The sequence below is a fragment of the Neovison vison genome, chromosome X, assembly GCF_020171115.1.
Source record: "Neovison vison isolate M4711 chromosome X, ASM_NN_V1, whole genome shotgun sequence".
In the NCBI taxonomy this organism is placed as follows: domain Eukaryota; kingdom Metazoa; phylum Chordata; class Mammalia; order Carnivora; family Mustelidae; genus Neogale; species Neogale vison.
Genome location: NC_058105.1, coordinates 64,332,052 through 64,404,140, shown reverse-complemented (window position 1 = coordinate 64,404,140; position 72,089 = coordinate 64,332,052). Strand labels below are relative to the sequence as shown.

Sequence of the window (72,089 nt, the reverse complement as noted above, 5' to 3'; positions counted from 1 at the left end):
TCAGAAATTATTATCAACATTTATACACCAATAAGTTAAGCAACCTAGACAAAATGGATGCATTTCTCGAAAGCTATAAACGTCCAAGACCGAATCAGGAAGAAATTGACAACCTGAGTAGACCAATATCTAGTAACGAGATTAAAGCAGTGATCAAAAACCTCTGAAAATAGAAGACCACAGGACCTGACGGATTCCCTAGAGAATTCTACCAAGCATTCAAAGAAGAAATAATACCTGTTTTCCTGAAGCTTTCAAAAAACAGAAACAGAAGGAAAACTTCCAGACTCTTTCTATGAAGCCAGCATTACCTTGATCCTTAATTCAGCAAAAAAACAAACAAACAAACAAAAAAAAACCCAAAAAACAAACAAAACAAACAAACAAAAACCCAAAAAACCATCAGAAAGAATTTCAGACCAATATCCCTGATGAATATGGATGCCAGGATACTCAACAAGTCCCTAGCTAACAGGATCCAACAGTACATTAAAAAGATTATTCACCATGACCAGGTGGGATTTATGCCTGGGATGCAAGTGTGGTCCAACATTTACAAATCAACAAATGTGATATAACAAGTCAATTAGAGAAGAGAGAAGAACCACGTGGTCTTCTCAATTGATGTAGAAAACATTTGACAAGATACTCCAAAACTCCTAGAACTCATATAGCAATTCAGTAATGCGGCAGGATACACAATCAATTCACAGAAACCAGTTGCTTTCTTGTACACAAACAATGGAAATATAGAAAGGGAAATTAGAAAATCAACTCCATTTCTATAGCACCAAGAACCATAAGATACCTGGGAATAAACCTAAGCAAAGAGATAAAGGATCTCTACTTGAGGAAATACAGAACACTAATGAAAGAAATTGAAGAAGACACAAAAAGATGGAAAAGTATTCTATGCTCATGGATCAGAAGAATAATCATTGTTAAATTGTCTATAATGCCCAAAGTAATCTACACTTTCAAAGCCATCTCAATCAAAATTCCACTGGCATTTTTTAAAGTCCTGGAACAATCCTAAAATTTATATGGAAACAGAAGCAACCCTGAATTGCAAAGGAAATTTTGAAAAAGAAAAACAAAACTGGGTGCATCATGTTGCCCGATTTCAAGCTTTACTACAAAGCTGTGATCACCAAGACAGAATGGTACAGGCACAAAAACAGGTACATAGACCAATGGAACATAGTAGAGGGCCCAGATATGGACCCACAACTCTAAGGTCAACTAATATTCAACAAAGCAGGAAAAAATATCCAGTTTAAAAAAGATAGTTTCTTCAATAACTGGTGCTGGGAAAATTGGACAGTTATGTATAGGAGAACCTCCACCAATCTTTTGTACCATATACAAAGATAACCTTTAAATGTATAAAAGACCTCAACATGAGGCAGGAATCTATCAAAATCCTAGAGGAGACCATAAGCAATAACCTTCTTGACATCAGTCACAGCAACTTCTTTCAAGACATGCCTCCAAAGGCAAAGGAAACAAAAGGCAAAATGAACTTCCAGGACTTCATCAACATAAAAGCCTTCTGCACAGCAAAGGAAACAGTCAACAAAACAAAGAGGCAACCCACGGAATGGGAGAAGATATTTGCAAATGACACTACAGACAAAGGCTTTATATCCAAGATCTACAAAGAATTCCTCAAACTCAACACTCAAAAAACAGATAATCACATCAAAAAATGGGCAGGCAACATGAACAGACACTTTTCCAACGAAGACATACAAATGGCTAACAGACACATGAAAAAATGTTCATCATCATTAGCCATCAGGGAAACTCAAATCCAAACCACACTGAGATACCACTTTACACCAGTCAGCATGGCCAAAATTAACAAGACAGGAAAGAACAAGTGTTGGAGAGGATGTGGAGTAAAGGCACCCTCCTACACTGTTGGTGGGAATGCAAGTTGGTGTAGCCACTTTGGAAAACGGTGTGGAGATTCCTTAAGAAATTAAAAATAGAGCTTCCCTATGACTCTGCAATTGCCCTACTGGGTATTTACCCCAAAGATACTGATGTAGTGAAAAGAAGGACCACTGTACCCCAATATTCATAGCAGCAAGGCCACAGTCACCAAAGTGTGGAAAGAACCATGAAGCCCTTCAATAGATGAATGGATAAGGAAGATATGGTCCATATATACAATGGAGCATTATGCCTCCATCAGGAAGGATGAATACCCAACTTTTGTATTGACATGGACAGGACTGGAAGAGATTATGCTGAGTGAAATAAGTCAAGCAGAGAGAGTCAATTATCATATGGTTTTGCTTATTTGTGGAGCATAACGAATAACACTGAGGACATTGGGAGATATAGAGGAAAAGTGAGTTGGGGGAAATTTGAGAGGGAGACAAACCATGAGAGACTGTGGACTCTGAAAGAAACTGAGGGTTTTGGGGGGGAAGGAGTAGGGGTTGGATGAACCTGATTGTGAGTATTATGGAGTGCATGTATTGCATGGAGCAATGGGTGTCATGCATGAACAATGAATTCTGGAACACGGAAAAGAAATAAAATATAAGAAAATGAAAAAAAAAGAGAAAAAGAAGAATAATTTTTGATTTTCACATTACTTTATGTTATTGTGACTCTTTCTATTTAGACTATAGAAACTGAAGAATATTACTTCCCTTCAAAAAATTAGAAAGAAATCTTAATAATCTACAAATTGCAGTAATCTTATTGAACTATAACTGATACATAAGCTATTTAATTCAGGTGTACAACATAAATATTGCATATTTATATGCAGGGGCACCTGAGTGGCTCAGTGGGTTAAGCCTCTGCCTTCAGCTCAGGTCATGATCTCAGGGTCCTGGGATCGATCCCTGCATCAGGCTCTCTGCTCAGCAGGAAGCCAGCTTCGCCTTCCCCCTCTGCCTGCCTCTCTGCCTATTTGTGATCTCAACTAAATAAATAAATCTTTAAAAATATGTATTTATATGCATTGAGAAATTATTACCACAATAAATCTGTTTAGTTCCCATCCCCACCCATAGTTATCAATTTTTTATTCTTATAAGAACTTTTAGGATCTAATCTATCAACTTCCAAATATAAAATACAGTATTATTAAGTATAGTAGCCATGCTATACATTACATTTACATGACTTACTCATTTTGTAACTAAAAATCTGTACAGTTTGACCCCCCTTCCCACATTTTTTCCACCCCCAATCCCTTCTTCAGGCAGTCACCAATATGTTCTCTATATACATGAGCTTGTTTTTTGTTTTTTTGAAGTTATATTTCAAATATCAGTAAGAACCTATGGTATTTATCTTTTTCTGAGTCATTTAATTTAGAATAATTTCCTCAATGTCCATCCGAGTTGTTGCAAATGGAAAGATTTCATTCTTTTTTTATGTTTAAATAATATTCCAAGATTATCTATCATCTATCTATCATGTATCTATCATCTATTTATCTATCTATTTACATCATCTATCATCTATCTCTATCTATCATCTATGTATCATCTATCTACACATATATATACACATATATATCACATTTTCTTTATTCATTTATCCATTGATAAGCCCATAGGTTGTGTCCATGTCTTTGGTAATGTTTCAATAACCATGGAGATGCAGATGTTTCAATTTGATGTTGTTTTCTTGAACAAATATGTGGAAGCAGAACTTCTGGATCATAAAGTAGCTATATTTTTACATATTTGAGGAAACTTAATGTTTTCCACAGAGGCTTCATCGATATACTTTCTTGCCAACAGTATACAAAGGTTTGCTTTTCTCCACATCCTCACCAACATGTATTATTTCTTTTGATATTATGACTAATGGCTATAATGGCTATTATCTTTTGATAATAGCCATTACAGCAAGTCTGAGGTAATATCTCACTATGGTTTTGATTTACATTTCTGTGATGTGAGTAATGTTAAAACTTTTTCATGTACCTGTTAACCATCTGTATGTCTTCATTGGAAAAATGTCTTTCCTGATCATCTGCCCATTTTAATCAGACTGTACATTGTTTTTGTTATCGAGTTGTATAAATTACTTTTATACTTTGGATACTAAGCTCTTATTAGACATATGACTGGCAAATACTTTACTATTTGGTAGGATGCCTTTTCATTTTAATGACAGTCTTATCCTCAGTTTCTTTCATGAGTATTCTATAGTTTTCTGAGTACAGATCCTTTGCCTCTTTGGTTAGGTTTATTCCTAGGTATCTTATGCTTTTTGGTGCAGTTTTAAATGGAATTGACTCCTTAATTTCTTTCTATTCTGTCTTGATGTAGGTGTATAGAAATGCAGCTGATTTGGGGCATTGATTTTATATTCTGACACTTTACTGAATTCCTGCATGAGTTCTAGGAGTTTTGGAGTTGAGTCTTCTGGGTTTTCCAGATAAAGTAATGTATTATCCACAAAGAGTGAGAGTTTGACTACTTATTTGCCAATTTGGATACATTTTATTTCATTTTGTTGTCTGATTCATTTTTGAACAACAGTGGTAAGACTGGGCATCCTGTTCCTGATCTCAAAGGGAAGGCTGTCAGCTTTCCCCCATCGAGGATGATATCCCCTGTAGGTTTTTCATAGATAGGTTTTATGAGGTTGAGGAATATTCCCTCTATCCCTATACTCCCTCTATCCCTATACATTTAATCAGGAATGGATGCTATATCTTGTCGAATGTTTTCTACATCAATTGAGAAGACCACGTGGTTCTTCTCTCTTCTCTAATTGACTTGTTATATCACATTGGTTGATTTGTAAATGTTGGACCACACTTGCATCCCAGGCATAAATCCCACCTGGTCATGGTGGATAATCTTCTTTTTTAAAAATTTTATTTATTTATTTGACAGAGAGAGAGAGATCACAAGTAGGCCGAGAGGCAGTCAGAGAGAGAAGAAGGCAGAGAGGAAAGGAAGCAGGATCCCTGCTGAGCAGAGAGCCTGATGCGGGGCTCGATCCCAGGACTCTAGGATCATGACCTGAGCCAAAGGCAGAGGCTTAACCCACTGAGCCACCCAGGCGCCCCTGGTGGATAATCTTTTTTAATGTACTGTTGGGTCCTGTTTAGCTAGGGACATGTCGAGAATCCTGGCATCCATATTCATCAGGGATATTGGTCTGAAATTCTCCTTTTTGATGTTTTTTGTTGTTGTTGCTGCTGTTTTTTTTTGTTGTTGTTGTTGTTGCTTTTTTTTCTGATTTGAGCATCAAGGTAATGCTGGCTTCATAGAAAGGGTCTGGAAGTTTTCCTTCTATTTCTGTTTTTTGAAGCTTCAGGAGAACAGGTATTATTTCTTCTTTGAATGCTTGGTAGAATTCTCTAGGGAATCCATCAGGTCCTGGGGTCTTGTATTTTGGGAGGTTTTTGATCACTGCTTTAATCTTGTTTCTAGATATTAGTCTACTCAGGTTGTCAATTTCTTCCTGATTTGGTCTTGGACGTTTATAGCTTTCGAGGAATGCATCCATTTTTTCTAGGTTGTTTAACTTATTGGCCTATAACTGTTGATAATAATTTCTGATCGTTGTTTCTATTTCCATGGTGTTAGTCATGATCTCTTGCTTTTCATTCATAATTTTATAAATTTGGGTCCTCTCTCTTTTCTTTTGGATTAGTTGGGACAGTGGTTTATCAATCCTACTAATTCTTTAAAAAAAAAAAAACAGCTCCTAGTTTCGTTGATGTGTTCTACTGTGTCCCTAGTTTCTATCTCATTGATCTCTGTTCTAATCTTGATTATTTCCCTTCTTGTGCATGGGGGTGGCTTAATTTGTTCCTGGTTTTCAAGTTCCTTAAGGTGTAAAGAGAGTTGGTGTATTCTGGATTTTTCAATTTTTTTGAGGGAGGCACAGAAGGCTAAGTATTTCCCCCTTAGGACCACCTTTGCTGTACCCCATAGGTTTTGTGTGAATGTGTCTTCATTTTCATTGATTTCCATGAAATGTTTAAGTCCTTCTTTGATTTCCTGGTTGATTCAAGCATTCTTAAGCAGGATGGCCTTCAGCTTCCAAGTATTTGTATTCCTCCCAATGCTTTTCTTGTGGTTGAGCTCCAGTTTCAAAGTTTTGTGAGCTGAGAATATGCAGTGAATAATCTCAATCTTTTGTTATCAGTTGATCCTTGATTTGTAACCCAGTATGTGGGCTATTCTGGAGAAATTTCCATATGCGCTTGAGAAGAATGAGTATTGTGTTGTTTAAGGGTGGAATGTTCTGTGTATATATATGAGGTCCATCTGGTCCAATGTGTCATTCAATACTCTTGTTTCTTTGTTGATTTTCTGCTTGGATGATCTGTCTATTATTGAGAGTTGTTTTTTAAGGTCCCCTGTCATTATTTTATTCATATCAATATTACTCTTTATCTTGATTAACAGTTGTCTTATGTAGTTGGCTGCTCCCATATTGAAGGCATAAATATTTATAATTGTTAGATCTTCTCAGTGGATAGACCCTTTAAGAATGATGTAGTGGGGCGCCTGGGTGGCTCAGTGGGTTGAGCCGCTGCCTTCGTCTCAGGTCATGATCTCAGGGTCCTGGGATCAAGTCCCGCATCGGGCTCTCTGCTCAGCAGGGAGTCTGCTTCCTCCTCTCTCGCTCTCTGCCTGCCTCTCTGCCTACTTGTGATCTCTCTCTGTCAAAAAAATAAATAAAATCTTTAAAAAAAAAAGAATGATGTAGTGCCTTCTGTATCTCTGACTACAATCTTTAGTTTAAAATCTAATTTATCTGATATGAAAATCCCTACCACAACTTTATTTTTAGGCCCATTGGCATGAAAGATTGTTCTCCAACCCTTCACTTTCAGTCTGGATGTATCTTTAGTGTCCAAATGGCACTCTTATACACAGCATATGGACAGGTCCAGTCATTTTATCCGACCTGCAACCTTGTGTCATTTTATGGGTGTGTTTAGGCTGTTCACATTGAGAGTGATTATTGAAAGATATGTTTTTATTGACATCATGTTGCCTGTGAAGTTCTTGTTTCTATAGATTGCCTCTGTAAATTTCTTTTCTATGACACTCTTTGGTACTTTCTTCTTTTATAGAACCACCCCCTCCCCTTAATATTTCTTGTAGTGCCAGCTTAGTGGTCACATAATCCTTTAAACCTTGCCAGTCTTGGAAACTCTTTATCTCACCATCCATTTTGAATGTCAACCTTGCTGGGTAAAGTATTCTTGGCTGCATGTTCTTTTCATTTAGTGCCCTGAATATGTCTTGCCAGCCCGTTCTGGCTTGCCAGTTTTCTGTGGACTGGTCTGACATTATTCTGATGGACCTGCTCTGTACATAAGTAATCTCTTCTTCATAGCTGCCTCAGGAGCTCTTGTCTAAAATTATGATTCTTCAGTCTCACAATCAAGTGTCTCGAGGTCTTTCGAGATTCATTGATCTTGGGGGGGTTATCTGTCTGCCTCTAGGACACGAAGGTTGGTTCTATTCCCTATTGGGAAAATTCTCATCAAGAATTTGCTCAACTATATCTTCTAGTCTTCCTTCTTTCTCCACCTCCTCAGGGATCCCAATAATTCTGAAGTTGGAATGTTTCATGTCATCATTTTTTTCCATAATTCTGTTTTTATGGCTTCTAAGCTGTTTCTTTCATGCCTCCTCTTGATCCTTTCTCTCTATCAGTTTGTCCTCTAGATCACTGTTTCTATCTTCTGCCTTGGTTACCTTAGATGTTAGCATATTTAGATTAGATTGGATCTCCTTGATAGTATTTTAAACTTCTGCCATATCAGCTGTCACTTCTGCCCTTAGGGATTCTATGTTGCCACTAATGGTCTTCTCCAACCTAGCCATTGCCTGGATAATTGTTAACCTGAATTCTCTTTCCGACATACTGTTTATGTCCATATCCAATAATTCTGAAGGAAAGGGCACAGTATCTGAATATTTCCTCTGTTGGGTGTTCCTTCTCTTTGTCATTTTGGTGAGAGGTGGATGAAGGGATGTGTAGCTGAATATATTGACCATGGCAAGATGTACTCTGGAATGCCTCTGAGCAATCAGAAGTCACCACCAAAAAGAAAGAAAAAAAAGAAAGAGAGAGGAAGGGTTTCTGGACCAAGTCTGGGACAGCTCAGGTCCTGTCTGAGAGCTCCTGATGGAAGAGATGCTGCGCCTGGACATCCTAGGACCTCTGGAAGCTGCAAGAAAGCAGTGAACGCTGCAGGCCTGACAGATTACTTTGGGAAGTCATTGCTGGCAAATCAATTTGTGAAGCTGTTTTGGACATTATCCAGATGTTAATAGATGTGTCGGGGACCGCCTCCGGCCGGGAAAGTCCCCACCATTACACGATGGTGCTTGGCTCACTGCCAGCAAAATACGCTGCAAGTGAACGCCGAACTTTCTGGTGAAGCCCACCTAAAGGAGGACATAGTCATTGGCTGTTTCAAATTTAATCAGCATAGTAACAGGACTCTCATTGGCTCTCCCCATTGTTTGGCCCCTTATTGGTCACCCTGACACATATAAGCTAAGAAAGTTGTCGAAATAAAGAGACAAAGCATTAACACCATGCCAGGCTGGTTGTCGTTCTTGCAGGCCGAGGGCGACAAATGGTGCCGAGACCAGGGAATAGTTAACGAGTAAGTAAACATTGCAAGGAGAAAAACCGCAGGTAAGCAGGGAAGGGACCACGATCAAAGTGGTGGGAATCTTGTACAAGACCGCAACAAGAAGCAGGGCGGCCATAGAGCCGGGATTTTCTTCCGCGGTAAAGTGGGGAGTAAAGGTCGACTGAAGTATATGTGCGTAAAAAGTTAATGTGTTAGTTAGTGTCTTTAACGTCCGCGTCTGTTGTCTGTGTGTTCATAATGGGATCTGAAGTATCTAAAGAGCGGTTGGAAGGGTCTTTAAAAGACCTGCTGAAAGCCAATGGAACTCCACTAAAAGCAAAAACTGCTCGGGCCTTTTTTAATACAGTGGAAAAGGTGGCTCCATGGTTCCTAGATGAAGGCTTGCTAAACATACCTCAATGGGACCACTTAGGGGAGGATTTGAAGAGACAGGACAATAAAGCGCCTTTGCCACCCGGGACCCTGGCAATATGGACCTTAGTCCGGGGATGTCTGGTGGGGTCTAAACCCAAATGTGAATCAGCTCTACAAGAGGGAGCAGAGGCATTGGAGGAAGTGAAAGAGGAGCGGTCTTCTTGTGCCTCAGAGGGGGGTAGTTCTAGGGAAGAGGAAGAAGAAATGTCAGGGGAAGAGTTAGACCGTAAAATGCACTCCAAGTTTGAATAGTTGAAACTGTCAACTCCAGCAACGCCTAGTGCCCCTCCGCCATATAATCCTATGGTGTGCCAAGGAGCTTGTAGCTGCTGCACCACATGTGGTAGTGGCAGGATTTTGAGCTGGAGAGATCATGACCTGACCTCTGCCTTTCCGGTTTTAGAGGACCAAAACAACCAGCGGTATCATCAGCCTCTTGATTTTAAACTAATTAAGCAATTAAAGGAAGCAGTCATGCAATATGGCCCTCAGGCAGCCTTTACGGTATCTTTGTTGGAGACCATAGCAGGAATGAACTTAGTCCCTGAAGACTGGGGTAATCTAGCCCGCGCAACCTTGTCAGGAGGGCAATATCTAGTATGGAAAACAGCCTGGCAAGAATACTCACAGGACACTGCCCGCTGTAATGCAGTGGCTGGAAATCCTCAGTGGGACCTAGAAATGTTAATGGGAATGGTACCGTACATGGGAAAGCAGGCCCAAATACAATACAACCCTGCGGTGTATCTGCAAATAGCCGCGGCGGCCACTAAAGCATGGAAAACAATTCAAGGCAGTGGGGATTTACAGGGTCAGCTGTCTAAGGTAATACAAGGACCAAATGAGGCATATGCTGATTTTGTAGCGAGGCTGATGCAAACAGCTGGTCGAATATTTGGGGAGGTAGAGGCAGCCATGCCATTGATAAAACAGCTGGCTTATGAGCAAGCTAATAAGTGGTGTAAAGAAGCCATCAGACCTTGGAAAAGCAAAGACTTGAGTACATATATTAAAGTTTGCAGGGATATCAATGACAGTGTTATTCAAGGGCAGGTTATGGCTGCAGCTATCACTCAAGGTTTACAAGGATTACAGGGAGCTCAACAATATAAACATAGGGGTATTCCTGGAGTTTGTTATTACTGCAAGGAGCCAGGACACCTTAAGCGTGAGTGCCCAGAGATAAAGGTGTCTTATCAAGAGCCTAAAAAACCAGGTATCTGCCCAAGATGTGGGAGAGGTGCCCACTGGGCAAATGAATGCCGCTCAATAAGGGATATACGAGGAAACTCTCTGCTTCCAAGAGGGTCAAAAAACGGGAAGGGGGGCCCCACACCCCAGGGCCTCAAATGTATGGGGTGCTCCAACAGGTGGCTCACTCGCATTATCCGCCGACGAGCCAAGGCAAGCCACAACAGGGAGTGCAAGATTGGACATCCGTGCCACCACCAGACTCATATTGACTCCAGAGATGGGACCCAGGTAGTCGAATCAGATTTTAAGGGTCCATTACCTGAGGACACCGTGGGCCTCTTGCTAGGACGGAGCTCCACGGCGTTATCAGGACTCATTGTTCACCCCAGAGTTATAGATGCTGATTATAAAGGAACGGTGAAAATCCTGGTATCTTCCCCACGTGGAATTACAGCTATTAGTCCAGGTGATAAGATAGCTCAAATCCTGGTATTGCCTAGTTGTCACAAGCTTTTTGGAAGCCATGAGGTTACACAGGAACAAAAGGGGCTCGGTTCATCTGGAGCTCCTCTAGCATGTGTCACGCTAGGCATGGAAAATAGACCCCTTTACTCTCTTTGGATAAGAGGCAAGAAATTCATAGGCTTATTGGACACTGGAGCGTATCGCAGTATCATCAATGAAGCTGATTGGCCTAAGGATTGGCCTGTGCAAAAGGCCGATCAAACACTTCGAGGATTAGGGATTGCTCATAGCCCCATGTGCAGTGCAGCTACACTGCCATGGAAGGATGATGAAGGCCACCATGGACTTGTGCAGCCATATGTCCTTAAGATTCCCATTTCATTGTGGGGACGGGATATTTTGGCCCAAATGAACCTGAAGTCGACTACAGAATTATTCTATAGTGAGGAAGCTCAAGCCTTAGTGACTAAGTCTGGTTATCCTGGAACGGGAGGCCTAGGGAAACAGCTGCAGGGCACTCTTGAACCTATTCCCTTGACTAATTACTTCTCTCAAAGAATAGGTGGGCCAGGGCTGGGTTTTTCTTAGGGGCCACTGAACCTCTAAAAATTCAATGGAAAAACAGTAAACCCGTGTGGGTTTCTCAGTGGCCCCTGCCTAAAGAAAAATGTGAAGCTGCCCACACGTTGGTAAAAGAGCAACTTGCCACCAGGCATATTCGGCCCTCCATATCACCATGGAATATGCCTATATTTGTGATTAAAAAGAATTCGGGGAAGTGGCGATTGTTACATGACTTACGAGCGGTTAATGAAAGGATGGTGGCCATGGGAGCAGTATAGCTGGGGCTGCCTTTAGTCTCAGCACTGCCCTCTGGTTGGCCCTCTGTGGTAACCGATATTAAAGATTGTTTCTTTTCCATCCCATTGCACCCCGAGGACACCCAATGTTTTGCTTTCACAGTACCTACCATTAATCATTCTAGTCCGGATCAACACTATGAGTGGGTGGTATTGCCTCAGGGCATGACCAATAGCCCTACAATGTGCCAATTATATGTAGATCAAGCCCTGAAGGAGGTGAGAACACAATTCCCCCCATTCATTGTATATCATTATATGGATGATATTCTGCTGTGCCATAAAGAAGAACAATATATTGAGAAGGCCCTTTCCTTTCTTTTCAAACATTTTGAGAGATTCGGATTACACATAGCACCAGAAAAGGTCCAAATGACGCCCATTAAAGAGTATTTGGGAACTAGGTTAGAGAATACTAAAGTCAGACCTTTAAAGATAACCCTGCGGACGGATCACCTAAACACATTAAATGATTTTCAAAAATTGTTAGGAGATATCAATTGGATCAGGCCCTATCTAAAACTCACTGATCAGGAATTGTCACCCTTATTTGAGACACTTAAAGGAGACCCTAACCTCACCTCTCCTCGTCAGTTGACTGAGGGGGCAAAAGCAGCCATCAATCTGATCCAGAAAAGGCTAGAAGCTGCTCAGATAGACAGAATTGACTATTCCAAACATTTGCTATTTTGTGTCCTTGTCGAAAAACGAGCTCCCACTGCAGTTTTTTGGCAATCTGGCCCCATATCATGGGTTAGTTTGGCCCACTCTCCAGGGAAGGTCTTGCCTTGGTACCCAAGCGCTGTTGCACAAATTATACTTAAAGGGATTAAACTTAGTATAGCAGCGTTTGGTAAACAACCAGATACTATAATAACACCATATACGCAGGAACAAATAAAGTGTCTAGCAGCCTGTGATGATGACTGGGCCGTTTTGATAACTATAATGTGCACTCAATTTGATAACCACTACCCATCACATCCATGGCTACAGTTCAGTTTATCCAATCCAATCATATACCCTAGGATCACTCACCATAAACCCCTCAGTAATGTAAGGCTTATATTCACTGATGGATCTAAGCAAGGAGTAGGAGCTATAGTTACCAAAGAAGAGAGTTGGACCCCTATTTCAAAGCTCCTCTCCCCAAGAAACCGAGCTGCTCACAGTGATAAAAGCATTTCAAATGTTTCATCAAGAACCCTTCAACCTTTTATCAGATAGTAGATATGTGGTGCAAGCTGTCTCTATCATTGAAAATGTGGGTTCTATTAATGCCAGGTCTACTATCTCTAAGGCATTACAAGAAATCCAAACATTAGTTTGGGACAGGAAGGCTCCATTTTATGTTGGCCACATAAGAGCTCATACAACCTTACCAGGCCCCCTGACACAAGGTAATCGGTTAGCAGACTCCTTAACCAGAGGAGAATTTGTCTTTGCCATTGAGGACCCGGTGCAACAGGCGAGACATTATCATAAGCTGTTCCATGTGAATGCTTTAACTCTTCGCCTCAAATTTAACATAACAAAAGCACAGGCACGGGACATAGTAGTCTCCTGCAGAAATTGCGTGACTTTACTACCTGCACCGTCCTTGGGGGTTAACCCCAAGGGTCTGTTACCTAATCATATATGGCAAATGGATGTCACACATGTTTCAGAATTTGGAAAGTTAAGATATGTTCATGTCTCTGTAGATACCTGCTCTGGAATAATTTTCGCCTCAGTGCATACGGGGGAAAAATCCAGAGATGTTATCGCCCATTGCCTACAGGCTTTCATGCCATGGGGAAAGCCACGCCAGTTAAAGACAGATAATGGTCCAGCCTACACCTCACAACCCTTTAAAGCCTTCCTACAACAACTTGACATTCACTTGATACATGGAATACCCTATAACCCACAAGGACAGAGTGTTGTGGAGCGCGCGCATCTTACAATAAAAAATGCGCTTTATAAACAAAAAGGGGGAATAGGGGACACCTTCAGGTCCCCTAAAGATAAGCTCAACACCATTCCCTTTATTTTGAATTTTTTAACGTTGGACAAAACAGGTAAATCAGCTGCAGACAGACATGCAAGTGCTGCTGCTGCTCCCACTAAGCCTTTAGTACTTTGGAAGGACATCCTCACAGGAAAGTGGAATGGACCAGATCCAGTGTTAGTATGGAGTAGGGGGTCTGTATGTGTTTTTCCACAGGAAAAAGAGGCTCCAATTTGGATCCCAGAGCGGCTGGTGCGTGCAGCCTTGCCTCCGAACACCAGTCATGATGCTGAAGATGCTGATGATAACTCTGAGGATGCTACACCTCCTGCGGCAGACTCAAGCCAGAGAGCTATGAGCAGTGGTTAAAGCATGGCTATATCCTTTACCAGTGACTAATTCTTCTCTCATATTCCCTCCTCTCCCTTTGATGCATGGCAAGTCTGTAACTTGTTAGGAGCATGTACTGATATCTCAGCAGTGTCCATGTTAAATGGTGGCAAATCCCTCAACTGTTCTTATAAACAAAATGACTCTAGTACCTTTGAGACAACAGTTAATGTGTCTTGTCCCAATAATAATATTTATCAGCCCACTCCCATATGGGTCTCGCCACCGTTCCTTTCCCTCGTAACAAATGCTAGCGAGCTGAATGATACGTTGAATTGCACTAAGAATTGCTATCTTTCCCAGTGCTGGAATGTCACGGCCTTCAAGCTGGCTGTGATTATGCGTATCCCTACCCATGTTCCTATCCCAGTTTTCATTCCAGATGACAAGTTACCAGTGGTGCTATACAGAAAGAAGAGAGATTTTGGTATCACAGCCGCCGTTGTGACAGCATTGGCTATATCTACAGCAGCTGCCACGGCAGCAGCAGTCTCGCTTGCTGCAACTATACCCACTGCGGAAGCTGTGAACACCCTTGTAGAAGGAACGGCAGCAGTCCTTCAAACACACTCAGATCAATGCACATCTGCAAGCAGGAATCCTGATAGTCAACCAGAGAGTGGATTTGGTTCAAGAACAAGTGGACATATTGGGAGCCCTATTGGGACTGGGATGTATAGCACTTCCCGGCAATTTGTGTAACTCCCATAGCCTATACTAATATGAGTGACTTACAGAATGTCTCCCGACAGCTCTCCCAGTATTTGCAGGGTGCTTGGTCTGACGATTTTCAAAATTTCACACGAGTACGCGTGTGCAACCAGCTTCCCTCCCAGAGCTATTTCAAACATTCAGCAATATGTTCCAGTTTACCAAACAATGGGCTGGCATAATTGGTCTTCTTGTCCTCCTTCTTATTGGCATTCTGCTTCTATTCAGAAAAGTTTGCCAATGGAGAACATAGCAGCGAGGGCAGAGCCGAGCTATAGTACAAGCCCTTATGTCAGTAGAGGCTGGGACACCTCCCCAGATATGGCTAAGCATGCTAGATCAGTAGTGAAAGACGGGTAAGATCAGTAGAGAAACATACCAACCTAAGACAGGACAGAGATCATTGATATCTTGTGTCTGATGACGGGTAAGGATGTTTTAGGCTACTGACTACCTAAGACAGGCACGATCTCTGCCATAAAACAAAAAATGGGGAGATGTCGGGGTCCGCCTCCAGCCGGGAAAGTCCCCACCATTACACGATGGTGCTTGGCTCACTGCCAGCAAAATACGCTGCAAGTGAACACCGAACTTTCTGGTAAAGCCCACCTAAAGGAGGACATAGTCATCGGCTGTTTCAAATTTAATCAGCATAGTAACAGGACTCTCATTGGCTCTCCCCATTGTTTGGCCCCTTATTGGTCACCCTGACACATATAAGCTAAGAAAGTTGTCGAAATAAAGAGATGAAGCATTAACACCATACCAGGCTGGTTGTCGTTCTTGCGGGCCGAGGGCGACAAGATGGGTGATATTTTCTGTCAAAGAGACAAGATGGCGGGGAAGTAGGAGGAGGTACCATTTTAACCTGTACTCTAAAGTGAGCCGATTACCTACCAAAGAACCCTGATCACCTATGAAATCAGCCTGAGATCAGAATTATACACGTCTGGATCTCTACAGGGGCAGAAGCTGTCAGTGGGCAGGTAAAGCAGAGTGGGAACATTGGACTGATATAAGAAGATAAAAAAAGGGGAGGGAGCCACCAGAGGCGACCCATTGGAAAGTAATACCCCAATACAAGAGTGCCTTGCCTCTGGGGACCAGCATTAACATGGAGTGTGGTTGAAAGCACTCAAAAAGAGCAAAGGATCGCAGGGGGAAATTGTGGGAATCAGGGTGGTAGGGACAGGGGCTTAAGTCCCAGAACCCAGGACAGCCACCCCTGGTGCTGAACTAGACAGAGTGTGGCGGAAAAACCAGGTCTTAGTCCCTGAGCCACCAACGCACCTGAGAATGCATAGGGTCCAGCTCCCGTGAGGAGCTGGGAGCCTAGTCAGATGGCAGAATGCCGCACGGTGCTATCAGAGCCTGAGATGCTCGTGCCCCATGCCCTCCCCTGGGAAAGGTGCGTGCAGGCCCCAGCCCACTGTTCTTGGACCCTGAAAAACCAGGCACTCCCAGCCCGGGCCAATGGGAAAATCTCTGTGCGATTGCTGCTTGGACCCTCTCTGGCAGTCTGGAGCTGCCCAGACAGCTGCTGCTGCCATGGTTTTGCATACAAGCAGGAGATCGTGCGTCCCCAGGGACGGCTACTCGGAGCCTGATCTGCCAGCAGCTGAGGGGGAACTTATGTGCACTGAAGCACCGACAGGGGAGCAGACTGAGGCTTCTTTCTGAGAGGGAGATCGGGGTGCAGTTTGCTTTTTTCTAAACCTCTAAAAACAATCAAAAGTTGTCAAGATGAGAGAAAACAAATGAACCAACATAAAAACCTCCAGAGAACAAAAGCCTGAAAAACCGGTTTAGTCAGAGCCCACCCCCTTGACAGGGGTGGGAGGACTTAACTCAGGGAACATCATTGATTGAAAACCCAAGTGGCAGGTCCCTCCCCCAGAAAACCAACCAGGAAAGAAAAGAAAAAGGAAAAAAAAGATGACAAGAGAACAACCACCACTATTTAATAGATACAACTTTTATTTTTCACTCATTCCCACTATGGGTTCATTTTTTTTTATATATAGATAATTTTCTAACCTATTTACCATCACAGTCAGATGTCCAGTACATCAAATTCCATAATAACCTTTTTTTTAAAAGATTTTATTTATTTATTTGACAGAGAGAAATCACAAGTAGATGGAGAGGCAGGCAGAGAGAGAGAGAGAAGCAGGCTCCCTGCTGAGCAGAGAGCCCGATGCGGGACTCGATCCCAGGACCCTGAGATCACGACCTGAGCCGAAGGCAGCGGCTTAACCCACTGAGCCACCCAGGCGCCCCCCATAATAACCTTTTAACCTGAACTTTTTGAAACATGTAACTGTGTTTTTCTTTTGCTTTTCTATTTTTTTCAATTGTAGTTTAGTTTAGTCTAGTTTATTTTTATTTTTTTATTTTCTAATATTCGTATAGAGTTAAACTTCAAGGTAATCCCCTTTCACCAATCAATGCTTCCTCTATAGGTAAACCAATTTTTAATCCCTCTTTGTATTAGGAAAGTTGAGTCCTTTAACAAAGATATCAAGATACATCCAGGAAGAATCAGAATAACCTTCCTCGCACACACTGAGAATTTATAACCACTCTCCCATCTCTTCCTTCTGCCAGTGTTTCTGTGTTTTTGTGTTTGTCCTGATAGTATATAAATCTTATACTTGGGGTTCTTTTTGATGAGGTTCTTCCCTTTTTTTGCTTTTATACATATATATTTTTTCTCTTGTCATATACTTTTGTCAGTCTTTTTGTTTGTCTGTTTTTGTTTGTATACTTCATAAATCTTACCTTGGGGCCCATTTGGGCTGAGCGTTCTCTTTTATCTTCCCTTTTCTCCCTGTCTCTCTCTCTTTCCTTTTTTCTTTTTCTTTTCTTTTTTCTCATTTGGGTGGGGAATCCTGATTGCTCAGAAGCATTCCAGGGTGCACCTTGACTGCACCACAGTTGATACATCCAACTACCTCCATTCAGCCATCTCTCACTAAAATGATTAGGAGGAGGAATGCCCAGTAGAAGAAAAATACAGAGGATGGGCCTTTTGCAACAGAACTAAAGGCTATCGACATAGACAATACGCTGGAAAGGGAATTCAAGCTAACAATTAATCAGGCCATAGCTACGTTGGAGAAAGCCATGGATGACCAAACAGAATTGATTAGGGCAGAACTGAAGGCCATGAGGGATGATGTTCAAAATGATCTCAATGAGTTCCTATCTAATCTAAATTCTCTAAAAGCTAGGGTAATTGAGACAGAAGATAGAATTAGCGATCTGGAGGACAAACAGATAGAGAAAAAGGATCAGGAGGAAGCCTGGAACAAACAGCTTAGAAGCCACAAAAACAGAATCAGGGAAATAAATGATGCCATGAAACATTCCAATGTCAGAATTATTGGAATCCCTAAAGGGGAGGAGAAAGAAAGAAGTCTAGAAGATAGAGTGGAATAAGTTGTCCATGAAAATTTTCCCAATCTCACAACTGGAACCAGCATTCATGTACTAGGTTTTCCCCCAAGATTATAGATTCTCGAAAGTCCTTGAGACACCTAATAGTAAGAATGAAGAATTATAATTGTAGGCAGACCCTCTTGAAATCCGCTAGGACAAAGAAGCTCCTTACGTACAGAGGAAAGCCCATCAGAATAACATCAGACCTGGCCACAGAAACCTGACAAGCCAGAAAGGGCTGGCAAGATGTATTCAGGGCACTAAATGAGAAGAACATGCAGCCAAGAATACTTTATCCAGAAAAAGTGATATTTAAAATGGATGGAGAGATAAAGAGCTTCCAACACCAGCAAGGTTTAAAAGATTATGTGACCACCAAGCCGACACTGCAGGAAATTTTAAGGGGGGTTCTATAAAAGACAAAAAAATCCTTAAAATATCCTTGAACAGATGTATAGAGACAATCTACAAAAAGAAACACTTCAAAGGTAACACGATGTCAATAAAAACGTATTTATCAATAATCACTCTCAATGTGAATGGCCAAATGCGCCCATAAAATGACACAGGGTTGCAGATTGGATAAAATGACAGTATGCATCCATATGTTGTCAACAAGAGGTCCATTTTGAACCTAAAGATACACCCAGAATAAAAGTGAAGGGATGGAGAAGCGTCTTTCATGCCAATGGGCCTCAAAAGAAGGCCGGGGTAGCAATTCTCATATCAGATAAATTAGATTTTAAACTAAAGACTGTAGTCAGAGATACAGAAGGACCCTACATCATTCTTAAAGGGACTATCCACCAAGATGATCTAACAATTGTAAATATCTATGCTCCCAATATGGGAACAGTCAATTACATAAGAAAACTGTTAATCAAGATAAAGAGTCATATTGATAAGAATACATTAATATTAGGAGATCTTAACACGCCTCTCACAGAAATAGACAGATCATTGAAGCAGAAAATTAATAAAGAAACAAGAGCGTTGAATGACACATTGGACCAGATGGACTTCATAGATATATGCATAACATTCCACCCTAAAACAACAGAATACTCATTCTTCTCAAGTGCACACGGAACCTTCTCCAGAATAGACCACATACTGGGTCACAAATCAGGACTCAACCAATACCAAAAGACCGAGATTATTCCCTGCATATTCTCAGATCACAATGCTTTGAAACTGGAGCTCAATCACAAGGAAAAGTTGAGAAGGAATTCAAACACCTGGAAGCTAAAGACCACCTTGCTTAAGAATGCTTGGATCAACCAGGAGATCAAAGAACTGAAACAATTCATGGAAACCAATGAGAATGAAGACACTTCAATCCAAAACCTATGGGATACAGCAAAGGCGGTCCTAAGGGGGAAATACATAGCCATCCAAGCCTCCCTCAAAAAACTTGAAAAATCCCAAATACACCAGCTGTCTCTACACCTTAAAGAACTGGAGAACCAACAACAAATCAAACCAACTCCACACATAAGAAGGGAAATAATCAAGATTAGAGCAGAGATCAATGAGGTAGAATCCAGAGATACAGTAGAATGTATCAAGGAAACTAGAGGCTGGTTTTTTGAAAGAATCAATAAGATCGATAAACCATTGGCCACACTAATCCAAAAGAAAAGAGAGAAAGCCCAAATGCATAAAATTATGAATGAAAAGGGAGATAGCACAACTAACACCAAGGAAATAGAAACAATCATAGGAAGTTATTATCAACAGTTATATGCCAATAAGCTAAGCAACCTAGATAAAATGGATGCATTCCTGGAAAACTATAAACTCCCAAAATTCAACCAGGAAGAAATTGACAACCTGAATAGACTGATATCTAGTAATGAGATTGAAGCAGTGATCAAAAACCTCCCAAAAACCAAGAGCCCAGGATATGATGGATTCCCTTGGGAATTCTATTAAACTTTCAAAGAAGAAATAACACCTATTCTCCTGATGCTGTTTCAAAAAATTGAAGTGGAAGGAAAACTTCCAGACTCTTTTTAGAAGCCAGCATTACCCTGATCCCCAAACCAGTCAAAGACCCTAACAAAAAGGAGAATTTCTGAGCAATATCACTGATGAATATGGATGCTAAGATTCTCAACAAGGTCCTAGCAAACAGGATCCAACAGCACATTAAAAAGATTATCCACCATGACAAGGTGGGATTCATCCCTGGGTTACAAGGATGGGTCAACATTCACAAATCAATCAATGTGATACAACAAATCAAAAAAGAAGAGAGAAGAACCACATAGTCCTCTCAATCGATGCAGAAAGAGCATTTGACAAAATCCAGCATCCGTTCCTGAATAAAATGCTTCAAAGTTTAGGGATAGAGGGAACTTTCCTGAACTTCATTAAATTTATCTATGAAGGACCCACAGCAAATATTATCCTCAATGGGAAAAAGCTTGCAGCCTTCCTGTTGAGATCAGGAACACGACAAGGATGCCCACTCTCACCACTCTTGTTCAACATAGTATTGGAAGTCCTAGAAACAGCAATCAGAGAGCAAAGAGAAATAAAAAGTATCCAAATTGGCAATGAAGAAGTCAAACTCTCTCTCTTTGCAGATGGCATGATTCTTTATATGGAAAACCCAAAAGACTCCACCCCCAAACTACTAGAACTCATACAGCAATTCAGTAACTTGGCAGGATACAAAGTCAATGTACAGAAATCAGTGGCTTTCTTATACATTAACAATGAAAATGCAGGAAGGAAAATTATAGAATTGATTCCATTTACTATAGCACCAAGAACCATAGATACTTGGGAATAAACCTAACCAAAGAGGTAAGGAATCTGTACTCGAGGAACTACAGAACACTCATGAAAGAAATTGAAGAAGACTCAAAATGATGGAAGACCATTCCATGCTCTTGGATCAGAAGAATAAACATTGTTAAAATGTCTATACTGCCTAGAGCAATCTATACTTTTAATGACATTCCGATCAAAATTCCACCAGTATTTTTCAAAGAGCTGGAGCTAATAATCCTAAAATTAATATGGAATCAGAAGAGACCCCGAATTGCTAAGGAAATGTTGAAAAGCAAAAATAAAATGGGGGGCATCACGTTACCAGATTTCAAGCTTTACTACAAAGCTGTGATCACCAAGACAGCATGGTACTGGCATAAAAACAGACACATAGCCCAGTGGAACAGAGTAGAGAACCCAGATATGGACCCTCAACTCTATGGTCAAATAATATTCGACAAAACAGGAAAAAATATCTGGTGAAAAAAAGATAGTCTCTTCAATAAATGGTGCTGGGAAAACTGGACAGCTATAAGTAGAAGAATGAGACTCGACCATTCTCTTAACACCGTACACAAATATAAACTCAAAATGGATAAAAGATCTCAACGTGAGACAGGAATCCATCAGAATGCTAGAGGAAAACATAGGCAGTAACCTCTTCGATATCAGCCACAGCAAATTCTTTCAAGATATGTCTCCAAAGGAAAAGGAAACAAAAGCGAAAATGAACTTTTGGGACTTCATTGAGATCAAAAGCTTCTGCACAGCAAAGGAATCAGTCAACAAAACAAAGAGGCAACCCACAGAATGGGAGAAGACATTTGCAAATGACAGTACAGACAAAAGGTTGATATTCAGGCTCTATAAAGAACTCCTCGAACTCAACACACACAAAACAGATAATCATATAAAAAAAATGGGCAGAAGATATGAACAGACACTTCTCCAGTCAAGACATACAAATGATTACCAGACACATGAAAAAATGTTCATCATCACTAGCCATCAGGGAGATTCAAATTAAAACCACATTGAGATACCACCTTACACTAGTTAGAATGGCCAAAATTAGCAAGACAAGAAACAACGTGTGCTGGAGGGGATGTGGAGAAAGGGGAACTCTCTTCCACTGTTGGTGGGAATGCAAGTTGGTGCAGCCACTTTGGAGAACAGTGTGGAGATTCCTCAAGAAATTAAAAATAGAGCTTCCCTATGACCCTGCAGTTGCACTACTGGGTATTTACCCCAAAGATACAGATGTAGTGAAAAGAAGGGCCATCTGTATCCCAATGTTTACAGCAGAAATTGCCACGGTCGCCAAACTGTGGAAAGAACAAAGATGTTCTTCAATGGACAAATGGATAAGGAAGATGTGGTTCATATACACAATGTAGTGTTATGACTCTATCAGAAAGGATGAATAACCAACTTTTGTAGCAACATGGACTGGACTGGACGAGATTATGCTGAGTGAAATAAGTCAAGCAGAGAGAGTCAATTATCATATGGTTTCACTTATTTGTGGAGCATAACAAATAATGTGTAGGACATGGGGAGGTGGAGAGGATAAGCGAGTTGAGGGAAATTGGAAGGGGAGGTGAACCATGAGAGACTATGGACTCTGAAAAACAACCTGCGGGTTTTGAAGGGGCGGTGGTGGGATGTTGGGGGAACCAGGTGGTGGGTATTAGAGAGGGCATGTATTGCATGGAGCACTGGGTGTGGTGCAAAAACAATGAATCCTGTTACGCTGAAAAGAAATAAAAAAAAAATAAAAAAGAAAAGAGAGAGAAAAAAACGAGCAGACCCAACCAGAATGGGATCCAAAGGTAAGATTTATAGATTATACAAACGAAAATGGACACAAAAAAAGACTGACAAAAGTAAATGGCAAAAAAAAAGTAACCCAGACAAAATGAACCCCAGGAATAAGATTTTTATAATACCAGAACAAAAACAAATACACAGAAATACTGACAGAAGAAAAAGATGAGAGGATGTTTATAAATCCTGAATGTGGGTGAGGAAGTTTACTTTGGCATATATTGATATCTTTGTTAAAGGATTGAACTTTACAGAGATAAGGGGAGATTGAAACTGGTTTGTATATAGGGGTAGGATTGATTAGGGAAAGAGGATTACCCTGAAGCTTACATCTATATGTATATTTAAAAAATAGAAAAGAAAAAGAAAAACATAGTTATATGCATGAAAAAAGTTCAAGTTAAAAGGTTGTTATGGAATATGTTCTATTGAAACTCGAGTTGTAATGGTAAGAAGGTTAAAAAATTAAAAAGGACAAGAATAGCAAGAACAAATTAAAAGTAAAAGTTGTATCTCTGAAGTTTACTGGTTTTAAGGTAATATCAGCTGCTTTATATCTTGTTTTTTCTCCTGATACTGTGGTTTTACAGTTTAATGGGGACCTGTTGGTGGTTGTCCTCTCATTCATTTGCCTGGCTTTCTCAGGGACGGGCCTGACACATTGTTTTTCAGGCAGTCTTGCCTGGGTTGAGTCCTCCTGGCCCCTGTCAAGGGGCTGGGGTCTATGGAAAGTGGCTTTTCAGGCTTTTGTTCTCTGGAGGTTTTTGTTCTTTGGTGGATTTTCTTGGCTTTTTGGAGGTTTAGTGGAAAGCAAACTCTACCCATACCTTGATCTCAGAGAGAAGCCTCAGTCTTCTCCCCTCTGGGTGGTCCAGAACACACAGACTCCCCTCTGCAAACTGCGCTGACCCGTGCAACTTCCTACAGGCAGTGCAGGTCCCCAGCCACCAAACTCAGGGGTCGCCCAAAGCTTCCCCTTGCCTCTGCACCCCGGTGCCACTAAAACCATGAGCAATATTAGTCCAGGGAGATCGCTTCCAGTGACTGCCTTCACTGGGACTGCTGTCTGGGGTCCAGACCTCATGGTTGTGCAGGTTGCTGCCCACCAAGAGATCCTGACCAGAGACCAAGTGCTGAGTTCCTTCAACCCCAGGGCTGGGAGTGTCCAGACTCTCCGCCGGTCCTAGAGACCACTGGCTAACACCCACACAGAGCTCTCTCAGGCATGGGTGGGGAGGTCGGTTTAGACCCTCATAGTGTAATGCATGCAGAACACAAAAGGCTGTAGCTCTAGAGAGCGCAGGCCGGTGCCCACATCAGACTCCCTCATGCGAGGGCGGGAGGGTGCCTAGCCAAGCAGTGGTGCATACCTGGCAATCTGGGGGGCCCTGGGACTGGGAACTGGAGGCCCTGCCACTGTACTCACTCTGGTATGGGTGGTCATCGGTGGTGGCCGTCCTGGGTCCATGGGCTTAGCCCCATGCCCATGACCGCCTGATTCCACCAGTTGCCCCTTAAGATCTTTTGCTCTTTTTGAGAGCTTTTAACCAGACTCCAAGTTAATGCTGGTCCCCAGTCACAGGGCACTTTCATATTGGGGTATTACTTTTCCTTGAGTTGTTTCTGGAGGCTCCCTCCCCCTTCTGTTTATCCTCCCATATCAATCCGATCATTCCACTCCACTTTACCTCTCCACTGGTGTCTTCTGCCCCCATAGAGATCTAGAAGTGTATAATCCTTCATCTCAGGATGATTTCATGGGTGTTCAGAGTGTTTTGGTAGATATTTATTTTAGCTCACTTTAATGGGACCAATTGAAACAGGGTCTCCTACTTCTCTGCCATCTTTCCCTCCTCCTCTGTGGATAATCTTTTTAATGTACTGTTGGATCCTATTAGCTAGGATCTTGTTGAGAGTCTTGACATACATATTCGTCAGGAATATTGGTTTGAAATTCTCCTTTTTCATTGGGATCTTTGGCTGGCTTGGGGATCAGGGTAATGCTGGCTTCATAGAGAAAGTCTGGAAGTTTTCCTTCTATTTTTTGAAACAGCTTCAGGAGAATAGGTATTATTTCTTCTTGGAATGTTTGGTAGAATACTGTGAGCAGTTCTTTGATTAGTGACTCAATTCCATTGTTGGTTATTGGTCTGTTGAAATTTTTATCTCTTCCTGTTTAAGTTTCGGGAGTTTCTATGTTTCTAGGAATTCATCCATTTGTTGTAGGTTGTCCAATTTGTTGGCATATAATATTTGATAATATTCTCTTATTGTTCATATATCTGTTATGTTGTTTGTTATTTCTCCTTTCTCATTTGTTTTTAATTTGAATCCTTTCTGCTTTACTTGATACATATGCTTAGAGATTTATTGATTTTATTGATTTTTTTCAAGGAATGAGCTCCTGGTTTCGTTGATCTGTTTATTGTGTTTTTAGTTTCTACATCCTTTTTTCTTGCTCTGATATTTATTATTTCTTTCCTTCTGTTGGTTTTGTTATGTTTTTTATTCTTTGTCTAGCTTCTTTTTGTGCACTGTTAGGTTTTCTATTTGAGAGTTTCCATGTTTTTTGAGATAGGCCTGTATTTCTGTAAACTCCCCTTTTAAAAGCACTTTTGCTGCCTCTTAAAGGTTTTAGACCATTGTGTTTTCATTTGTTTTAATGTACTCTTTTGTTTCCTCTTTTATTTCCTCTTTGACCCATCCACTGTTTAGTAGCATGCTATTTAATCTCCATGTATTTACAGTCTTTCCTGATTTTTTTCTTGTGATTGATTTCTGGTTTCATATGGCTCTGGTCAGAAAGTAGGCATGGTATGATTTCAATATTCTTGAATATATTGTGGTTTGTTTTGTAAGCTAATATGCGATATATTGTGGACAGTGCTCTGTGTGTAGTTGAACAGAATGTATATTCTGTATTAGGATGGAATGTTCTAAGTATATCTGTTAAGTCCTTCTATTCAAGTGTGTCATTCATAGTCATTGTGTCCTTGTTTATTTCATGTTTAAATGATCAGTCCATTTAAGTTAATGTGGTGTTAAAGTATCTTACAATTAACTTATGACTATAGATCAGTTACTTATATTTGTTATTGTTTTATGTATTTGTGTGCTTCTATATTGGGTTTGTAAGTACTTACAAATATTTTACCTATTGCTGGATTTTCCCTTTATGATTACATAATGTCTTATTTTTGTCTTTTGCTACAGTGTTTCTTTAACATTTTGTTACTTTCTAGAAAAGAATTTCTGGTCCTTCTTTCTTTTCACATCCATTTGCATGATAGATGTTTCTCCATACTCTCACTTTTCATTTATAGGTGTCTTTAGGTCTAAAATGAGTCCCTGTTTGGCAGTGTACAGATGGGTCTTGTTTTTATTATATTTTCAGTCAGCTATATTTTTTGACTTTAGTGTTTAGTCCATTTATATTCAAGGTAATTATTAATAGATTTTATTTATTGCCATTTTATTACTTGGGTTTTTTTATTGCTATTGTTTGTAAAGATTTCCTTTGATCATTTTCTTTCTTTCTTTCATGATTTGTTGATTTTGTTCAGTGATATTTGGATTCCTTTCTCTTTATTTATGTACAATTATTAGTGGAACTTGATATAAATTTACCATTAAGTTTGTATATAACCTCTCCTGAATATAGCACTGTATATTAAGTTGATGGCCATTTAAGTGAACCCCTTATTTTCTCCTCTCCTCCCCACATTTTAGGTGCATGTTTTTATATTTCATAACCTTTTTTGTGAGTTTTTTACAGAAATATTCATTTTTACTGCTTTTGAGTTTTCTAACTCCATACTGTCACTTTTGTTCTTTCTTTTCCACTCAAAGTGTCATTTCTAGCATTTCTTGCAGAGCTGGTTTACTGATCTTGAACACCTTCATTTTCTTTGTCTGGGAAACTCTTCATCTCTCCTTGTATTCTTTTTTTTTTTCCAATTTATTTATTTTCAGAAAAACATTATTCATTATTTTTTCACCACACCCAGTGCTCCATGCAAGCCATGCCCTCTATAATACCCACCACCTGGTACCCCAACCTCCCACCCCCCCGCCACTTCAAACCCCTCAGATTGTTTTTCAGTCTCCTTGTATTCTAAATGATAGCCTTGCTGGATAAGGTATCTTAGGCTGTAGATTTTTCTAATTCAGCACTTTGAATATATAATGTTATTCCCTTCTGTCTTGCAACATTTCTGCTAAAAAATATCCTGCTAGCCTTATGGTTTTCCCTTGTAAGCTACTGACATATTTTATCTTGTTGTTTTTAAGATTTTTTCTTTATATCTCTTGTCAATGAAATTAAAATATGTCTTGATGTAGATCTGCTTGGTTGATTTTGATGGGAGTTCTTCGTGCCTCCTAGGTCTGGGTATCTGTGATCTTTCCCAGATTAAGGAAGATTTTAGGTGTTGTTTCTTCAGATAAATTTTCTGCCCCCTTTCCTCTCTCCTTTTATTCAGGGATTCCAATAATAAGAATGTTATTACATGATAGGGGTTACTGAGTTCCCAGTTTCTATTCTTGTTTTGTGATATTCTTTTTTTCTCTTGTTCAACTTGATTACCTTCCTTTAGTCTGTTTTTAAGTCACACTTTGTTCCTTTGCTTCTTCCATCCTGCTTTTCATTACAGCAAACATGTTTCTTGTTTTGTTTATTGAGCCCTTTATCTTTGGTATGTTATTCATTATTTCTGTGTTGAGGATCTCACTCATGTCTTCCCCTCTTCTTAAATCTACTGAGTAACCTTCTTATCATTGCACTAAACTCTTTATCAGGCATGCTATTTATATCTGTTTCACTTATATCTCTTTTTGTGGTATTTTTTTGTTCCTCATTCAGGATAAATTTCTGTGTCCCCTCCTTTTATCTGTCTCTCTGTCTTAAGAAAGTCAGCTGTGTGTTCTTTTCTTGAAATTAGTGACTTTATGAAGAGGAGTTCTTGTCATCCCCTGAAGTGCACTGTACCCTGTTCACCAGAACCTGGCATTTCAGGACAGTATCCTATGCACCTTGCTTATGCCCTGTTGTTGTGTCTATGTCATTTTACTGTCAGTGCTGTTGTGTGCACTGACTCTCTGCCTTTTGTTGGCTGTGCTTACACTCTGTGGTGTTAATGGGACACAGACAGTCCTGCTCTGAGGGTACATGCCTGCTGGGAGACTTGGGAATGGGACAGTGGTGTTAACAAATTTGCTCCAAGCCACTAGTCCTTTCCTGGATTCCCCAAAGTTCTGTGGCATATTGGGGCTGTGTGTTGGGGCAACTGGGAGCATGAAGCTGGGTGTGGGTCAAGATGGTGGGTGGGGCAACATGGTTGTGCATAGATGTGGCACTCAACAAATGTTATTCATGTGGTGGCTGGACTTTAGCTCTGAGCCCAGGGCCTAGGTTAGTAGGCTTGGAGTGGATGAATAGTGGAAAGTATTTGTGGGTGGCATCCACTGCTAGAAGGTTAGGTAGCAAGTGTCTGTGGAGCCTTGCTTCCCTTAGGTGTTTCTGTGTTTATGCTAGGGGGTGGGGGAGGAAAATGGCACCTGCAGACTCCCTCATTTTCAGAGAAGTCTACCAACACACTCTGAAATCAGTATGAACAGATCCCTCTCCTATTCACTCCTGTGTTCTATAAACTGCCATTTTTATGTTGCCCTTCCATGCAGACTGCTGTCTCTCTAAGGGTGGTGACCTAGCTATCATTAACCCTTCTGGCTTGCCCAGTGCTGAGTCAGCTAACTTTTAAAGCTCAAGGCTCCAAGACCCACGGATTTTACAAGTTCATGGAAATTAGTCTTTCTGGTGTTTAAAGCCAAACACTGTGGAATTAGTCTTTTCTGTGCGAGCTCACTGGTGTGAGGGCCCATTCTCTGCCATTTATGTGCACTCATATCCTTCCCTGCTGCAGGCAGCCTCCCGTGTTTCTGACCTTCCTAAACTTTCAGATACAGCTTCTTCCTTTTATTTAATTGTATAGTTCATTCTGTCTGTCTTTGTATCGCTCTTTAACTTTTCCACTTGGATGTGTATGATATCAAGTTGTAAATGTGGGACAGAGTGACCTCAGGGTCTTCCTACTCTGCCATCCTTCCAAGTTCCTTCCTGTTTTATTTATGATTTCATTTGCATTCTGTGAACTGTTTTTCTTGATGAGTTTAGGTAAAGTTTGCCAATTTTATATTTTCAAAATGTCAGCTGTTAGTTTCGTTGTATCAATCTATTGTTTTTATAGTTCCATTTCATTTATTTTTGCTCTTGACTTTTTTCCCTACCAAATTTGGGTTTATTTATTCTTCTTTTTCAAGTTCTGTAAGGTGTGAAGATAGTTTATTTAGGATGTTTTCTGTTTCTTTATATAGGCATTTAATGCTCTGAACTTCCTTGTTAGAGCTGCTTTTGCTGTATCCCAGTTTTCATATGCTGTATTTCCATTTTCATTTGCATCAAGATATTTAAAAATATTTTCTTTTTTTAAAAATTCCTTCCTTGACCTACTGATTGTTCAGTATCATGTTGTTTAATCTCCACTCATTTGTGCAGTTTTCAGTTTTCTTCATGTAACTGACTTTTTATTTCACATAATTGTGGTTACACATGATGCTTGATATAATCTCAATATTCTTGACTTTAATAATACTAAAATACGATCTATTCTGAAGAATGTTCCATATGCACATTAAAAGACTGTCTATATACTTGCTTTTGAATGACATGTTCTCTATATTTTATTGAGTCCATATGCTCTAATGTGATTTATGGTCAATGTTTCCCTATTGATTTTCTGTCTGTATGATACATCTATTGATGAAAGTGTAGCATTTAAGTTCCCTGTTATTATTGTATTGCTATCTATTTCTCCCTTTACTTCTGTTAATATTTGATTTGTGTATATATGTATTTCTATGTTGATTGCATAAAATTTACAAAGGTTATATATCCTTGTTGTATCAACCCCTTTATCATTATGTAATAATTTTGCCTCATAACAACCTTTTTCTTAAAGTCCATTTTGTCTGATATAAGTATAGTTACCCTAGTTTTCTTTTGGCTTCCATTTGCATAGAATATCTTTTTTCCATCTCTTCTACTTGACTCTGTGTGAGTCCTTACATCTGAAGTGAGTCATTTCTAGATAGTATATAGATGGTATATAGATCTTGTTTTTAATCCATTCAGCACTCAATATATTTTGGTCAGAGAACGTAGTCCATTTATGTTTATAGTAATTATTGCTATGTATGTCTGTATTATATTTTTTCATTTTTTCTGGATTTTTTTTTCAATTTATTTATTTTCAGAAAAACATTATTCATTATTTTTTCACCACACCCAGTGCTCCATGCAAGCCGTGCCCTCTATAATAACCACCACCTGGTACTCCAATCTCCCCCCCCCTGCCACTTCAAACCCCTTTTCTGGATGTTTTATAATTCCTTTGTTTCTTTCTTGTTTTCTTTCTCTTTCTTCTCTTTTATTGTCTCTTTGTGATTTGATGATTTTCTGAAGTTGTATGCTAAAATTCGTTTCTCTTTTTATGTTTCTATTTGTGTGTATTTACCATTAGGCTAAATAAAAAAAAAGAGATACATGTCAAACTAATTTAAGTTGATAATTTGAGTTTGATTATATTACAAAACTCTACATTTTTACTCTCCACTATAATTTATGTTTTTGATGTCGCCATTTAAATCTTCTTATCTTTGGTATCCCTTAAGAAATTACTGCATTTACTGTTATTTTTACTACTTCATCCTTTTGCCTTCATATAGCTTTATAAATTATTATCTCATCACCTTTTTGACAGTATATTTTCTGAATTTTACTATATATTTACCTTTGCCAGGGGGATTTATACTTTCATTTCTTTTCCTGTTACTATAAGCTTCTTTCACATAATGACTGGATGCTTTAATCTGTCCTCTCTCTGCTGTGCCTGTATGCTGTGAGTAGCAGTTGGTTAAAGAACTTTTTCTCTGTTACAGTCTTATGGAAACTGCAAACATAAACCCAATGGCCCCTAGAGCCAGGTGATCTAGAGGTGTCCTCAGCTTGTCAGCCACAATAATTGGGGTTCCTGACCATTATACAATCTAATCTCCAGAGGATATTAATGACCTGGAATAAGGAAGAGGAAGAGTGCAAATATGGTAGTTGCTGGCCTCTGTCCTTGCAGAATATTATAATAGACCCCTAGCTGTGTGTTAAATTATATTCCTGCCTCATAGAAAATGCTTTAAAATAGGTAAATTAATGTCTTTCTTAGAAATTTTGGAGCTGTTCAGTCAGCTGCCTCTGCACTGAACCCTGGGGTGGATGGATCCACAAGCATTGGCCCTTTAAAAATTATTTCTCAGCCTTATGAGTCTTCTGGAAGCAAAACCCACTGACTTTTAAAGATAGATATATTTTTGTAGGCTCACATTTCAGGTGTACAACTTAAAAGTAGGAGTGCCAGATGTGGAATTCAAACTTTTAGCCCCTCAGAGAGAAGCTTGAGGATTTGAGTTTACTACCAATTTTTGGTCACCGCTCTATGGGTGGGGTTAATGATCAGATTGTGTCTCAACTTCTCCTACTTGTTTAGGTGGTTTTTTTCCTCATTCTCATTCACCAACTATGTAGGAATCATTCAAGTAATTTCATTTTTTAAAGAAGTTGTACTGTCTATAGCTGTAGATGAAGTATGTCTATGGAAAGAAATGAATTCGGGATTTTTCTACATCACCTTCTTGAACTGGAATCTCCAAGTCAATTTTTCTAACCTATCAAAGAGCTGAGGTTACAAGTCAACAAACGAGCAAAGTTGGGTGGGAGGGGAATAGAGAGAAGGCCAAACCAAGAAACAGACTCTTAACTATAGAGAACAAACTGATAGTTACCAGATGCAAGGTGAGTGGGGGGATGATTCCTTAATCATCCTTAATGGGGATTAAGGAGTGCACTTGTGATGAACACCGGTGAGTATGGAATTGTTGAATCACTATACTCTGCACAGTGAAACTAATATTACATTGTATGTTAAGTAATAGGAATTTAAATAAAAATTTAAAAAACTGAAAAAAATTAAAAAGGACCTGAATGCCAAATGATTTCAAGCCCCTTCAAGGAGAGATGAGAAACATGAATTGTTCCATCTTTAACAAAGCATAAAGAGGAAAAAAAAGGTAAGTATCATAAAAGTGGGAAAGAATTGATCAGTTAAAATTTTAATGCCTAAAGGCCTCATATGAGTTTGTGTATCAGTTTAAAATAAATTGGAGCCCCCTGATACAAAGCAAGTCTAAAATATCTCACAAACTTTTCCCTGGGGGTATTCATAAAATAATCATGAAAAAGTTTCAGGACTGGGAAAGAGGAGAGAAAGAGAGATAGGTAAAGAAGGTGATTGACAGTCACTAGTAATAACAACAAAAAATCACTTTCTTTGACCCTTCTATACAAAGTATAAACCTTAAGCGGCTTGAGGGGGTATAGAGGAAAAAAAAAACATTGAATTCTGAAAGAGTAACTGGAAATATTTTTCCCACCCCCAGGAATTAAGCAAAGATCCACCATGCTAGGAAGGGTAGAATCAAAAGCCATCTTGAGCCTGGAGGTAAGACAGGAAAACATCTCAATCTCAGGATACTCTACCACTGCTATCATGTGAAGATTAAGAAAATTCTTTTCTACCAAATGCCTACCATCGATACAAGGCATAATAGACGATCATGGGAAGAGAAACTGGGATTCTGAGAAACCCTCACCCTGAAATTCAAGAACACAACCCCCGTCCAAGACTTAGACTAGGTCAGGAGAATAAGTAACCCCTATCGAGTCCACCAAGAACAGAGTTCCAAATAACAAGCACCAAAAGTCTGCTACTTGGAGAGGATCAAGACCATGGAGAAAGACTCCCTCCATAGCATAGGAATGCAGGTAGTAACAAAAGCTGGAAAGAGAACAGGAACAACAAGAAAAACCTTCTTGAGCCACAGATAGATACTAAGCACAAAGTTATGACAGCCCATTGCTGGAGTAATTTGAAACCTATGGTGCACTGAAGACAATGGCAGTAGTCACAAAACCCAAATACAGATTAACTACTGACTTGATTGTCTCAAACTCTAAATGCAATGACCTAAGAGAAGTGGGCCCATTTTTTTGTGCAAATGATATTTACTTCAATCTCTACTATTCTTATATACCTTTTAACCAGAAGTCTACTAAAACTATAATACAGAGGAAGAAGCAAAAACAATCAAACAAACAAACCCAATATTAAAAGACAAATCCACAGAACAAGAATCAGAGATGATCCAGATTGTGGGACTATAAGTTGAGCATTATAAAATAGATTTTAATTTAGTGATATCAGGAGGAATGGTGGTATAAGAACTTCCAAAATTTTTCTCCTCCATAAAGCAATGAGATGAAAGACAAAATATGTCAGAATTAGTATTTTTAGATCTATGGAAATTAATTTTTTCCAAAACCTAGAGTACTCTGTAAAGAAAATAATAATATTTATTTATTTATTTATTTGACAGAGCAAGAGAGATCACAAGTAGGCAGAGATGCAGGCAGAGAGAGAGGGGGAAGAAGGCTCCCCACTGAGCAGAGAGCCCAGTGTGGGGTTTGATCCCAGGACCCTGAGATCATGACCTGAGCTGAAGGCAGAGGCTTAACCCACCGATCCACACAGGTGCCCCAATAAATCTTGATAATAACAGAGAATTCTGTAGAATTTTAACTTACACTACTCCCATCTTCTCTCCCAGTCTCCTCAGTAGCCTTGAAACACTACTACCTGCAGTTGGGGTGAAAACAAGCACCTTGGCAGCTACTTTAGGAAACAGATTAGGTTTGGAGATCCTGTAGTGTCATTCCAAGTGAACCATCATTTGACTGGTGTTTCCATGGAATTGGCACTTATATAGCTTGTCTTTATTTGGCCTGGCTAGGAGTTTGCTTAAGGCTAGGAGATTTTTCCATGGGGTTATTTGGTGAAAAACAAAAGATGGCAACAGTTTTTTTTACCACAGCAAGAGAGAAGCAACTTGTTATGTACATATAATTCTCAATATGATTATCAGTAATTCTCAATTCAAGTAACATCAGAAATCATGGAGATCCAAAAGTATTGGGATAACATATTAAGAACTAGAAGAAAATAGAACAAAAACTATGAAAAAAAAACTATGAACTGAAATTTCTTTTATTTTGAAGATTTTATTTATTTGTGAATGAGTATGACTGGGGGAAGGAGCAGAAGGGGAGAGAGAGGGACAAGCAGACTCTGCGCTGAGTGCAGGGTCTGACATGGGCCTCAATTCCAAAAGTCAGACACTTAACTGTCTCAGCCACCCAGGCATCCCTGAACTGAAAAAATTCTATATCTGACAAAACTATCCTTCAAAAAATGAAGGAGAAATTGACATTTCCAGGTTAACAAAAACTGATAAATTTTGTCACTAGTAGAACTGCTCTACAAAAAATGCTGAAGGGAGTCCTTAGTATAAGTAAAAGGACACCAAACAATAACTCAAATTCACACAACAAACAAAAAATACTAGTAAAAGTACCTACACAGGTAAATATAAGTCTGTTTAAATTTTTTCCACTATGTTTCCTAAATGATTTTAAAATAATTGCATAAAATAAAAACTGTTACTCAATGTTGATAGAACACAGTGTATAAAAATGTAATTTGTGACAATACTAACATTAAAGTTGGGGGAATAGAAAAATGGGGGAATAGAGAAACAAAATTTTTGTATACTATTGAAACCAAGTTGGTTGGTATTGATATAAACTAGGTAGTTATCAGTTTACATGTTAATTGTAATTCTTAGGGAAAATATATTATACATGTATCAAGTATATAGTAGAGAAATAAAAAAAGGATTCAAAATGGTAGCTTAGAAAATATCTATGAAACAAAAAAGGGAGCAGTGATGGATGACCAGTTCAACAAAAAATAGATCAAACCTATAAAAACATCAAATTGACAAATGAAAATTCTACATTATCACTAATTACATTAAAAGTAAATTTATTAGACTTCTGGGTAAAATGGTGGAATAAGAAGATCCTAAGCATACCTTAGTCCATAGATACACATAAAGAATCCACCCACAACAGTGTAAATCATCCAGAAAATGACCCAGAGACAGGCAGAACAGACTCTCCACAGGTAATTTAGAGAAAAGGACACATCAAAAACAGTAGGAAGGACAGATACAGTCAGGAACAAAATGAGAGTATCCATGGAAGGGAGAGATACCACAAGTACAGAATAAAGAGAGGAGCAGACTCCAACCTGGGCACCCTAGTCATGATGGATCTGCAAGCACTGGGATGATAATTCCCTATAACTTTTGACTTTGAAAATAAAAGAAGCTTAACTTCATGAGGTCTTTCAATCAATGAGGCTTAACACCTGGAACTTGAAATATCAGCAGGCTTAGCCCTGGGAGAGCTAGAGAGCAATAGGAAACTGTGTCCCCCTCCTTAAAAGTAAGCATAACAAAAAATCCTCTGAGATACAACATAAAAGCAGCAGTTTGAAAATGCCTCAGGTATATGGGAAGGAGATTTATTTTCTGATCTCAGAACGTATGTTGGAGGGGCTTCAATCCTTAGGAGAATTCTCTAAGAACAAAAGAGTTGGCAGGCACCATTTGTGCCCCCAACAGAGACACCCAGACACCTGCAGGGACTAGAACAAACACTTCCACCTAGCTAGCTAACAGTGTGTCTCACTCCCACTTTCTCCTGCAGATCTATCCCCATGAAACCATCCTTTGAAAGAGTTCTCCAAAGCATTTCACAAACACTGCATGGTGCAAGCAAAGCCAACTGTGACCAACACTCCAAAGCAACTCCTGCCCTGGGGAGAAGAGGAGATAGCCACACACATATGAGTTTGATATCAGCCCTAGCAGTGGGCTGGGGAAGACATCTGGTCTGACTGCAAACCCCCTTATGAGTGGAAGCCTTTCAGGGAAAAACACAGGGAAAGCACACTGCAGGACAGTGGTATGCAGTTCTGGAAAACACCTGATCTGATGCAACTCAAGTCCAAAGCAGTCCCAGGCTGGCTCATTAACAACAAAGGGACCAAATCCTGCCCACAACAGGCAAAGGAAACCATTGAAGATGACTGAATACACACCTCAACCGTAACAGTATTGTGCATGCAATGCACATGGGAGATACCCCTCAAGTGCCAAGTTCTAATGAACACAGAATATTGTGCTGAAAGACAATACAGGACCTGTCCTTCATAAGACCACTATTTTCAAGAGCAGGAGACATATTGATTTTCCCAACACATAGAAATGGATACAGAGTATTAGAGAAAATCACAACAGGAGAGCTAAATGAAATAAAGATAAGCCATATGCCTGATAGAGAATTTAAAGTAATGGTGATAAAGATACTGTACTTAAGAAAAAAGAGAAGGATCTCAGTGAAACATTCAACAAGGAGATAGAAATCATTAAAAAAGAATGTATCAAAGATGAAGAACTCAATAACTGACATTAAAAATACATTAGAGGGAATAAACAGTAGACTAGAGGAAACAGAACTAATCAGCCACCTGGCAGATGGAGTAAGGGAAAGCAATCAAGTTGAACAGAAGAAATGAAAAATATAATAAAAAATGAAAATAGAGGAGGGGTGAGAAGATGGTGGGGTACTAGGAAGAGGCGTCTTTTCAGCTGGTACCCCAAAGTGAGCTGATTACCTACCAAAGAACTCCGATCACCCATGAAATCAGCCTGAGATGAGAATTATACACGTCTGGATCTCTACAGGGGCAGAAGACGCCAGTAAGCAGGTAAAGCGGAATGGGGACGGCGGACTGATATCAGAAGATAAACAAAAGGGGGAGGGAGCCACCAGAGGCGACCGGTGCAAAAGTAATACCCCAATACGAGCGAGAGTGCCCTGCGTCTGGGGACCAGCATTAACTTGCAGACTGGTTGAAAGCACTCCGAAAGAGCAAAGGATTGTGGGGGGAAATTGTGGGAATCGGGGCGCCTAGGGACAGGGGCTTAAGTCCCCGGTCCTAGACGGCCTCCCCGGCATGGAGGCAGAGAGAGTGCGGCGGAGAAACCAGCTCCTGGTTCCTAAGCCGCCAGCACGCCCCACAGCGCGTGTGTTCTGGCTCCTGTGAGGGGATGGGAGCTGCGCCAGTCTGCAGAACGCGCGCTAGCCCTACGACAAAGCTTGAGATGCGCGCGCATGTCCATCGAGCTCTCCTGGGTTACTAAGGCCCGGGGGCGCTTCTTGACCTGCGCCATTGTTTCAAAGTCTAAGCCGCGCACGCGCGGAACTCTTCCCCGGACAGAGGCGCACAAAAGCCCAGCCTGCGGCTTACGGACCAGCGCCCCGTTCTCAGTGCCCCAGACGCACGCCCGACCCACAGCCGCCTCTGAAAAGAGGTGCGCGCGAGCCGGGCACTCCCAGCCCGGGGCCGGCTGCAAAATCTCAGTGTCCGATCGCTGCTTGGAACCTGTCTGGCGGTCAGGAGCTCCCAGACAACCACCACTGCCTTGGCTTTGGGGACGAGCAAAAGATCCTGTGCCCCCAGGGTCTGCAACGTGGAACCTGCACTGCCAGCATCCAAGGGGGAATTTATTCAGCTTCTGCACCCAGACTGAGGCTTCTCTCTGAGACGGAGATCAGGAAGTGTTCCAGGGTGCACCTTGACTGCACCAGAGTTGATACATCCAGCTACATCTGTTCAGTCTTCTCCCACCAAAATGACTAGGAGGAGGAATGCCCAACAGAGGAAAAATACAGAGGATGGACCTTCTGCAAAAGAGCTAACGGCTATCAACATAGACAATATGTCGGAAAGAGAATTCAGGCTAACAATTATCCAGGCAATAGCTAGGTTGGAGAAAGCCATGGATGACCAAACAGAATTGATTAGGGCCGAACTGAAAGCGACCAGACAGGATGTGCACAATGTTAGGGCGGAGCTTAAAGCTACCAGGGAGGAGGTCCACAATGCTCTCAATGAGTTCCAATCCAATCTAAACTCTCTCAAAGCTAGGGTAACTGAGACAGAAGATAGATTTAGTGATCTGGAAGACAAACAGATAGAGAGAAAGGATCAGGAGGAAGCCTGGAACAAACAGCTTAGATCCCACGAAAGCAGAATTAGGGAAATAAATGATGCCATGAAGCATTCCAACGTCAGAATTATTGGAATTCCTGAAGGGGAGGAGAAAGAAAGAAGTCTAGAAGATATCGTGGAACAAGTCCTTCATGAAAATTTTCCGAATCTCGCGAATGAAACCAGCGTTCATGTCCTAGAGGCTGAATGGTCTCCACCCAAGATTATACACTCCAAAAAAAAAAAACATCACGACACCTGATAGTCAAATTGAGAAATTATAATTGTAGGTATAATCTCTTGAAAGCCGCCAGGGCAAAGAGGCTCCTTACTTACAGAGGGAAGCCCATCAGAATAATGTCAGACCTGTCCACAGAGACCTGGCAAGCCAGAAGAGGCTGGCAAGATATATTCAGGGCACTAAATGAGAAGAACATGCAGCCAAGAATACTTTATCCAGCAAGACTGACATTCAAAATGGATGGAGAGATAAAGAGTTTCCAAGACCGGCAAGGCTTAAAAGACTATGCAACCACCAAGCCGACACTGCAGGAAATATTAAGGGGGGTTCTTTAAAAGAGGAAAAATCCCAAGAATATCATTGAACAGAAATATAGAGACAGTCTACAGAAAGAAAGTCTTCAAAGGTAACTCGATGTCAATAAAAACGTATCTATCAATAATCACTCTCAATGTGAATGGCCTAAATGCACCCATAAAACGGCACGGGGTTGCAGATTGGATAAAACGAGAGGACCCATCCATAAGCTGTCTACAAGAGACCCATTTTGAACCTAAAGATACACGCAGACTGAAAGTGAAGGGGTGGAGAAGCATCTTTCATGCCAGTGGGACTCAAAAGAAGGCTGGGGTAGCAATTCTCATATCAGATAAATTAGACTTCAAACTAAAGACTGTAGTCAGAGATACAGAAGGACACTACATAATCCTTAAAGGGACTATCCACCAAGATGATCTAACAATTGTAAATATCTATGCTCCCAATATGGGAGCAGCCAATTACTTAAGAAAACTGTTAATCAAGATAAAGAGTCATATTGATATGAATACACTAATCGTAGGAGATCTTAACACGCCTCTTTCAGAATTAGACAGATCATCGAAGCAGAAAATCAATAAAGAAACAAGAGCATTGAATGACACATTGGACCAGATGGACCTCATAGATATATACAGAACATTCCACCCTAAAACAGCAGAATACTCATTCTTCTCAAGTGCACACGGAACCTTCTCCAGAATAGACCACATAATGGGTCACAAATCAGGACTCAACCGATACCAAAAGACTGAGATTATTCCCTGCATATTCTCAGATCACAATGCTTTGAAACTGGAGCTCAATCACAAGGAAAAGTTCCGAAGGAACTCAAACACCTGGAAGCTAAAGACCACCTTGCTTAAGAATGCTTGGATCAACCAGGAGATCAAAGAAGAACTGAAACAATTCATGGAAACCAATGAGAATGAAGACACTTCGGTCCAAAACCTATGGGATACAGCAAAGGCGGTCCTAAGGGGAAAATATATAGCCATCCAAGCCTTGCTCAAAAAAATTGAAAAATCCAGAACACACCAGCTGTCTCTACACCTTAAAGAACTGGAGGATCAACAACAAATCAAACCAACTCCACACATAAGAAGGGAAATCATCAAGATTAGAGCTGAGATCAATGAGGGAGAAACCAGAGATAGAGTAGAATGTATCAGTGAAACTAGAAGCTGGTTTTTTAAAAGAATCAATAAGATCGATAAGCCACTGGCTACACTAATCCGAAAGAAAAGAGAGAAACCCAAATTCTTAAAATTATGAATGAAAAGGGAGAGATCACAACTAACGCCAAGGAAGTAGAAACAATCATCAGAAGTTATTACGAACAGTTATATGCCAATAAGCTTAGCAACCTAGATGAAATGGATGCATTCTTGGAAAAATATAAACTACCAAAATTGAACCACGAAGAATTCGACAACCTGAATAGACCAATATCTAATAACGAGATTGAATCAGTGATCAAAAACCTCCCAAAAAACAAGAGCCCAGGACCTGACGGATTCCCTGGGGAATTCTACCAACCTTCCAAGAAGAAATAACACCTATTCTCCTGAAGCTTTTTCAAAAAATTGAAGCAGAAGGAAAACTTCCAGACTCTTTCTATGAAGCCAGCATTACCCTGATCCCCAAACCAGGCAAGGACCCTACCAAAAAGGAGAATTTCAGACCAATATCAGTGATGAATATGTATGCTAAGATTCTCAACAAGATCCTAGCCAACAGGATCCAACAGCACATTAAAAAGATTATCCACCATGATCAGGTGGGATTCATCCCTGGGCTACAAGGATGGTTCAACATTCGCAAATCAATCAATGTGATACAACAAATTAATATGAGAAGAGAGAAGAACCACATGGTCCTCTCAATTGATGCAGAAAAAGCATTTGACAAAATCCAACATCCGTTCCTGATTAAAACGCTTCAAAGTATTGGGATAGAGGGAACATTCCTGAACCTCATCAAATCTATCTATGAAAGACCCACAGCAAATATCATCCTCAATGGGAAAAAGCTTGCAGCCTTCCCATTGAGATCAGGAACAAGACAAGGATGCCCACTTTCACCACTCTTGTTCAACATAGTATTAGAAGTCCTAGCAACAGCAATCAGACAACAGAGAGAAATAAAAGGTATCCAAATTGGTAATGAAGAAGTCAAACTCTCTCTCTTCGCAGATGACATGATTCTTTATATGGAAAACCCAAAAGACTCCACCCCCAAACTACTAGAACTCATACAGCAATTCAGCAACGTGGCAGGATACAAAGTCAATGTGCAGAAATCAGTGGCTTTCTTATACACTAACAATGAAAATACAGAAAGGGAAATTAGAGAATCGATTCCATTTAATATAGCACCAAGAACCATAAGATACCTGGGAATAAACCTAACTAAAGAGGTAAAGGATCTGTACTTGAGGAACTATAGAACACTCATGAAAGAAATTGAAGAAGACACAAAAAGATGGAAGACCATTCCATGCTCTTCGATCGGAAGAATAAACATTGTTAAAATGTCTATACTGCCTAGAGCAATCTCTACTTTTAATGCCATTCCGATCAAAATTCCACCGGCATTCTTCAAAGAGCTGGAGCAAATGATCCTAAAATTTGTATGGAATCAGAAGAGACCCCGAATCGCTAAGGAAATGTTGAAAAACAAAAATAAAGCTGGCGGCATCACCTTACCTGATTTCAAGCTTTATTACAAAGCTGTGATCACCAAGACAGCATGGTACTGGCATAAAAACAGACACACAGACCAGTGGAACAGAGTAGAGAGCCCTGATATGGACCCTCAACCCTATGGTCAATTAATCTTTGACAAAACAGGAAAAAAATATACAGTGGAAAAAAGACAGTCTCTTCAATAAATGGTGCTGGGAAAACTGGACAGCTATATGTAGAAGAATGAAACTCGACCATTCTCTTACACCGTACACAAAGATCAACTCAAAATGGATAAAAGACCTCAACGTGAGACAGGAATCCATCAGAATCTTAGAGGAGAACATAGGCAGTAATCTCTTTGATATCAGCCACAGCAACTTCTTTCAAGATACGTCTCCAAAGGCAAAGGAAACGAAAGCGAAAATAAACTTCTGGGACTTCGTCAAAATCAAAAGCTTCTGCACAGCAAAGGAAACAGTCAACAAAACAAAGAGGCAACCCACGGAATGGGAGAAGATATTTGCAAATGACAGTACAGACAAAAGGTTGATATCCAGGATCTATAATGAACTCCTCAAACTCAACCCACACGAAACAGACAAACACATCAAAAAATGGGCAGAAGATATGAACAGACACTTCTCCACTCAAGACATACAAATGGCTATCAGACACATGAAAAAATGCTCATCATCATTAGCCCTCAGGGAGATTCAAATTAAAACCACATTGAGATATCACCTTACACCAGTTAGAATGGCCAAAATTAGCAAGACAGGAAACAACATGTGTTGGAGAGGATGTGGAGAAAGGGGAACCCTCTTCCACTGTTGGTGGGAATGCAAGTTGGTGCGGCCTCTTTGGAGAACAGTGTGGAGATTCCTCAAGAAATTAAAAATAGAGCTTCCCTATGACCCTGCAATTGCACTCCTGGGTATTTACCCCAAAGATACAGATGTCGTGAAAAGAAGGGCCATCTGTACCCCAATGTTTATAGCAGCAATGGCCACAGTCGCCAAACTATGGAAAGAACCAAGATGCCCTTCAACGGATGAATGGATAAGGAAGATGTGGTCCATATACACTATGGAATATTATGCCTCCATCAGAAAGAATGAATACCCAACTTTTGTAGCAACATGGACGGGACTGGAAGAGATTATGCTGAGTGAAATAAATCAAGCAGAGAGAGTCAATTATCATATGGTTTCACTTATTTGTGGAGCATAACAAGTAGCATGGAGGACAAGTGGCATTAGAGAGGAGTAGGGAATTTGGGTAAATTGGAAGGGGACGTGAACCATGAGAGACTATGGACTCTGAAAAACAGTCTGAGGGGTTTGAAGTGGCGGGGGGGGTGGGAGGTTGGGGTACCAGGTGGTGGGTATTATACAGGGCACGGCTTGCATGGAGCACTGGGTGTGGTGAAAAAATAATGAATACTGTTTTTCTGAAAATAAATAAATTGCAAAAAAAATGAAAATAGAGAACTCAACGACTCCATCAGGCATAACAATTTCACATTATAGGGTTCCCAGAAGGAAAAGAAAGACAAAGGGGGAGCAAGAAATATATTTGAAGAAATAATAGTGGAGAAATTCCTAATCTAGGGAAAGAAAAAGAAATCCAGATCCAAGAGGCCCAGAGAGTGTCCCACAAAAGGAAACCAAAGAGGTTGAAACAATGACATGTAGTAATTAAAAGGGCAAGAAGTAATAATAAAGAAAACTTTTAAAGAGCAGCAAATGAAAAGGTAACAGACATACTAGAGAAACACTAGAAGGCTATCAGCTAATTTTTTTAGCAGAAATTTTATTGGACAAAACAGAGTGGCATGACATATTCCATGTGCTGATAGGAAAAACAATCTGCAACCCAGAATACTCTATCCATCAAAGTGATCATTCAGAATAGAAGTATATATAGAGTTTCCCAGAAAAATGAAAGTTAAAAGAATTTATCACCAATAAATCCACCTTAAAAGAAAAGTTAAAGGGAATTTTTTTGAGAGGAAAGGAAAGACCATAAGCCAGAGTAAGAAAAGTAAGAAATACAAAAGCTGTAAAATTATGCATATCTATAAAACCCAGTCAGGCAATATACAAAATAAAAGCATATAAAGTATGATACTACATAACTAAATCATGGTGATACAGGGCAGGTATAAATAATAATGCTTTCAGGATGGGTTCAATCTTAAGTAAACTTCTACTTAATATAGACTGTTATAGACATAAGATGTTATACATAAGATAAATGGTAAACACAAATCACATTCCACTCATAGATATACAAGATATCAAGAGAAAGTAATACAAGTGTATCACTAAAGAAAGGCAGCAATTCGGGGAGCCTGGGTGGCTCAGTGGGTTAAAGCCTCTGCCTTTGACTCAGGTCATGATCCCAGGGTACTGAGATCGAGCCCTGCATCAGGCTGTCTTCTCAGCAGGGAGCCTGCTTTCCTCTCTCTCTCTCTGGCTGCTTCTCCGCCTACTTGAGATCTCTGTCTGTCAAATAAATAAATAAATAAGTAAATAAAAAGAAAGACAGCAATTCACAAGAGAAGAGAGTAATTGAAAAATGAAACAGAGAAGAACTACAAAACAACCATAAAACAAGTGGTAAAATGACAATAATTATTATGAATGTAAATGAACTAAATGCTCTAATCAAAAAGACACGGGGTGATAGAATTGATAAAAAAGAAGACCATTAATATGCTGCATATAAGAGACTCATTTCAGATCTAGATACATGTGGATTGAATGTGAAGGTCTGGAAAACATTAATCATGCAAGTGGAAATGCCAAGAAAGCTGGGGTAGCAGAACCCATTTCAGACAAAAGATATTTTAAAACAAGGATTGTAACAAGAGACAAAAAAAGGACACTCTACATCATAAAGAGAACAATTGAAAATGAAAATATAACAATTTTAAATATTTATTCACCCAAATGGTAGCACCCAAAGACATAAAGCAGCTATTAACAAGCATAAATGAAGTAATCAACAGTAATACAAAAATAACAGGAAACTTCAACACCTCTCTTACATAAATGGATACATCATTCCAACAGAAAACTAATAAGGAAACAGTGGTTTTGAATGACATATTGGACCAGATGGACATAACAGATATATTCAGAACATCTCATCCTAAAACAATAGAACACACATTCTTTCAAGGGCCTATGAAACATTCTTCAGAAGAGATCATATATTAGGGTACAAAACAAATCTCAACAAATAACAAAAGACTAAAAAATCATATCACACATCTTTTCTGACCATGTTATCAAACTAGAAATCAACCACAATAAAAAATCTGGAAAGAGCACATATACATGGATGTTAAACAACATGCAACTAAACAATGAATGGGTTTACCAAGAAATCAAAAAGGAAATTAAAAAATGCTTGAATATAAATACAAGAAGGAAATGAAAATACAAAATTCCAAAATCTTTGGGATGCACGAAAGCCTTCTGAAAGGGAAATTGATGACAATATGGGCCTACTTCAAGAAGAAAGAAAAAACCTCAAATAAACAACCTAGCCTTACATCTAGAGAAGCCAGAAAAAGAACAAAAGTCCCCCAAACCAGTAAAAGAAGGAAATAAGAATGATTAGAGCAGAAACAAAATAAAAAACTAAAACCAAACCAAAACAAACATCCCCCCCAAAAAAACCAAAAAACAACACATCAACAAAACTAGAAGCAGTTTATTTAAATAGATTTAAAAAATGTAAAAAAAGAAACTTCATCCAGACTCATTAAAGGAGAAAGGGAGGAGACTCAAAAATCAGAAATGAAAGAGATGAAATAACAATCAACATCACCAAATACAAAGGATTATAAGACAATATTATGAAAAATTATATGCCAACAAATGGGACTACCTAGAATAAACAAATAAATTCCTAGAAACATATAATCTCCCAAAACTGAGTCAAAAGGCAATACAAATTGGAAGGGGAGGTGAACCATGAGAGACTATGGACTCTGAAAAACAGTCTGAGGGGTTTGAAGTGGTGGGGGGGTGGGAGGTTGGGGTACCAGGTGGTGGGTATTATAGAGGGCACAGCTTGCATGGAGCACTGGGTGTGGTGAAAAAATAATGAATACTGTTTTTCTGAAAATAAATAAATTGGAAAAAAAAAAGCAATACAAAATTTGAACAGATTGATTACCAGCAATTAAATCAAATCAATAATAGAAATCTCTCAACAAACAAAGTCCAGGACCAGATTCTTGTTTTACAGATGAATTGTACCAAACATTTAAAGAAGAGATAATACCTATTCTAACAAACTATTCCAAAATATAAAAAGGAAATAAAACATCCAGATTCATTTTATAAGACCGGCATTATCCTGATACCAGAACCAGATAAAGACACCACTAAGAAAGAGAACTATAGGGTTGCCAGGGTGGCTCTGTCAGTTAAGTGTCTGACTTTGGCTCAGGTTATGACCTTGGAGCCTGTGAATTGAGCCCTGCATCAGGCTCCCTGCTCAGCGGGGAGTCTGCTTCTCTCTCTACCTCTCACCCTGCTCATGCTCTCTCTCAAATAAATAAATAAAATCGTAAAATAAATAAATAAGAGAACTACAGGGAAATATCCCTGATGAACACAGATGTAATAATCCTCCATAAATTACAAGCTAACAGAATCCAAAAATACATTTTAAAAAATCATTCACGATGATCGAGTCGGATTTATTTCTGGGTTGCAAGGTTTGGTTCAATATTTACAAATCAATCAATCAACATGATATATAACATCAATAAGAGAAAAGATAAGAACCATATGATCCTTTCATTAGACACAGAGAAAGCATATGACAAAGTACAATGTGAGTTCATGATAAAAGCCTTCAAAAAATCAGGCTTAGAAGGAACATATCTCAATATAATAAAGGCCATATATGAAAAACCCACAGTGAATATCACACTTAATGGGGAAAAAACTAAGAGGTTTACTTCTAAGATCATGAACAAGATAAAGATATCCACTCTGACTGCTTATATTGAGGATAGTACTGGAGGTTCTTGCCACAGCAATCAGACAACAAAAATGCATAAAATGCATCTGAATTGGTAAGGAAGAAATAAAATGTTCTATAGAAGATGACATGATCCTATATACATAAAACCCTAAACACTGCATCAAAAAAGTACTAGAACTGATAAATGAATTCAGTAAAGTCACATCATACAAAATCGATGTACAGAAATCTATTGCATTTCTACACACCAATAGTGAAGTATCAGAAAGTGAGTTAAGAAAACACTCTGGAAAACAAACAGGGTTACAGAAGGGAGGGAGTTGAAGGATGGGCTGATGGGATAACTGGGTGATGGGTATTAAGGAGGGCACGTGATGCGATGAGCACTTGATATTATATGCAACTAACGAATCATTGAATACTACATCAGAAACTAATGATGTACTATATGTTGGCTAATTGAACATAATGAAAAAAAGGAAAATAATCCCATTTAAAATTGCACAAAATAGTAAAATACCTAGGAATAAACTTCATCAAGGATGTAAAAGACCTGTACTGTGAAAATTATAAAACACTGATGAAGGAAACTGACCATGACACAAACAAGTGGAAAGATGTTTCCTGCTCATAGACTGCAAGTACAAATATTGCTAAAATACCCATACTAGCCCAAACAATCTACCAATATAATGTAATCCCTATCAAAATTCTCATAGCATTCTTCCCAAAACCAGAACAAACAATCTTAAACTTTGTATGGAACCAGAGAATAACTCAAAATGTCAAAGCAATCTTGAAATAGAAGAACACAACTGGAGGTATTTCAGTATCAGATTTCAAGATTAAGTACAAATCTGTAGTAATCAAAACAATATGGTACTGGCACAATTACAGAAATGTATATCAATGGAACAGAATAAAGATCCCAGAAATAAACCCATGAATTTATTGGTCAGTTAATCTATGACAAAAGTGGCAAGGATATGCAATAAGAAAAAGACAATCTCTTTAATTCATATGTGAAAAACTGGACAGTCACATGAGAAAGAATGAAACTGGACTACTTTCTATACTATATACAAAAGTATACTTAAAATTATTAAAGACCTAATAGTGAGATCTGAAGCCAGAGAAATCCTAGAAGAAAGTAATGGCAGTAATTTGAGTGACATTAGTAATAGCAACTTTTTTCTAGATATGTATCCTAAAGTAAGGGAAACCAAAGCAAAACCTTCTCCACAGTAAAGGAAACAATCAACAAAACTGAAAGACATCTTACTGAATGGGAGAAGATATTTCAAATAATATATCTGATAAGGGTTATATCCAAATTATACAAAGAAATTATACAATTCAATGCCCCAAACACAATCTAGTTGAAAAATGTGCAAATCAAATCAAAGCAAAGCAAAGCAAAGCAATACCGTAAGAAATCTCTTCACACCGACATGAATGCCTACTGTAAAAAACTTGAGGCACAACAAGTGGTGATGAGGATGTAGAAAAAAAGGAAACCTTGTGCACTCTTGGTGGGAATGCAAACACCACAGCCACTCTGGAAAACAGTGTGGAGGTTCCTCAAAGATTAAAGGTAGAATTCCCATATGATCTAGTAATTTTACTACTAGTATCTGTGCAAAGAACATAAAAACACTAAATTTAAAAGATATAAGCATCCCTATGTTTATTGCAGCATTATTTACAGTAGTCAAAAGATGGAGGCAACCCATGTGTCCCCTGATAGCTGAATTGATAAGGAACATGTAATTTATATATATATATATATATATATATATATATATATATATAAATATTACTCAGCCACAACAAAGAATGAAGTCTTTCCTTTTGCAACAACATGATGACTGGATCTAGAGACATAGTGCTAAGTAAAATAAATCAAAGAAAGACCAATATCACATGATTTCAATTATATGTGGAATATAAGAAGCAAAACAAATGACATGACAAAGGAAAAAATAGACAGCCAAAAAGACAGACTTTTAAGTATGGAGAATGAACTAGTTTTACCATAGGGGAGGAGGGTGAAGGATGGATGAAATAGGTGCAGGATATTAAGGGTACACTTATCATGATGAACACTGAAGAATATATAGAATTGTTGCATCACTATATTTCACACCTGAAACTAATATAGCACTCTACATTTATTACACTGAGATTTGAAAATAAAAGCATTTAAATAATAAATGGATTAAAATTCCAAAAAAGGGGGCAAAGATTGGCAGAATGAATAAAAAAAATCCATATGTGTGCTGTCTACAAGTTACAAACTTTAGATTCAAAGACTCAAAGATTTTGAAAAGAAAAAGGAAAAATCATTATTGCTATAGTTTCAAAGTTTATGTCCTCTCAAAATTTATATGTTGAAATATTAAGTTTCAAGGTGATAGTTTTAGGAGGTGGCCTTTTGAAGTTGATTAGATAATGATAGCAGCATTTTCATGAATGGAATTAGTGCCTTTACAAAAGACTAGTGCCCTTTCCACCATGTGAGAATAGAGTGAGAAATGAACAGACTCCAACCTGGAAAAGGGACCTTACCCGACCCTGACTATGCTGTGACGCTGATCTTAAACTCTTAGTCTTCAGAACTGTGAACAATAAATTTTTGCTTCTTTTATGCCACACAATCTATGGTATTTTGTTATATTAGTGTGAAAAGACTAAGATAATGGCACAAACAATAACCAAAAGAGAATAGTAGTAGTTATACTAATAACAGACAAAATATAATCTAAAAACAACTATTCTATATGGAAAAAGGACATTTTTATTGGTAAAAAGATCAATCCATAAAGATTATATAACAATTATGAACATAATTGCACCAAACAAGAAACTCTGAAACACATGGAGCAAGAACTGAAAAATTAAAGGGAGGAATAGATAATTCAATGGTATTAGTTGGAGACTTCAATACCATACTTTTCAGCAAAGGGTAGAACAACTCAACAAAGGGTAGACAAGGGAATAGACTTGACCAATACCATAAGTCAGCTAGACCTAACAGACACCCAACCCATCAAGAGAAGAAAACTTTTTTTCCCAAGTGCATATAAAATACGTTTCAGATAGATAGTTTAAGTGTTTCTAGGAATTTTTCCATTTTATTACGATTATCTAATTTAAGCCACATGGAATACAAAGTTGGTTCAACATATAAAAATCAAAGGAATTCACCATACCAATAGAATAAATGGCAAACTGTATTATCATCTCAATAGATAAAGCAAAAGCAGTTGACAAAAATACAATTAATTTTAAGATTAAAACTTTAAACTCAAAAACAGAGTTTTGGAAAGGGAAACCCCGTAATGTGATAAACAGCAGCTATAAAAAATCCATACAAACAGCATACAAAATGGTGAAAAACAAAGTTTTTCTTCTAAGATCAGGAAAAGCACAAGGATGTCTTTTTTTATTGGTCCTACTCAACATTGTAGTAGAAGTTTTAGCAAGAGCAATTAGGCAAAAGATATAAATAGAAGTCATCCAAATACAAAAATAAGGAACAAAACTGTATTTTTATTTATTTTTTTCAAATTTTTTGGAGGGTATCTCTACAATGTCTGTCTCATCTTGGGCTTCCAACACTGATTAATGTGTACAATTTTCTTTTAATTCACTGGTGATAAATCTTTGATTTGATGCTCCTACTGTGAGTGTGTTCTAGAGGCTTCTTTTTTCTTTTGTATTTTAAATTTTTTACTTTTTATACACATATAATATATTTTTATACCCAGGGGTACAGGTCTGTGAATTGCCAGGTTTACACACTTCACAACACTCACCATAGCACATACGATCCCCAATGTCCATAACCCCACTCCCTCTCCCAACCCACCTCCCCCCAACAATCCTCAGTATTTTTTTTTGTGAGATTAAGAGTCACTTATGGTTTGTCTCCCTCCCAATCCCATCTTGTTTCATTTATTCTTCTCCTACCCCCTTAACCCCGCATGTTGTATCTCCACTTCCTCATATCAGGGAGATCATATGATAGTTGTCTTTCTCCAATTGACTTATTTTGCTAAGCATGATAACCTCTAGTTCCATCCACGTCATCACAAATGGCAAGATTTCATTTCTTTTGATGGCTGCATAGTATTCCATTGTGTATATATACCCCTTCTTCTTTATCCATTCATCTGCTGAAGGACATCTAGGTTCTTTCCATAGTTTGGCTATTGTAGACATTGTTGCTATAAACATTTGGGTGCATGTGACCCTTTGGATCACTACATTTGTATCTTTAGGGTAAATACCCAGTAGTGCAGTTGCTGGGTCATAGGGTAGCTCTATTTTCAACATTTTGAGGAACCTCCATGTTGTTTTCCAGAGTGGTTGCACCAGCTTGCATTCCCACCAACAGTGTAGGAGGGTTCCCCTTTCTCCGCATCCTCACCAGCATCTGTCATTTCCTGACTTGTTGATTTTAGCCATTCTGACTGGTGTGAGATGATATCTCATTCTGGTTTTGATTTGTATTTCCCTGATGCCGAGTGATGTGGATCCCTTTTTCATGTGTCTGTTGGCCATCTGGATGTCTTCTTGGCAGAAATGTCTGCTCATGTCTTCTGTCCGTTTCTTGATTGGATTATTTGTTCTTTGGGTGTTGAGTTTGCTAAGTTCTTTATAGATTTTGGTCACTAGTCCTTTATCTGATATGTCGTTTGTAAATATCTTCTTCCATTCTGTCAGTTGTCTTTTGGTTTTGTTAACTGTTTCCTTTGCTGTGCAAAAGCTTTTGATCTAGATAAAATCCCAATAGTTCATTTTTGCCCTTGCTTCCCTTGTCTTTGACGATGTTCCTAGGAAGATGTTGCTGCAGCTGAGGTCAAAGAGGTTGTTGTCTGTGTTCTCCTCAAGGATTTTGATGGATTCCTTTCTCACATTGAGGTCCTTCATCCATTTTGAGTCTATTTTTGTGTGTGGTGTAAGGAAATGGTCCAATTTCATTTTTCTGCTAGTGGCTGTCCAACACCATTTATTGAAGAGGCTGTCTTTCTTCCATTGGACATTCTTTCCTGCTTTGTCAAAGTTTAGTTGACCATAGAGTTGAGGGTCTATTTCTGGGCTCTCTATTCTGTTCCATTGATCTATGTGTCTGTTTTTATGCCAGTACCATGCTGTCTTGATGATGACATCTTTGTAAGAGCTTGAAGTCCGGAATTGTGATGCCACCAACTTTGGCATTCTTTTTCAATATTCCTTTGGCTATTCGAGGTCTTTTCTGGTTCTATATAAATTTTAGGATTATTTGTTCCATTTCTTTGAAAAAAATGGATGGGATTTTGATAGGGATTGCATTAAATGTGTAGATTGCTTTAGGTAGCATAGACATTTTCACAATATTTATTCTTCCAATCCAGGAGCATGGAACATTTTTCCATTTCTTTGTGTCTTCCTCAATTTCTCTCATGAGTACTTTATAGTTTTCTGAGTATAGATTCTTTGTCTCTTTGGCTAGGTTTATTCCTAGGTATCTTATGGTTTTGGGTGCAATTGTAAATGGGATTGACTCCTTAATTTCTCTTTCTTCTGTCTTGTTGTTGGTGTAAAGAAATGCAACTGATTTCTGTGCAATGATTTTATATCCTGACACTTTACTGAATTCCTGTACAAGTTCTAGCAATTTTGGAGTGGGGTCTTTTGGGTTTTCCATATATAGTATCATATCATCTGCGAAGAGTGATAGTGTGACTTCTTCTTTGCCGATATAGATGCCTTTAATTTCCTTTTGTTGTCTGATTGATGAGGCTAGGACTTTTAGTACTATTTGAATAGCAGTGGTGATAATGGACATCCCTGCCATGGTCCTGACTGTAGTGGAAAAGCTCTCCGTTTTTCTCCATTGAGAATGATATTTGCAGTGGGTTTTTCCCACCACAAATATAGATAGAGTGCCCTCTATCCCTACACTCTGAAGAGTTTTGATCAGGAAGGGATGCTGTACTTTGTCAAATGCTTTTTCAGCATTTATTGAGAGTATTATATGGTTCTTGTTCTTTCTTTTATTAATGTGTTGTATCACATTGATTGATATTCGGATGTTGAACCAAACTTGTGGCCGTGGGATAAATCCCACTTGGTCGTGGTGAATAATCCTTTTAATGTACTATTGAATCCTACTGGCTAGTATTTTGGTGAGAATTTTTGCATCTGTGTTCATCAAGGATATTGGTCTATAGTTCTCTTTTTTGATGGGATCCTTGTCTGGTTTGGGGATCAAGGTGATGCTGGCTTCTTAAAATGAGTTTGGAAGTTTTCCTTCCATTTCTATTTTTTGGAACAGTTAAAGGAGAATAGGAATTAGTTCTTCTTTAAATGTTTGGTAGAATTCCCCTGGGAAGCCATCTCACCCTGGGCTTTTGTTTGTTTGGAGATTTTTGATGACTGTTTCAATCTCCTTACTGGTTATGGGTCTATTCAGGCTTTCTATTTCTTCTTGGTTCAGTTGTGGTAGTTTATATGTCTCTAGGAATGCATCCATTTCTTCCAGATTGTCAAATTTGTTGGGGTAGAGTTGCTCATAGTATGTTCTTATAATTGTTTGTATTTCTTTGGTGCTAGTTGTTATCTCTCCTCTTTCATTCATGATTTTATTTATTTGGGTCCTTTCTCTTTTCTTTTTGTAAGTCTGGCCAGGGGGTTATCAATCTTATTCATTCTTTCAAAGAACCAGCTCCTAGTTTCGTTGCTTTGTTCTATTGTTTTTTTTTTTTTTTTTTTTTTGGTTTCCATTTCATTGATTTCTGCTCTGATCTTTATGATTTTCTTCTCCTGCTGGGCTTAGGGTTTCTTTCTTGTTCTTTCTCCAGCTCCTTTAGGTGTAGGGTTAGGTTGTGTGCCTGAGACCTTTCTTGTTTCTTGAGAAAGGCTTGTACCTCTATATATTTTCCTCTCAGGACTGCCTTTGTAGTGTCCCACAGATTCTGAACCATTCTGTTTTCATTATCATTTATTTCCATGAATTTTTTCAATTTTTCTTTAATTTCCTGGTTGACCCATTCATTCTTCAGAAGGATCATGTTTAGTCGCCATGTATTTGGGTTCTTTCCAAATTTCTTCTTATGATTGAGTTCTAGCTTCAGAGCACTGTGGTCTGAAAATATGCAGGGAATGATCCCAATCTTTTGATACCAGTTGAGACCTGATTTAGGCTGAGGATGTGATCTATTCTGGAGAATGTTCCATGTGCACTAGAGAAGAATATGTATTCTGTTGCTTTGGGATGAAATGTTCTGAATATATCTGTGAAGTCCATCTGGTCCACTGTGTCATTTAAGGCCTTTACTTCCTTGTTGATCTTTTGCTTGATGATCTGTCCATTTCTTTGTGGGGAATGTTACAGTCCCCTACTATTATTGTATTATTGTTGATGTGTTTCTTTGATTTAGTTATTAATTGGTTTATATAGTTGGCTGTTCCCACATTGGGGGCATAGATATTTAAAATTGTTAGATCTTCTTGTTGGACAGATCCTTTGAGTATGATATAGTGTCCTTCCTCATCTCTTATTATAGTCTTTGCTTAAAGCCTAATTGATCTGATATAAGGATTGCCACTCCTGCTTTCTTCTGATGTCCATTAGTATGGTAAATTCTTTTCCACCCCCTCACTTTAAATCTGGAAGTGTCTTCGGCTTTAAAATGTGTTTCTTGTAGGCAACATATAGATGGTTTTTTGTTTTTTTATCCATTCTGATACCCTGTGTCTTTTGATTGGGGCATTTAGCCCATTAAAACACTGGGTAACTATTGAGAGATATGAATTTAGTGCCATTGTATTGCCTGTAAGGTGACTGTTCCTGTATATTGTCTCTGTTCCTTTCTGATCTACTACTTTTAGGCTCTCTCTTTCCTTAGAGGACCCCTTTCAATATTTCCTGTAGAGCTGGTTTGGTGTTTGCAAATTCTTTCAGTTTTTGTTTGTCCTGGAAGCTTTTAATCTTTCCTTCTATTTTCAATGATAGCCTAGCTGGATATAGTATTCTTGGCTGCATGTTTTTCTCATTTAGTGCTCTGAATATATCATTCCAGTTCTTTCTGGCCTGCCAGTCTCTGTGGATAAGTCTGCTGCCAATCTAATATTTTTACCATTGTATGTTATAGACTTCTTTTCCCAGGCTGCTTTCAGGATTTTCTCTTTGTCACTAAGACTTGTAAATTTTACTACTAGGTGATGGGGTGTGGACCTATTCTTATTGATTTTGAGGGGCATTCTCTGCACCTCCTGGATTTTGATGCTTGTTCCCTTAGCCATATTGGGGAAATTCTCTCCAATATACCTTCTGCTCCCCTCTCTCTTTCTTCTTCTTCTGAAATCCCAATTATTCTAATGTTTTTTCATCTTATGGTGTCACTTATCTCTCGAATTCTCCCCTCATGGTCCAGTTGCTCTTTGTCCCCCTTTTGCTCAGCTTCTTTATTCTCTGTCATTTGGTCTTCTATATCGCTAATTCTTTCTTCTGCCTCATTTATCCTAGCAGTGAGAGCCTCCATTTTTGATTGAACCTCATTAATAGCTTTTTTGATTTCAACTTGGTTAGATTTTTGTTCTTTTATTTCTCCAGAAAGGGATTTTATATCTCCCAAGAGGGTTTCTCTAATATCTTCCATGCCTTTTTTGAGTCCGGCTAGAACCTTGAGAATCGTCATTCTGAACTCTAGATCTGACATATTACCAGTGTCTGTATTGATTAGGTCCCTAGCGGTCAGTACTGCCTCTTGTTCTTTTTTTGTGGTGAATTTTTTCTGCCTTGTCGTTTTGTCCAGATAAGAGTATATGAAGGAGCAAGTAAAATACTAAAGGGTGGCAACAACCCCAGGAATATATGCTTTAACCAAATCCGAAGAGATCCCAAATCGTGAGGGGAAAGAAAGGCAATAAAAAGAGGTTCAGAAAGGAAAAAAAAAAAAGAAAGGAAAGAAAAGAAACAATTAAGAAAAGAAAACGAATAAAGAAGAAGTATAAAAAGTATATATATATATTAGATAAGCTAGTTAAAAAAACGTTAAAAAAGGAAAGGGTAAAAGTTAAAAAAATTAGCAGAAGACAAGAAAAAAAATTGAAAAAGAAAAAAAATTAAATTAACTACAAGACTTAAGAATCATGGGGAGAAAACCATGAGTTCCATGCTTTGCTTTCTCCCCTTCTGGAATTCCGCTGCTATCCTTGGTATTGAAACTGCACTCCTTGGTAGGTGAACTTGGTCCTGGCTGGATTTCCTGTTGATCTTCTGGGAGAGGGTCCTGTTGTAGTGATTCTCAAGTGTCTTTGCACCAGGCAGAATCGCACCGCCCCTACCAGTGGCCGGGCTGAGTATTCTGCTTGGGTTTGCTTTCAGGAGCTTTTGTTCCCTGAGCGCTTTCCCTAGAGTTCCGGAGGATGGGAATGAAAATGGTGGCCTCCCAGTCTCCCATCCAGAGTAGCTGGAAGCCCCTGGACCCACTCCTCAGTGCGCCCTCAGAGAACAGCGCCCAATTACTCCCGTCTCTGTGGCCTCTGGCCGCACTCCGAGCTCATCCAGGCTGCGACTGGTTCAAGGTAACCCTGAGCTGAGAGCTCACTTCTCAGCTCTGTCTCTGTAGCCAGCTTCCCCATTCTAATACTTTAAGCTCTGCGACACTTAGACACCCCCGATCCTTCTGTGACCCTGCGGGACCTGAGGCCACGCTGACCCCACTTGGGCTTCACCCCAGTTTAGCCTCTGGAGTGATGTTCCTCAGCAGAACAGACTTTTAAAAGTCCTGATTTAGTGCTCTGTTGCTCCGTCTCTTGCCGGGAGCCGGCCCCTCCCCACCGTGGTCTATCTTCCTGTCGCCTTGGATTCACTTCTCCGCCAGTCCTACCTTTCAGAAAGTGGTTGATTTTCTGTTTCTAGAATTGGTCTTCTTCTTCTCTTTGATCTGCTGTTGGATTTGTAGGTGTTTGCAATCTTTAGATAAGCTATCTAGCTGATCTCCTGCTACCTGAAGTAGTCTCAGCCTGCCAGTTCTCTGCCATCTTCACAAAACTATTTTTAAATGGCTTAATATTATATATTGAAAAGTTCAATTTTCAACCCTTACATACACCCAACACTCTTAGAGACAATTTAAAAAGTTAGAATGCTGTAGTATATGATAGCAATATACATATCAGTTTTATATTTATACACTAAAAATGGACAGCTTAAATGTGAAGTTAAAATACAATTTCACTTGCAATAGTGTCAAAAAGAATAAAATACTTAAAAATAAATAGAGCAAAAATTGCAGGATGTATACATGGAAACCATAAAACATCACTGAAGGAAATTAAGGAAGATTAATTTCATTTTCATGGATCAAAAGAGTTAATATTTCTAGGACAGCAGTACTCTCCAAAATGATCTATAAATTCTCTGCTAACTTTATAAAAATTCCTCATGATTTTTATGTGAAATTGATGATCCAATCCTAAAATTCATATAAAAATGCAAGGGGGGCAAAGAATATTTTAAAAAATAATTAAGAGTTAAAAATAAAAGAAATAATTAAAAAATTAAAATGAAAAAATTAAATAAAAATACATAGAAGAAAATTATTTAAGAAAATGCTAGGTTCTGGACACTTCCAGCTGGGACCAAAGTGAGGCAGCTGGGCAGGGGCTGATAGCTTCAGCAGCAGCCATAGCATGTAACAGCCTCATGGTGCCTCTCATCTTGATAAGTGTGTTCTGGGGCTTCCTTAGCTTCTGCATGCCCTGGTTTACCCATAAGGGTCCCAACTGAGGAGTTATTATCACCATGATGGTAACCTGTTCAGTTTGCTGCTATCTCTTTTGCCGATTGCAGTTCCGGCCCAACTCAACCCTCTCTTTGGACCATAGTTGACAAAATGAAACTATCTGATACCTCAGGTATCGTTGGCCTTAAGGAGGAAGACCTGCTCTCCAGTACTCCATCATTGATGTCACGGAGAGAATTCCTGTAGATGCATAGTCAACTCCAAACCCAGACCACCTTCTTTGACTCCCCTCTTTCTGCCATCAGGTGCCTTAAATATTCTCACCACATTTGAATATCTTACTCTAAAATGCAGTATTTTTCCCTGTCACTTTTTTACATTTCAACGAATTATTTGCCTGCTTAAACCTAAACTGTGCTGACTCTGTACAACGTTCATGCACTTTTCTGGTCTACAAAGTGCTATTCTTCCGGGAAATACATTGCTCTCTCCTGGGAACCTGTGAATTGGAAGATGACTCCTGCCTAGTCACAGCAAGGGACTCAGTGAAGTATTTAACTGTCAGAGGACAGAATCCAGTGAGGACAATCAGCAGGAGAGCATGTTCTGAGGCAATATCTGTCCCAACAGAATTAAACCAAAGTATATTTTCAGGATGACTTTCTTATTTCTGCCATCTACTGGAATAAAATATTTTTCTGCCTTCTGTGGAAAAACAAAAATGCAAGGTGCCAATATAGCCAAAGCAAATTCAAAAAAGAAGGACAAAGTTGGAAGACTGATATTTCTTGACTTCAAATTTTACTATAAAGCTGCAGTAACCAAGACTGTGTTGCATTAACGTGAAGATATCCATGTAGATTAATGGATTGGAATTGAGCATCTGGAATAAATATATATATTTTTGTTCCACTGATTTTTTTAAATTAACATATAATGTATTATTTATTTCAAGGGTATAGGTCTGTGAATTATCAGTCTTACATAATTCACAGCACTCACCATAGCACATACTCTCCTCAGTGTCCATCAACCAGCCACCCTATCCCTTCCCTTACCTCCCGCAGCCCTCAGTTTGTTTCCTGATATTAAGGGTCTCTTATGGTTTGTCTCTCTCCCTGGTCCTATCTTGTTCCATTTTTCCCTCCCTTCTCCCCACAAACCTCCACCCTGCCTTTCAATTCATCATACCAGAGAGATCATATAACTGTCTTTCTCTGATTGACTTATTTCACTTAGCATAATATCCTCTAGTTCCATTCACATCATTGCAAATGGCAAGATTTCTTTTTGATAGCTGCATAGTATTCCACTGTATACACATACCACATCTTCTTTATCCATTCATCTGTTGATGGGCCTCTATGTTCTTTCCATAATTTAGCTATTGTGAACATTGCTGCCATAAATATTCAGGTTTACCTGCCCCTTCAGATCACTACATTTATATCTTTAGGGTAAATTCCCAGTAGTGTGATTGCTGGGTCATAGGGTAGCTCTATTTTCAACTTTTTAAAAAGATTTTATTTATTTATTTGACACAGGAGAACAAGGGAGATAGACAGAGAGCAGGCACAAGCAGGAGGAATGGCAGGTTTCCTGTAGAGAATGAAGCCCCATGTGGGGCTTGATCCCAGGACCCTGGGTTCATGACCTATGTAGCCACTTAACCAACTGAGTCACCCAGGCACCCCTATTTTCAACTTTTTGAGGAACCTCCATACTGTTTTCCAGAACACAAAGGAACACAGAGAATAGGGCAGTAAAGAGTGTTGACATTTAATAAATGGGCAGAGGGGAAACAAAAAACCAAAAATCTAGAGGATGTAATGTGGTTAAATAGGAGGACCCTAGGCTTCCCTTGTTACACAAATACTATTGGATAGCTATCAAATCATCCTAAATACTCCAGAAACTTACCTGAAGTAAGGCAGAACAAACTCCATAACTAAGGGTAGAAAAGGAAAAGAAAATGATACTTTGAAGAAGGTAGAAAATATGAAGACTGTTTGGGAGCTGTTGTAGTAGGGAGGGAGCTGTAGTCATGAAAAAGGATGAGAGACAGACTAACACTCAGAGGAGCACATGGCTTAGCCATTGGTTTGGAAAGCAGAGGGGACAAATTTGTGACTTCTGGGAAACAGCTGGGCTAAAAACCTGGAGGTATGAATGTCAGTGGGCTTGGCTTTGTGGGATCATGGAGAGTACTGGGACTGTTTTTGGAAAGAAAGAGGGGTGGACATACAGGGGTGTGGTAGAACCTCTGGACTCTGGGAAATAAATTAAGCATTACAGAAGGGAGGGGGTGGGGGATGGGTAACCAGGTGATGGATATTAAGGAAGGCATGTGTTGTGATGAGCACTGGGTATTATATGCAACTGATGAATCTTTGAACACTACATTAAAAACTACTGATGTATATGTTAGCTAACTGAACATAAAAAATTTAAAAAAAAAAACATACAACATGGAAGGAGCAATCTGAAGTGCCTGGGTAGTTATTTGCTCAACTCAGAGTGCATCCCACAGAGGCAGAGTTCATGGAGAGACTCCTCCAGGAACAAAGGAACAAGCAAGTTCCATTTCTTTTTCCTGCCCTTCAGCATAAGCAGAGGGCCACCTGCAGAAACCAGCACAACTCTAACACTTGTTACCTCACTTGCTTAGACAAATACTTCTCCGCCTGGACTGTGATGGAACTGCCCTTCCCTGTTTTACTTGCATTAGTCTCAGCATGTGGGCACCTCAGCTGGAAAACCTGCCCAAAGCCCCGCCCTCAATGTGTCTCCTGACTAGGGAGTTTTGTGGATGCTCATATCCAGCAGTGGTGGTGACAGGTCTCATTTCACAAGCAGAGTAAAGTACACCTAGTCAAAAAGCATCACAGCTAGGCCAGGGACCAATACTACCCACAACAGGCAAAGACAACCTCTACAGACAACTATCCTGAAGGATAAAATGGCTAAGACAAAATAGCAGGGCACAAGGAGCATACATTAGAGACAGTCCCAAAAGTGCCTGTCCCTGGAAATCAAGGTACATTACATCATAGGGCACTATAGAAAATCTTCTTCATAAGATCATTATCCCTAAGAACAGGAGATGTACCTGACATTCCTAACAGACAGAAACAGATACAAAAACTTAGACAAAATAAGAAGACAGAGAAATTTAGTCCAAATGAAAGAATAAGACAAGGCCACAGCCAGAGATCAAAATGAAACAAATATAAGAAACATAACTGATGGAATATTAAAGCAGTGACCAAAAAAATACCCACTGGACTTGATAAAAGAGTGGAAGACATCAGTGAGACCCTTAATACAGAGATAAGGAATAACAGCATAAATAAAGCTTCAAAAAATGAAATGAGAAATACACTTGAAGGAAGGAAAATCAAGCAGGTTGTAAGAGTAGGGAAACAGATTAATGATCTAGAAGATAGAATAATGGAAAGTAATCAGGCTGAACAAAAGAGAGAAAAAAGAATTACTCAAAATGGGAATAGACAAACAGGGATTAAAGCCTGGAATATTAAATGTCACCAGGGTTGACTGGGATAGAGCCCAGATGGTACAGCCCTGTTCCATAGAGAAGGCAGGTAAACAACCTGGAGGCAGACAGTGTGGAAACCACAATCTGAAGAGTACCTGGGGCAGAGAGTGGGAGATTATACATTCTTCTCAGAGCATGTCCCTGAGAGGCAGCTTCCATGGAGACACCTCTACAGGAACAAAGCAGCTGGCCTGGTCAATTTCCCTACACCATCCCTCAGTATAAAGACAGAGCGACCTGTGGTACCCACACTGCCTGACTACCCTGAATACACCAAACCTCACCCCCCCTTCTCTTTTGGAACTTCTTTTCTTTTCTTTTTTAAAAGATTTTATTTATTTGACAGACAGAGATCACAAGCAGGCAGAGAGGCAGGCAGAAAGAGAGAAGGGCAAGCAAGCTCCCCACTGAGCATAGAGCCCAAAGTGGGGCTCCATCCCAGGACCCCTGGATCACCACCTGAGCTGAAGGTAGAGGCTTTAACCCACTGAGCCACCCAGGTGCCCCTGGAACTTCTTTTCTAGTCACACTTGCTTTAGTCACAGTGTGGCAGGTCACTGAAGCACAAATCTGTGCCCACACCAAGTCTCCTTAAAGGAGATTTTTGCAGGGCTTTAGTTCTAGTGAACATGGTGACAGGTCTCATTTCACAAGGAGACCAGAGATGTCTTAGTAAAAACTCATCACATTCAGTCCAGGGGCTAAATATTGCTCATAGTAGGCAAAGAGAACTGCTGCAGGTGATTGTCTTGAAGCGCAGAACAGCCAAAACAGAACAGCAGAGCATGAACAGCACAGAGCAAAGAGATTTCCTGAAGTACCAGGGCCTTGGCACTATATTACCTCTAATCTATAAGCCATTATTGTCAGGAGCAAGAGAAATAACTGGCTTTTCTAACGTATGGAAGGAGGCAAAGACTTAGACAAAATAAGAAGGCAGAAGAATTTGTCCCAAATGAAAGGATAAGATAAGGCTAGGGGCAAAACAAATATAAACAAAACAAATATAAATAACATGCCTGATGGAGAAATAAGAGCAAAAATCATAAGGATTCTCACTGGGCTTTAGAAAGAATAGAAGACATTAGTGACACCATTACCACAGAGATAAATGAGTTATAAAAGTATTAGAGATGAAGAGTACAAAAAACAAGATGAGAAACATGCTCACTACAATGAACAGTGGGCTGGAAGGACCAGAGGCATGAAAAAACGACCTAGAAGACAGAGTAATGGAAGAAATGAAGCTGAATAAAAGAGAGAAACAAGATTTATGCAACAGGAGGCTAGAGATAGGGAACTCAGTGACTCCATCAAATGAAATAACATTCCTCTTATAGAAATTCCATAAGAAGAGAAAGAAAAGGGGGCAGATAATTTATATGAAGAAATCATAGCTGAAAACTTCCCTAATCTGGGGAAGAAAACAGACATCCAGATCCAGGAGGCACAGAGCACTCCCATCACAATCTAAAAGCAGGCTAACATCAAGATATAGTGTAGTTAAATTTGCAGAATATAGTGATAAAGAAAAATATTTGAAAAGGAGCAGGACAAGAGAAGTCCCTGACTTACAAGGGAACACCCATAAAGCTAGCTAGAGATTTTTGAACAGAAACTTGACAAGCCAGAAGGCAGTGGCATGATATGGTCAACATCCATGGGAAAAAATACCCACCCAAAAATACTCTATCCATCAAGGCTATCATTCAGAATAGAAGGAAAGATGAAGAGTTTCACAAAAAAAAAACAAAAAACAAAGGAGTTTGTGACCATTAAACCAGTCCTGCAACAAATATTAAAAGGGACTATCTACGTGGCAAGTGAAGACCAAAAATGACAAAATCATGAAAAGAACAGAGTCTCCAGAAACAATGAAAAAACAAGTGACAAAATGGCACCACATACATGTATCAGTAATTACTCTGAAAGTAAATGCACTAAACACCCTCAGTCAAAAGACACAGGGTGTCAGAATGGATAGAAAAACAAGAGCCATCTATATGCTATCTACAAGAGACTCATTTGAGCAAAAGACACCTGCAAAGGATGAATACCCAACTTTTGTAGCAACATGGATGGGACTGGAAGAGATTATGCTGAGTGAAATAAGTCAAGCAGAGAGAGTCAATTATCATATGGTTTCACTTATTTGTGGAGCATAACAAATATCATGGAGGACAAGGGGTGTTAGAGAGGAGAAGGGAGTTGGGGTAAATTGGAAGGGGAGGTGAATCATGAGAGACTATGGACTCTGAAAAACAATCTGAGGGGTTTGAAGTGGCGGGGGTGTGGGAGGTTGTGGTACCAGGTGGTGGGTATTATAGAGGGCGGATTGCATGGAGCACTGGGTGCAGTGAAAAAATAATGAATACTGTTTTTCTGAAAATAAATAAATTGGAAAAAAAATAAATGGGAAGAAAAAAAAAAAAAGACACCTGCAGATTGAAAGTAAGCTGTTCAAGAAAGACTTACCACCCAAATGGATGTCAAAAAAAAAAAAGCCAGAGTAGTAATACTTATACCAGATGAATTAGACTTTATTTATTTTTTATGAATTAGACTTTAAACCAAAGAGTGTAACAAGAGATGAAGAAGGGCACTATATTATAATAAAGGGAACTATCCAACAAGAATATCTAACAACTGTAAATATTTATGCCCCCAACACTGGAGCACCCAAATATATAAAACAATTAATAACAAACATGAAGGAAATCATTGATAATAATACAAATGTGGTAGGTGATTTTAACACTTCACTTACACCAGTTGTGAGATCATCTAAGCAGAAAATCAACAAGGAAACAATGGGTTGGAATGACACACCAGACCAGAAGGACTTAACAGCTGTATTCAGAACAATACATCCTAAAGCAGAAGCATACACATTCTTTTCAAGTGCACATGGGACATTCTCCAGAAGAGATCAAATACTACATTGCAAAACAGGCCTCAGCAAGTACAGAAAGATTGAAATCATACCATGCATCCTTTCTGACCACAATGCTATGAAACTTCAACCACAAGAACAAAATTTTGGAAAGACCACAAATACATAGAGGTTAAACAACATGTTATTAAACAATGAAGGGGGCAATCAGGAAACCAAAGAAGAAATTTAAAAATACATGGAAACAAATGAAAATGAAAACACAGCAGTAAAACTCCTTTGGACTGCAGCAAAAGCAGTTCCAAGAGGGAAGTATACAGCAATACAGGCCTACCTCAAGAACCAAGAAAAATCTCAAATATACAACTTAACCTTACACCTAAAGGAACTAGAAAAGGAACAACAAATGAAGCCTAAAGCTAGCAGAAGGCAGGAAATAATAAATATTAGAGCAGAAATTAATGATATAGAAACAAACAAACAAAAACCCAGTAGAAGAGATCAATGTAATCAGGAGCTGCTTCTTTGGAAAAAAAATATAAATCTCTAGGCAGATCTATCAAAAAGAAAAAAGGAATGACCCAAATAAATAAATTTTCAAATGAGAGAGAAATAATAACCAATACTACAGAAATACAGTTACAAGACAATATTATGAAAAACTAAATGGCAACAAACTGGACAAATTGAAAGAAATCTATACATTCCTAGAAATATATAAACAACCAAAACTAAAACAGGAAGAAATAGAAAACTTTAGCGTACTGATAATGAGTGAAGAAATTAAATCAGCAATCAAAAATCTCCCAACAAGCAAAATTCTAGGGTCAGATGACTTCACAGGCAGATTTAGCCAACGTTTACAGAAGAGTTAATACCTATTCTTCTCAAATTATTCCAAAAATTAGAAAATATAGAAAACCTTCCAAATTTAATCTATCAGGCCAGCATTATCCGTATACCAAAACCAGATAAAGACTCCAGGGAAAAAGAGAAGTACAGATCAATATCCCTGATTGTACACAGATGCAAAAATTCTCAATGAAATACTAACAAAGTCAGACAATACATTTAAAGAATCATTCATGACAACCAAGTGGGATTTATTCTTGGACTGCAAAGGTGGTTCAGTATTCACCAATTAGTATAATATGCCACATTAATAAAAGAAAGGATAATAACTATATGATCCTCTCAATAAATGCAGAAAAAGCGTCTGACATCCATTCATGAAAAAAAATCCTCAACAAAGTAGGATTAGAAGGAACCTCACTCAACAAAATAAAGGCTATATATGATAAATCCACAGCTAATATCATCCTCATTGGGGAAAACCTGAAAGCCTTTCCTTTATGGTCAGGAATAAGACAGGGATGTCTACTCCTACCACTATTACTTAACATAGAAATCCTAGAAATCCTAGCCACAGGAATCAGAAAACATGAAGAAATAAAAGGCATCCAAAATGGAAAGAAAGAAGTAAATTTTTCATTATTTGCAGATAAGATACTCTATATAGAAACCCAAAAGTCTCTACCAAAAATTGCTAGAACTGATAATAAATTCAGTAATGTCTCAGGAAATAAAATCAACTTGAAGAAATATCTTGCATTTCTATATACCAATTATGAAGCAGCAGGAAGAACAATCAAAGAATCAATCCCATTTACTCTTGCACCAAAAAATGTAAGATACCTAGGAATAAACCTAACCAAAGAGGTTAAAGATCTCTACTCTGAAAACTATAAAGCACTGATGAAAGAAATTAATGATGATAAAGAAATAGAAGAATATCATGGTTATGTCTTGGGAGAACAAATATTCTTAAATTGTCTGTATTATCCAAAGCAATCTACACATTTAATGCAATCCTTACAAAATACCAAGAGCATTTTTCACTGAGCTGGAACAAGCAATTCTAAACTTTGTATAGAACCACAAAAGAATTGCTAAAGCAATTTAAAAAAGGAAACCGATGTTTGATTTATTACAATCCCAGATTTGCACTTCAAATCTGTAGGGATCAAAAGAGACTACCACAAGTATAAACACATCGATCAATATAACAGAATAGAAAACCCAGAAATGAACCCACAGCTATTTGGTCAATTAATCTTTGACAAAGCAGAAAAGAATACCCAATGAGAAAAAGTCTGTTCAGAAATTGATGTTGGGGTATCTGGTAAGCAACAGCAAAAGAATGAAACTGAAACACTTTTTAACACCATGCAGAAAAATAATTTGGACCCTGACAGACTATATTTGAAACTCATCTTTCCATTTACTGGCAGTGCAATCTTGAACAAGTTTTATGACCTCTCTGTACCTTCATTTTCCCATCGGGAACTAACAGTAATAGTAGTGAATTACATCATAAACTAGTTATGAGATTTAAATGAGTTTAGGTTATATAAATTACTTTAAAAGGTGTGTGGCATATTTTAAGTACTCTGCTTTTTCATGGCTTGTTAACATTATATTATAGAAAAAAAAAGTTAATGGCTACAGAAAGTTGAATGTGTTTATAGGCCACATGGTAGGAGACAGGAAAAGATGAAAGACTGAGTGAAAGGAGAGGGTAAATGAGAAATACTGACAAAGTAAGGTCCAATTTCTGGTGGAGGATTTAAGGGGAACAAGTTAATAGCACGACTGAAGATTAGCTGTGAATAGAAAGAGAGTTGTTTATTTTGGATTGGGGAGAGGAGGTGAGGTAGTTGTAGTCATAGATAAACAAATGTGTGTATAGTAGTTCTTTCATGGTAGCTTTATTTTTCTCTGTGACATATGAGGTGACATTGTTTGCAGAAAGCAGGGACTTTGGGGCTTTGGGAGGTATTTGTTGCTTCCCAATGTGAAGTAAAGTGAGAACTGACATGAAATCCATCTAGCATGAGGGGCTAGGTTAAATTGAAGACTTCACATTTTTTAAAAGCAAACATTTGTGTTCTAGGTGATTTTCTCCAGGTTTAGGAGATGTTTTAGGTAGTTCCAGTGTAGGTGCTGAATAGAGATGGTGGTACAGAAGTTAAGGGGATGAAAGATTAGAGGGTGTTGGCAACAAAGGGGATTGGGCAGGGTGGGGAAGGAAATGAAACCCTGAAGACAGACTGGGAGAGAGAAAGGGGCTAAGAGACTGGAGAGAATGGGCTGGTTGAAGAGCATGGATGAATGACTGACTAGGCTCTGACACTAACTAGCTTGTGACTTTGGACAGATCATCTCCTTAATGGGACTCCAGTTTCTTTTGTTAAAATGAAAATGCTGAAAGATGGGATCTTTATTACAGTCCTTTTCACATTCTGGCCTACTTTTTTTCTTCTCCTGTCATTGCACTGCCATCTAGTGTATGTAAAGGATATAGAAGGGAGGCTATAAAGAAGAAATATAAAACAATCAGTTTAAGAAAATAAAAATAAGTCACGCAGAGAGAGTCAATTATCATATGGTTTCACTTATTTGTGGAGCATAACAAATAACATGGAGGACATAGGGAGATGGAGAGGAGAAGGGAGTTGAGGGAAATTGGAAGGGGAGATGAACCATGAGAGACTATGGACTCTGAAAAACAATCTGAGGGTTTTGAAGGGGTGGGGGGGTTGGGAGGTTGGGGGAGCCCGGTGGTGGGTATTATGGAGGGCACATATGGCATGGAACACTGGATGTGGTGCATAAACAATGAATTCTGTTACACTGAAAAGAAATTAAAAATAAAATAAAATAAAATAAAAATTGCAAGCACATGCATTTATGAATAGTAATGACAGAGCCAGATAGTTTATATCTCAGATTTTCCAGTCATGCTTGCCTTTCTCCCCCAGGGATATTTTCATTCTCATGAATCTTGTGTCCCATTTTCCCCAGGCATCAGTACTACTCAGAGAGCCCCATTTAATTTCTGCTTATAAAAGGAAAATAACTTCAGATATTCCCTATTTCAGAGTTTCCAAGTAAATAAAAACTTTCTGAGGTCCAAAACAATGAATGTCTAATGTTGAGTTTGGATAACATTAAAATTGGTGACAAATATATTCTTGATCCATGAAACCCCTTAAAATCATCTTCTTCCCTAATGGGTAGCATTTATTCTAACTTTGCTGGAAATTCGGGAGGTGTGAGTCGGTTAGAGAAAGTGGGAGAAGTTGTGAAATGAGAACATGGCACCAAAAAAAGCATTTTTAATAAATAATAAATTTAAAATATTCATTAATTTATTAACACCATGTTAAAAATACTGTGCAGTACAAAACAAACAGACTTTGGATTTTCTCATATTTGGGTTTAGTGTTATAAGGAAGAAGTGAATTCACTTAACTGGTGTGTTGTCGGATTGGTGAGGGGATTTCAGTTTAGGGATGATTTCTTTGAGGGTAAACCAGGATTTTGAAGTAAATCATACCTGTTCAAAATGGGAAGCCAAAATCTGCTTTGGTTTTTTTTTTCTAGATTTACACTGAATTTTTTAAGTTATTTTTTACTGTGTTATGTTAGTCACCATACAATACATCATTAGTTTTTGATGTAGTGTTCCAGGATTCATTGTTTATGTATAACACCCAGTGCTCCATTCAATCTGTGCACTCCTTAAAAACCACCACTTGGGTCACCCATCCCCCCACTCCCCTCCTGTTTACAACCCTCAGTTTGTTTCTCAGAGTCCACAATCTCTCATGGTTCATCTGCCCTCCGTTCCCCACCCCTTCATTTTTCCTTTACTTCTCCTAATGTCCTCCATGCTATTTCTTATGTTCCACAAATAAGTGAAACCATATGATAATTGACTTTCTCTGATTGACTTATTTCACTCAGCATAATCTCCTCCAGTCCCATCCATGTTGATGCTAAACTTTGGTATTCATCCTTTCTGATGACTGAGTAATACTCCATTGTATATATGGACGATACCTTGTTTATCCTTTCATCTGTTGAAGGGCATCTTGGTTCCTTCCAGTTTGGCTATTGTGGACATTGCTGCTATGAACATTGGGGTACATTATTTGAAAGTAAGTGATATTATCTCACCATTCTAAATGACTTTGTTCCCCTATATTACTTCTTTCAGGGCACATAAATCTTTTATTTACAAGAATAAACAGTTGCATGAATCTGTTTCTTATTCTTGTTAACGTGCTTTTTCTCTATCACTGTTCAGATAGCAGAATCTATAGCTATTGATTTCATTTCTTTCTCACACATACTATTCTTAAACTCCATGTCATTTTTGCCCTAATCACATCCTTGAACTTTTCTTCCATGTCTGGCTTTTATGCTAAATCTAATTATTTTTGTTCTTCACACTCTGACTTTTATGTTTAATTTTACAGAGCTGATTACCCTTGTCTTCATGAAATATCCTTTCTTATATTTCTTATAAATTATACATTCTTTTTAACATTTTTAATTTATTTTTTATTTCTTTAAGATTTTTATTTATTAGCTTGACAGAGAGAAACACAGCAAGAGAGGCAACACAAGTAGAAGGAGTGGGAGGAGAAGCAGGGATTGATCCCAGGACCCTGGGATCATGACCTGAGCTGAAGGCAGATGCTTAACAACTGAGCCACCCAGGCACTCCCAAATTATACATTCTTATTTCTACTCTTTTTCTATGACCGTAGCTTCTTATTTTTCTTTCCTAATTTGTCATCCTCCTCCTACAATATCTAGATCTTATGCTGATGCTGCTTTTTTGCTACTTTTCCTCAGATGCCTTTATTCTTTTGAATTCTCAATAATCCAATAAATGAAATAATCCTATAAATAAATGAATAATTCAATAAATAAAATGGCTTCAAATAATCCATCTTTACTGATAACTTCAAAATTTCCATATCTAGTCTTAATCATTAGTCTGTTTACCGCAGCCTATATATACTTTACCATTTCTACTTGAATAAATCATAATTAGGTTCACAACTGAAGTTCTTAGGTTTTTTCTTAAATTAGAATCTCTTCTTGAATTTAGCATAAATTTCACAGTCTTTAGGTTAGAATTCTTGGGATCGTCTTCTTTTTAAAGATTATCCTTGACTCTTTACTGTCTTGTATGTTTGTGTAAACTATTCACTACATGTAGTTCCTCAGAGACACTTTGTTTGTTTTCATTTTGCTATTGTTGGTGCCATTTCCTTTTTGAAGTTCCTGTTGTCTTCTGTGGTTGAGTCTGTCTCAAGTTGCATCTGTTTTGGGAAACCTTCCCAATGACACTAACTAGAAGTGTTCCCTCTACAACAGATATCTATAATGCCTGTATGGCATATATATACATCAGTCCATTACTACTGCTTGAGCATGTGTCTTATTTTTCAAACTAATTACAGATACCTGGGGAGCAGTGACATTGTCTTATTTGTATCTCCCATTTAGCATAGAATTTCAAAAATATACTTAAATATTTGGTTGATAAATGTACTAACCCGCCACCCTATGATGTTGGAGGGAAACTCTCTTCTGATTCAGAATATCATGGAGACAAAGAATATGAAGTTTTGTGGGAATAAAAATTGCCATATTTATAGCCAGGTATCACAATTTGAAACCTTTCATATTTTGTTTTTGAAGATTGCACATCAGAGAATCATCTTGAGTTTTTCCTTCTGAAAAGCAGTGATACATTTTAGAAGAGGAATATAAATTAAGCCATCATATTCACGTGCCCTTATTCAAATATAAGAAGGACATACTTAGCCTTGAGATATTTTTACAATTATAGATTATAGGGCTCACGTTTGGTATATAAATCAAAATAATACAGAAAGGTGATCAGAAAAAAATTGCAAAAATCACCGAAAATGCTACCACATTTTGGTGATTCTCCTGAAATCTCTTTATGTACGCACATACCTACATATATATATATATATTTTGATAAATGTTATTATATAATTCATAAATATTTCCAAGTATTTTTAAATCCATACTCTCTTTTTTTTCCAATTTATTTATTTTCAGAAAAAAAGTATTCATTATTTTTTCACCACACCCAGTGCTCCATGCAAGCCGTGCCCTCTATAATACCCACCACCTGGTACCCCAACCTCCCATCCCCCTGCCACTTCAAACCCCTCAGATTGTTTTTCAGAGTCCATAGTCTCTCATGGTTCACCTCCCCTTCCAATTTACCCAAAAGCACATACCCTCCCCAATGTCCACAACCCTACCCCCTTCTCCCAACCCCCCTCCCTCCAGTAGCCCACAGTTTGTTTCGTGAGATTAAGAGTCACTTATGGTTTGTCTCCCTCCCTATCCCATCTTGTTTCATGGATTCTTCTCCTACCTACTTAAGCCCCCATGTTGCATCACGACTTCCTCATATCAGGGAGATCATATGATAGTTGTCTTTCTCCGCTTGACTTATTTCGCTAAGCATGATACGCTCTAGTTCCATCCATGTTGTCGCAAATGGCAAGGTTTCGTTTCTTTTGATTAACAGAAAAATTTGCACCCTTCTGGGGCATTTGCTGTGAAATTTCACGGTAAGTTAACATGACCTAAATAAATTTTATTTCTGTTTATTATTATTATCATTATTATTAATTTTAGAGAAAGAGAGCATGTGTGGGCTGGGGTGGGGGAGAAAAGGGGCAGAGAGAGCGGGAGAGGACTCTTAAGCAGCTTCATACCTAGCACAGAGCCTGGTGTGGGGCTCCATCTCTTGACCCCAAGTTCATGACCTGAGCCAAAATCTAGAGTCTGACACTTGACCAACTGAGTCCTCCAGGTGCCCTGACCTAACTCGATTTTAGACAGAAGTAATTAAGAAAGGTGAAACATTTTGATTTGATCTTAAAAGTTACAATTTTTTTCTTTAATCTTCAGGTTGACACTGGTTTGCTTTCTATGAATTTATTTATCTTGGGTAATATGGAACATAAGGTATAGCATAGGTATTTAAAAATAATTTAATAAACATTTTGTCAGAGGAGAAGCTGAGAGCTGCTTAAAAGAAAAAGACTTGATGGTAGCTTGCCTTTCTTCTGTGGCCTTAAATTGTTCACCTCTTGGTAGCAAATCTGTGTATTCCTCTCAACAAAATAAAATCTTATAATTAACTGTCCCTATTCCCCTTTCTTGAGAAAACTTATAGAATACCCATTTTAATTTGGGTATGCTGCTTTCTTTTGAGAGTTTTATTGTTCCAATTCCAAACTAAATAAATGATCTTTCTGACAACACAAAACACTACCTTTAAAGGGAATTTGGTAAATACATTTTTCTTCTATCTTTTCAAGGTGTTTAATAGTGCGTATAGATTAAGTAGCTCACCTGTTAATTTGGTTCTGTTTCCATATAAGATATGAATAACAACTAGTACCACACTCTTCATGTTCTTTCTCTATTTCCTTCCTGTTATCTCTTCTACCTCAGATTTCGGAATTTCATAAATCTGTTTCCTTTGTCCATGTTGCTACTCTAGTTCAACTGTCCACTGTGTTTCCTGTCCAAAGTGGCTTCCTATTGGTCTTCCTGTTTCCATCTTACAATTGTTTTTCAAAGAACCAACTATGTGTCATTGATTTTTTCTATTGTTTGCCTTTGTTGTTGTTTCTATATCATTTATTTCTACCCCAATCTTTATGATTTGCCTCTTTCTTCTGGCTTTAGGCTTAGTGTGTTTTTCTTCTAGCTTCTTTAGGTGTAAGATTAGATTGCTTGCTTTTTTTTTCTTGTTTTTTTCAGGCAGGCCTTCATTGGTATATACTTCCCTCTTAGGGTTGCTTTTGTTATATCCCAGAGGTTTTGTACCACTGTGTTTTCATTTTCAATTGTTTCCATTTATTTCTATTTTTCTCCTTTGATTTTGTGATTGAACTATTTATTG

The 72,089-nt window shown here is 38.7% G+C and overlaps 1 pseudogene; it reads left to right on the top strand.

Moving 5' to 3' along the window:
- The first annotated feature begins 15,987 nt into the window (after window positions 1-15,987).
- Window positions 15,988-57,007, top strand: LOC122896592 (annotated as a pseudogene).
- The last annotated feature ends 15,082 nt before the right edge of the window (window positions 57,008-72,089 follow it).